Raw genomic sequence first — 69,583 nt, forward strand, 5'->3', positions numbered from 1 at the left:
CAAATCCCTCGCGGGAGTTTGGAACCGCGGTTAGAAGACCTCCACACTCGATTCGGAACTCAAATCCTGGCTCCGAAACGACTTTCGTTTCCAGAATGAGGTTCCGTCTCAATCACACTCTCACACACAAGCAACCGAATCCCACCCAACCCAACGGTGTCCCTTATACTCACAACTCCGTCGTCTTCGTTCGGGTCTTCGTGCACCAGAATTGCGGGTATTTTGTACTGCAGTCTTTCCTTTGGAGCTCCAGTTCCTTTGACCATTGCTTCTCTTTTGTCCGTTGGTCTCTGGAGACTGACCCAGACTGCTACTTTCGAGCCACAACCTGTGGGGCGCCCCTCGAGAAGCCACAGTCCAGGAAAGCACACTGAGATCACGTCGGGGTCACCAAATTGTTATAATCAGACAAAGCCAATTTTTATAACAATATATATTTTTTTACTTGGGTTCAATCTATTTAGGGTGGGAAGCAATAGGCAAAGCAGCGCTGGGTGCATGGAGAGCCGCAGCTCTGCCACACGCACCCCGAGTTCAAAAAACCAGAGGTTTTTTATAGTTCTGTGCCACCGTCTTTAACCAATCCTCTCTCGTCAGATGATTGTCCTGCTTTTTCTCCACTGGGTCCTTTGAGATGCTTGGGTCTTCGTCCCCCTCCTGTGGGGTCTTTTGGAAGTCTCGAAGCCTTGGTCTCCTGGCGCGCTTTTCTCCTGTTGGATCTTTTAAAAGCCTCATGATCCCATCTTTTGGCGGCTTTTCTTCAAGCAGCAGTTACAGGTTATCTCTAGGTGGGGGGGTTCCGAGAAGCGGGGACATATCAGCTCTAGGTGATGGGGTTTCCGAGAAGCAGTTACATTTTTCCAACCGAATGGCATGCTTTATATTTTATCCATATATATTCCAACGTTCTTGTAGTATAGGTTATAGTAACTGCAAACCATTTCAGCACCCACACAGGGTACCATATTCTATGTTTACAATACTTTAGACAGCAGGATAGTGTGGTTTAACATTTACAGATCACTCAAACCTATCACACCCGCCTTGCCTAACTTAGCAAATTACTTACAATAGTTAATTACACCCCCAAATCCTGAAGGACCCCCCCCCCCCGAGAGCCCCAAATCCACTCCTCAAGTCCAGACTCCCCCAAATCCCCAAGCACCCCCACATTTGCACCCCCCACTCCCTGGGGCCCCCCCCACCTTGAAGGATCCCAACATCCGCCCCAAGAGCCCCCCAATCGCCCTAAATCCACCCCCTCAACTCCTGCCCCCCCCAAACCCCAAGGACCCCCACATTTGCTCCCCCCCCAACCCCTAGGACAGACCCCTACCTCCCCAGAACTGCCCCCCCCGATCCCCAGCACTCACCTGACGTCCCTGGATGCCGATGGGGGGCCGCCGAGGGGGGGCCAGGGGTCGGGGGCCGCCCCAGCAGGCCCCAGGTCGGTGGGGAGCCGCATGGCGGGGGGCAACACAAAGGGGTGCTGCCCCTGCTGCCCCCCAACACACCCTCCAGAGCCAACTCTGGGGAGCGAGTTGGAGCCGACAGCCCAGCTGCGGGCGGGGGGTGTCAGGGTGGCACCAGCTGCCCCAAACCCCCAGGGTGGCACCTCCAAACGTGGGGTGGGAAATGGGGCACCCAGGGGTTAAATTAGGGCACAGGGGAGTCCTGGGGGAAACAGCGGGGCTGAGACACCCTCAGACCCCCCCAAATTGGGGAGGGGGGGCACACAGGAGCACCAAAGCACCTGGGGGGGGGGGATGGGGGCAAGAGCCCCCCAGGGGAGTTGCAACCCCCCAAAGGGGGCAAATGAGCGGTCAGGGATGGGGTCCCAAAGGGCCACCAGTGCCTGGGGTGACCAGGGGGCTGTCCCAGTCCCCTCACAACCCCACGGGGGGGTCCCACCCCCCCATACCCCACCCCCCGCGTTGAGGGGTCCCACCTACCCCTGGGGGCGCTGAGAGCCAGGGCCGTAGGGCGGCACCTTCTGGGGGAAGGTGCGGAGCAGCCTCAGGACCCGCCACTTCCAGGAGAGGAGCCTCTTCCTCTGCTTCTCTGTGACCGCTTGAGGAGCGAGGGGGCATATGGGGGGGGCACACAGCCCTACAGCCCCCCCAAGCCCTACAGCCCCCCCTGTACCTCGTGGCTCAGGCACTTCTCCAGGAGCTGGAGGTAACTGGTGATGTTCTCCTTGTCCGGCCACAAATTCAGGAGCGGGGTGCAGACTGGGGGGGGTCGGGGGGGCTTCAGGGATGGACCCAGACACCCTGACTCTTCCCCCCGCATCACCCTGGGACCCCCCAAAAAAGGAAATGGGGTGGGGGGGTGTCTCACCTCTGCCCATGACACGGGTGAACAGCCCCGGGATGTTCCCATTGAGGGCGGGGGCTTCGGCAGCTTTGGCGTGGGGGGGCCCTTGGGGGGCCCCCTTGGAGCTGCTGTTTGCTGGGCGAGCGGCCGGGGAGCGCCGAAAGGCTTTCATGGGGGTCACCGTGATGTGTTGGGGCTCCTGAAGTGCCATCCGCACGCTGCCCCCCTTTTGGATGTCCTGTGGGGAGTTGGGGGACATGTCAGGAGCAGGGGGGACATGTGGGGACCGCAGGGGGGAGCAGGGACACCACCCCCCCCAGTCCTGGGAACACAGGGGGTGACCAGGGACACCTTGTGCCACTGCTGGGGACACGGGGTGCCAGGGATGTGGGATGCTGCAGTGACACAGTCTAAACGGTGGGAGGGAGGATTTGGGGACGAGCCCGTTGGCAGGTGATTTGTTTCGTGATCTGGTCTGTGCCCCAACTCTCCATCTTTTGGAAGCGAGCAAGCAATTGGGGCATTGGGAGTGAAGCAGACGGCTTTCCTCTGACTTAGCTTATTTTGCAGCTGTTTGCCTTCTTTTGTGCCTCATTCTCTTCTCAGTTTATTCAGTGAGAGAAGTTAGAAATATTAATGCTGGAGGAGTCACGGCCCTGTAGATGTGGCTGTGTCGGTGGCTGACTAATTTCCTTTTGGCATCTTTATCTAAGCACTCAACTGCTGTGTACAACAAATTAAAACTGAAGGATCAGACTTCCTTGGCCGAGATTTTAACGCTGACATTTCAAAAGCAGGCTGCTTGTCCGAAAGCCTGTCAGAGCTCTTCCACAAGAGAAGCTCTGGGCTAACTTTCTGCCGTGTCAGGGGCAGACTAGAAGTATGTTGTTGTCTGGAGAAAATGCCTGACCCAAGGGAGTAAACCTGTTTGTCCTGAACATAGTTATAGGGAGTGTGAGTGACAGTAAATGGTTTGCATGTTAGAATTGTTTTTCTTATTCCTAGCTGACCTCTTGGGACTTCTGAACTGGCGATGGAACACAAACCTGTTGCAGCAGAATTTGAAGCCACTGATGAAAGTTGATGGTGCTGAAGGGGTTAAGTAACAAGTTCATTTCTTTAAAAATAAATTTGGTATCATAATTTTGCTGAATCCCGTATTTTGTGTTATTCATACCTTTATTGTTCCCCGCGCATCTGCCTCAGCCTCACTGCACGCACGTGCAGATTAAATTGTAGGCAGAGATCTCAGCCTTCGGGATGCTAATGCCTTTCTCCCTGCCCGCAGAGAACGTTTCGCCTGAGTAGTGGTAAAACACATGGAAACGGCCCATTTCTGGAGACTAGGGTGTTTGGGGTTTTTGCCCTTCAGTGAATTTTTATATACAGATACATAAAGGCAAAAGCTCTTTTTCTTTGAAGATGAGAACATTGTTACGTGGTGATTTTAAATGTATTTTTAATACATGGATGTGGATGCAATCCTGCTCTGTGCTGCTGATACTTTTTAAAGAAAATTACTACTGAAAATTCTTAGCTGAGGCAATTTATTTGCACTTCTCCCCCCAAAAAATGTAGAAAAAGTTCCTCTCAGAATAAAGTGACTGTTTTGCTGATGGTGTTTTCTAAATTGCTGTCTTAGGATAAATTTTTAGTCACAGAAACTCCTTGAACCTTTAGATCTGAGGAGTGTGCTGGTTTTTCTCTCGGCAGATCCCTTTTCTTACCCATCCCTCTCTGAGGAAACCTGTCTGGAAATGAACCACCAGCAACAAGGAGCCCTGGGCGCGTGGGCACTGCAGTGGAGCCCTCACTGATGTTCAGAGGAACCCCCGTTAGAAATGACACCTCTGTGGCACTTGGTCTTACTTATTCTGGCCTTCTCGCCGTGTCTGAAGGGGTTTTCCCCCCCAACTGATCTTTTGATACAGGCCCTCGCTGCATTTGTTTCTGCAGCATGAACCCCCTGTGAGCTGTGAAGTCGTTCTAAGCACACCGATGAATTTATCGTAAAGGTTGCAAGGGCTGACTGCTCTAGAGAGAGGGCTGGTTGGGATGGGTTAAGGAATAAGTTGCAATTATTCTGTGGAACCTAGGAATTCCGTCCTCTGTGTTAGGTGTGCAGAGAACTGTGACCATCAATTACTGCTTATTTTCTTTATGGCAAAGCTTTGACTTTTCTGGACCTTATTATTCTCACTGGGTGAGTTTATTTCGTGTCACACTTAACTGCCTGTTGGAGTTTAGAAGGGTATCCTTGACTCACTGCGCACTGACTTAGCAGTTCACTGGCTCGTACTGGCAGCTGGTTCAGCTAACAAGTGCCAGTAGAAGGTTCTTTTCATACGCCTGTCCTTTGCCTGTGGTATAATGCCTTTGTACATAGATAGGATGTTCACAAAGGGGGAACAAACACCCGTTTGTGTCCGTGCACAGCTGTGAGGATGGGTGTGTGTGGTGGGGACAGGGAGAAGCGGGGGGTGAGATGCTCAGCATTGAAGAGTGCTTTGAGTCAGCTCGCAGGCTGACATGTGCTTGCCGAAGTCACCCCGGCCCTTGACTGCGCGTGAATGACGTCCCAGGAAAAAACCTCCAGCAATCCCGTGACAGTCGGTGTAACGTGAGTGTACAAGAAGTTTAACTCGGCAACGGGGAAAAAGCCATCCCCTTTTTCCTGTGATGCACCGTCTTGGTTCTGCTCTCGTTCCCCGTCGTTCTTCCCCGTCGCTGGTTTCTTTGTGCGCTTTGCAGTGCTTCAGAGGAATGAGCTCTGCCTCGGTGAGGGCGGTAATCCCGTGTCATTTTCTTTCCCCAGGGAGAGCAGCCCCTCGGGCAGTGAGCTGGCTTCAGCGAGCGCTTGGCGGCCGCCAGCTGCCCCAAACGCGGCAGGACCTGGGTGACAGCGGGGACACCCATCAGAGCGGGTTCACCCGAGGCCGGGACGAAGCTCCTGAGCCCCCGTAAGCACCCACCCGGGCCGTGCTGCCGCAGCACTCGCTCTCCAGCCCCTTCCCTTTCCGAGGCCGGGCGCAGCCGCGCGCCCGGGCCAGGCCCCGCAGAGCCGCGGAGTGTTCGCCCTCCCGCGGCTGGATGCGCCCCGGGCTGAAGTACCGCGGTACCGATCCTCGTGGAGCCGACCCTGCCCGCAAACGGAGCCGCCGTCGCGGCCGGGTTTGCCCCACACCCCCCTCGCCGCCCGCCCTCACCGCGAGAGGAAAATGCTTTTTTTGAGGCAGCGCTCGCATTTAGCCGGGTCCTCCAAGCGAGCGCAGCCCCAACCCAAGGCGAGGCACAAGCGGCTCCTCAGCTCCGTTCTGTGCCGCCGTGCCACGCTTCCTGCGGCTCCGAAAACCCGCCGGGAGCTGCCGACGTTCCCCCGGGGCAGGGGGGGACCGAGGTGCCCCCGCCCCGGTGCGGCCTCACCTTCCGCTTTTTCCTCCGCGGTGGCCGAAGGGTGCGAACAGCCCCTTGGGCTTGGCGCAGCGCTCCAGCGGCCGCCCCCTCCTGCGGCGAGCGGCTGGCGGCGATGAACGTGCCCGCCCGGCCGAGGGCAGCCCCGGCTCCTCGCCCCGTGTCAGCCCGGAGGGACCGCGCCGGCTCCAGTGCCCCCAGCGCTCCCAGTACTCCCCAGTGGCCCCCGGTGCTCCCAGTGCCCCCCTTATGCTCAGGCTGGTGTCCCCCAGTGGCCCCCCCAAGTTCTTCCAGTGGCCCCCGTCCCAGCCCTGCCACCACACGGCCCAGTGCTCCCAGTACCCCCGGTCTGACGGCCCGGTTCAGCTTCACTGACGCTCCCAGTGCCCCCAGTGTGCTTCAACAGCTCCCGCCGTCCCCCACCCCGTGCCTCCCAGTACTCCCAGTAACACCCCCACAGACACACCCTGCAGCCTGCTCTGCCCGCTTTCACCAGTATTCCTCTAAATCCCCCCAGCATCCCCCATAAACCCAGCACAGTGCCCCCAGTATCCCCAGTAACCCCCAGCATCCCCCTGTACCCCCGCATGGCCTCAGCTCAATGCCCCCAGTTTCCCCAGTAACCCCAGCCCAGTGGCCCCAGCTTCCCCAGTAGCCTCAGCCCAGGGCACCCAGTTACCCCCAGTCCGTCGCTAATTACCACAGACCAAGGAAGCGCTAATTAGCGCGGGCGGGGAGCACCCCAGAAGCGAGGGAAGAGCCCCATGTCACCTAACGCCCGCACCCCCACCCCTCCCGAGAGCCGTTTTTGGAGGGTTTCTCCCCATCTCGGCTCCTGGGGGGGGCAGGATCGGGCCCGCACCCCCCAAGTCCGGGGGGGGTCCCCTAAGTCGGAGGAGGGCTCGATGCCCACCCCTCCCCGTCTAATGCGTTACAAATTATTAATAAAATTGCTAACGAGGTGGGAGGGCAGTCCTGCCAATCACGCAAAACCCTCCAGTTTTGGTTAAAAAAAGAAAAACCTCCAATTTTGGTAAAATCCCCCCAAAACCCCCTCCAGTTTTGTTAGGAAAAAACTCACAAACCTTGCCATATTTGGTAAAAGACCCCCACAACCTTCCAATTCTGGTAAAAAAATAAAACCCTCTAACAACGTCCAATTTTGGTTAAACACACACACACAGACACACAACTCTCCAATTTTGGTGAAAAAACCACCAAACCCTCCAATTTTGGTAACACACACCCCTCGCCCCAAACCCCTTCAAATTTTGGTAGAAAATCCTGTCCCAACAACCCTCCAGTTTTGCTAAAAAAACCCTCCCAAAACATCCACAACCCTCCAATTTTGGAAAAAAAAACCCAACCAAATCCCTCAAATTTTCGTAAAACATCCGCACAACCAAACCTTCCCATTTTGGTTAAAAAACCCCAACAAGATCCTTCAATTTTGGTAAAAACCCAACTAAACCCTCCAGTTTTGGTAAAAACCCCAACAACTCCTCCAGTTTTGGTAAAAACCTCCAGGGAAAGAGGCGGCTGCCGCCCGGGCCCAGTTCGGCGCCGACTTCGTTAGCAGCGCCGCGTTTTTAATTGGGGGGCGGTGCGGGGGGTGAGGGCGGTTCCCATGGGGGAGCCCCCCGCCGGGATCTCACCGTTTCCCAACCTTCATAAAAAACCCCAAATAATTGGAAAATTCCCATTTTTTATTCTACTCGTAAAGCAGCCGGAGGCCCCGCTGTACAGAACGCTCCCCGCAGCCCCCACCCCCAAACCCCCGCACCCCGTCACCGCCGCGGAACAATCAGACGCTGTCGATGTCCCACATGCAGGTTTAACTCAATTATTTTTTTTTTTTTCCTCTGTGTGTGTGTGTTCGTTTCGTTGGGGATTTTTGCCATTTTCCAAGCGCTTTTCTGGCCAAATCGTGGCAGTGGCGGCTGCGGGGAGGGGCTGGGGATGTTGTATTTCCTCCCCCCTGCCGCCCACAGCCTTTAGTTTTGGATTTGAAATATAAAACGCGGCGGGTTGATGTTTTTAATTAATATGAATATAACAGGAGGTGTGACCGTCAGAGCTTCACAGCTTTGCTGACAAAGGTATCACGAGAGTCAGTTGCTGAAGCTGCAGTTGTACAAAACCAGTCGTGACACAGGGGTTGATTTTCAGTTTGTGAAGATGATGGAATATTTGACAGTGACTGGCCACGGAGCAGCTCTCGGTGTCTTGCCCCACAGCGGGGTGAGCAGCTCCAAGTGTTCAGAGATGAAGAGAGAGAGGAGGGCACCCCGGAGTGAAACTTCCAGCAATCCTGGGACAGAAGTTCTGACCCAACAGATGAAAAGAAACACTTGCCATGAAGTTCTGACATTCAGTGACTCGAGACAATCACTGTAAGAATAAGAAAAAATGGAATTTCGCCCTTTTGTCGCTCACCCTGCAGGCAATACAATGCTCTGCTTTCCCAGGCGCATCTCCCAGATTTCTGGAGACTTTGGCCATTTAGCCCAGAGGAACTCTTTTGTGTTTTCTGTGAAACAGACCCCGTTGTATAGAACGAGCCCAGCAAGTACCAGATTACAGATCACTGGGTGATGTTGCCCACAGAAAATGTTGAGACCTCCCCGGGAAGGGTTAAGCCACCAACAGCAGGCTGCAGCGTGGTTTTCTCGTTTTACCCCTTTATTTCAAAATTTTGGCATTCTTAATAAGACCTGTGGCCAGCTCAGGTTTTTCCAGTGATTTTTGTTTGGCCTTTCGTGAGGGACAAGGAGGGATTTGCTGTCACTGGATTCCAGCTGCCCTTCTGAGCCGAAGCCTCGCAGGCAGCGCAGGACCCGTCGCTAAAACAGTTTGCTTGGAGTTCGTGGCCTAAATCTGCTAAAGCCGTGCCTTGGCCAAATTCTGCAGGGTGCCGGGATAAAGTTGCTGCTGGGGGAACCGAGCTGCTGACGCGCAGCCTCAGTTTATCGCCTTGTGACTGAGGCTGTTTCGCTGCTGGACAAAACAAACCTGCCTGCACGGCCGTGGCGTGCCGGCCCGCTGGAATCTCCGCTTTAAGCGTCAAACTGCCTCGGGCTCCTGAACACACCGGGGCTGAGCCAGCGTTGCACTCGCCAAAACTGTCACGGACAGCCACGATTATGGCAAGGAAGCTGCTGTATTTCTAAGGACGCTAAAGCGAGGTTTGTTTTTCTGCTTCCAGATCATCACGCACGTGTTCTGCACTTACCTGGACTCCAGCTGCCGCCTCACCCCGAATATCCCGAGGGCAAAGCCTTCGCTTCCCAACACTTCGTTCAGAGCCCGGATAAACCAGGGACCGGCGCTCACGTTGAGCTGCCCTTGGCCTCCGGGCTCTCGTCAGCACCCTTGAAATCCCCGACGCCTTTGAACCTTTTCATTCCCAGACGCTTCGGATGGAAACGTCTTTTGCACCGACCAGAGCAGCATCAACCCGCCCCACTACGAGCTGACCTACGAGCTGATCAGTCCCTGCTCCTCCTTACATCGGGACTCTAAACCATCACATCGTACAAAGTCCACCGCAGTTCCCTTGACGTTTCAATGCTCTGTTCTTTCAGTGATCAAAAATGCCCAGAAATCCCCACCAGGCAGCGAGTCCTTTCTTGTCTGTGGCTCTGCCCCTGATCACACGGTCTGTTGGGCCGTTTCAGGGCCATCAAGTCACCCGGCTTCAAACAACCCTCTTTTCTTGGTCTGTCTCCCGCAACCGTTCCTCGATGTTCCGTTTAACATTTCCCACTTCTGAGAAGTTAATCTTAGAACCTTTAAAAGCATTAAAGCCAGACGCTTGGATTGTCACCCATTTCTTGTGCCTGTCTCAGTTAAAATAGTATAATCAGCTTAAGCATGCCTAAAGGAAAGGTGTCCACCCGTCCGTCCTCACCCAGGATTACCTGGGCGGGGTTTTTGGCCAGCCGTGCTCGGGCTGTGCAGGGGACGAACGAGCAGCACAGCGTGGCTCTGTGACTTCAGACTAGCGGAGCACCTGCAGCCTCACGGCAGTTTACTGATTCCGAGTCTCTTCTGCGGGATCACGATGGCCATTGATTGCTTATTTCTAGGCTCTCGTTCATGTATAAGAAATCATTAAAAAAGAGAGATTTTCATCTGTTTCCTACCAGTAACAGCCCCGCGGGACGCAGCTCCGAGGAGCGATGCCGAGAGGAACCGAGCAGCGTCGCTGCGTCGTTGGCTGACCCGGGCTGGCTGCGAAAAGGGGTAATTTCAGTTTCATTGCGGGGGGGGAGCGTTTGGCATTCCCGGCGGGGTTTGGGGTGAGATTATTTCAAACGTTTTGCTGCCGAAACGCCGCCGCGTCCAAGCCCCCGGCGGGTTTTCTCTTCCCGGCTCCTCGCCCCCGCGGATCCTGTTCAAAAGCCTTTTGCTGTTTCTGTTCCGCTCTCTGTGGGCGCGGAGCTGAGCTTAACTGACCTGGGGACTAAACCCCCGGCCCCGGGGGCTGGGCCGGCCCTGCCGAGGGCGTGCGGAGCCGCGAGGAAGGGGGCAGCGATCGGGGCGAGGGCAGGAGCCGCGCGGGGCCGGGAGGCCCCAGAGACCCAGCGGGAAAACTCCGGCCTCGGTTTGGGGTCTCGGGGTGTCGCCAGCCCCGGAGCTGCTTGGAGGTGCCGCTGGGCTTCATCCCGGCGTGACGCTGGCACAGAACAAACCCATTTCTCCTGACGTTCCCGGACAGGCGAATCCCCCCCGGGGGCAGCACAGCTGGGACTTTTGGGCTACGGAGAAGGGAACAGAGCCCAAACCCGGCCGGGGCAGAGACGTTCCCGGCCGGCTGACGGGATCGGGGTGTTCCCGTGCCCCAGCCTGTTTGGGGCAGGGAGGGGAAGGGTCTGCTCCTCCCTCCTCCGCCACGGGGGCCGGTACCCCCGGCAGTAGGGCGGGACACCCCAATTCTGGGGCGCAGAGCCCGCCACCCCTCGGGGACCGCACCCTCGCGCCTCAGGGCCCCCCCAGAAAGCGGGTGCTCAGCCCCAAGGTTCCGCTCCCCCCACACCCTGCCCTCTCTGGGGGAGGGCGTTAGCGCTGGGGCCGTTGGGTCTGGAGGGGCATTAAGCTCGCTCTGGCGTCACCCCCCCGGCCCGGCCGGATCGGGGGCTCAGGGCTGATGTTTAGCGCCGGGTTTAGCGCCAGGGGCAGGGGCAGCGGGATCTTCAGGGCTTGTTCAGGGCCAGGGCCATCTTTAGGCCCGGGTTCAGCGCCAGGGACATGTCTCGGGCCAGGTCTGGGCCCCGCGCAAGGCTGCGGCTGCCGGGGGTGCCCGCTGCGCCCCGTCCCCCCCCGTCCCGAGGGCCCCGGCGTCCGCGGCGGCGGCTGCCAACAGCCCGCGGGGGCCCCCCCGGTCCTCCGGCGCTCGAGGGGGCGCCCCTGCCCGTTCCCCTGCCCGCCCTCGGCTGGCGGCGCCGGGTGAGTCCTGTCGGGGCCGTCCCTTGCGGCGCTCCCCGAGGGGGGATTCCGGTGGGGCCGGGCCCGGCGGCGGGAGCGGAGAGGTGAGGGGCAGGGAGGGGGTGTGGGCCGAGGGGCAGGAGGGAGAGGAGAGGCCGTGGGGCGGGAGGAGCGGGCAGGGCTGCGGGCAGGGGGGCGGCAGCAGCCCCGGGCCTGCCTGCCGGCCCTCAGAGGGGCCGCCCCGCCGCTCTCTCCCCGCAGGCTGCTCCCGGCCCCGCCGCCCGGCCCCGCGGCCGCTGGCTCCTGCGCCACGGGCTCCGGCACGGTGGGGAAGGGACGTTTCCCTCTCTGCCCTGCCGCCCTCCTCCCCCTCCGCCGCCCAAAATGGCCCCGAGTTGCTCTCAGCCCCCCAGCTTGGGTATTTTCCTCCGGGAGACCGTCCCCTCCCCGCCCCCGCCAGCCCGGGAGCCGTTTTCCTCCCCATCCCGCTAACGGCACGGCGACAGCTGCGGAGGCCCGGAATGAGCCTCTCGGCCGGTGCCCGCCCAAAGCCAGGCGGCCGCCCACCCCCTCTTCCGTGGCCACCTCGTTTTCCCTTTTCTGGGGCTTTTTTTCAGCGACATCCGAACGGATGCAGTTTTCCCCGGAAGCCGGGGTGCCCCCAGGCCGGCTGTCGCGTTTGTGGATAACAGGCGAGGGGGCACCTTTACACCGCGTCACGGTGGGGAAAACGGCACCGAAAGATCCCCCTCCCGAGGGGGAAGGAAGGACTTAACTCGTTATCCCGCTCCTTAATTAGTGACATGAGTTGCTCGCCTGCGCTGAGCTTCCCCATCATTATCAGAGTTGTTTCTAGGAGGGTGGTGGTGTCCCAACCTGTGCTGTGGCTATCGTGGTGCCCCTCACTCTGGGCCTAATTAACAGAGCTCGTAACGAGGGGAGACCTAGTTAAGCCAGGTCTTTCCTCGCTGCAGGATCCAAAAGAACATGTTGGTGGATCTGAACAGGGAGATGATGAATGAAGTGGGCATCAGAGAGGTGGGAGACATCGTCGCCATCCTCAGACATGCCCGAGTCGTGTGCAGGCAGGTACGGGGAAGTCTTGCCGGCTCGTTCAGCAGCAGAGTTTTGCCTCGAGCCTTCTTGTTCGCAACAACGCACACAAGCACAACAGAGACACACCGGGGCACAACACAGGGGCACCAGGCAGGGGCTCACACCTATGCAATTAATCAATTAATGTTTAATATGGCAACAGTTTCCTCAAGTCTCTCGCCTCTTCCTTCATTTTTTGCCCTGAAGTGACCTCAACCCCACAGCACCCAGGTCAGTCCCTTTCTCCCGAATGCTGCCACTCGCACACGATTCTTTCCCCACCTCAGTGCCATCCAAATCTGGATTGTCCATAGGGATCGCCGTGGCCCAGCAGGATGCCCAAGTCATCTGTTCCTTCAGGATCCTGACAAAAACCAGAACTAGGCCTCGGATCAGAACCCGGGCGTCAAGTTCGAAATCAGGGATTACCCACCAGGCACTGATTCGGTGAGTTTTTCCACCTTTATCTCAGGCCTCCCAGGCATGTAACCCCGTAGATTTTACCAGGGTCGCAGGCACAATGCCAGCTGAGGGCAACTTCACCCTGGCAGCTTGGCCTGTGTGTATTTTCAGGGGGAACTGGCCCTTGTGATGGTCAAATATAGGAGCATCCTCACCTGATAATCCCACAGGACCCAATGCTCGTCTTTTGGGGTTCACATCATGTCCCCAGCGGTTACTGACAATAAAAACCGCTTGTGCCAACCTTATATCCCAGTTAGGGTGGGAAACACTGGCACGTCCCTTGATCAAGCCATTCATTTTGCTCAAGCACGCCATTAGCGTGAGGTACTGTGGGGTATGAAGCACCCCCCGATGCCTCGTGTGCCCGCCACCCCGGCAGTCAAGTGGCTCCTGTTCCCTGATTAAACTGATCTGGGGGTTTCCTTCTCTGTCTGCTGTGGGTGCCAGGAATGATCTCGCTGCACACCGGGCTCCCTCGCAGTTTCTCCCTGCCCAGCTCCCACAGGAGGTGGGGGGGGGGGGTTTCCAGAGATCTTCACCCCTTCTCCGGGCCTGGTTATAGCCCTCCCCAGGAGTCGCCGGTGGTCTCTGACTGGCGCTGGGTGTTCCCAGAGCTCCCCGGCTGTCGCTGGCCATCCTCGGCCACCTCTAGGCCTCCGGGGCTGTTCCCGGGGCCCTCTGGCTGTCCCTGGCCACCCTCGGCCCCGCCAGCACTCCCTGCCTGTCCCCGAGTGTCTCTGGGGCTCTCGGGGTGTCCCTGACCATGCCCAGAGCTCCCTGGGGGTCCCCAAGTGTCCCCAGAAGTTCTGGACTCTCTCGAAGCGTCCCTGGGTGTCCTCAAGCCCCTCCTCCCAGTGCGTGCCCCCCCTCTCCGTGTCCCCTCGCCCCAGAGACGAGAGAGGGACCCCGGGACACACCGCGGGTCTGGAGGAGGATGAGGAGGGAGGAAGAGCACAGCCCCCTCCAAGCGGGGCAGCCGGAACGCCGGCTCCTTGGCTTGAGGGGCGGCTGGCAGTGCTGTGCCGGCGAGGCTGAGCCCCACGGTGACTTTTGGCACTGCCACCTCCACGGCTCATATCCGCGGGCCGGTACCTGCCGGCGCTTCGGCGGCCCCGCCAGCGAGCTCCGTTTTCCCCAGCGGCTCCTCCATCGCCTGCGTTTTGGTGGCGGCCGCTTCCTTCTCTGTTAAGCGGGACAGCGTCGCGCGTGGCCGTCGGGGCTCCGCCGCTGGCAGCACTGCGGTGGCTGCGGCGCTTGGTGCTGCTTTGGCGGCTCTTCGGTCGCTCGGGAAGGGCAAAGTCCACGGCCGCCGCGCTGCCGGCTGCGGCGCTCACCGGGCCGGGGCCGCTGGCAGCTCCTTGCACGGCGTCAGGATGGGGGTGCTCTGTGTGAGGGTGGGGGAGATGGGACCTGGCACCCACCACACTCATGTGTTCACCCGTAGGGACCCCCAAGCGCCCGGGTTCCCCGGTGGCGCATCCCCGGGGTCCCCCGAGCATCCCCCATCCCTGTCCCGCATCCACAGCCCCCCCCGCCCCCCATTCCTGCACCCATCGTCACCCACCAGCCTGGCCACCTTCCGCCGGTGCCCGGTGTCGGTGCCGCCGAGGCCTTCGTGGACGTCGCGGTTCTGAGCTCCCTACCCCCCACTGGATTCTGCCACCCCAAAGGTGCGTGTGGGCTTAGGCCAGCCCTGACTTGCCGGCCCCGGTGCCCCTGAACCGCTTTCCCTCCGCAGGTTTTGGCCGGCGATCGATAACCGGCTGCGGAAAGCCGTCCGTGGGCGCGGGTCAAGGCGCGGTGGCTGGTGGGTTCTTGGCGGCAGAGCCGAGTCCCCGCGTTCGCCTGCCTCACACCCCTTGGCGCCATCGCCGACGCCCAGACCCGCTGCAGCGTGGCCGCGGCGAGTGCCGGCGGGCGACGGGTCGGTGGGCGCTGGGTGACGGTCTCCTCGCTCCCCGCAGCTCCACCCGGGAGCAGGTGCCGGCGGTTTTGGAGTGGGATTGGAGCTCCTGCGGCAGCGCTGACGGCAGCGGCGCTGAGCAGGGGGAGAGCCTCTGCGGCTCCCGGCAGGCGCCGGGGAACGGGCCACCCGTGAGCCAAGGGTTCCGGCTGCGCCGAATCCAGCCTCCCCGCTCCCGTTTGGGGAGAAAAAACCGAGTTTTTGTGGAGTTTGCGGGGCTGTTCTCGAGGCAGGGGGCCCTCTGCGCCGCGGCGATGGAGAGCGCCGGGCCTTTGCTGAATGCCGTGCCGGCAGCGGGAGGGAAGCCGGGCGCCCCTCGAGTCCCGGCGGTGCCAAACCCACCCCGGCAAAGAGTCAGAGGAAACGCTTGGCTGTCGGCAAACCATTTACTGGGGGATCACTGCGAAAACCGGTGCCGAGAGCGTGTGGCACAGCACATCCTGGGGCATCCCTGGCTCCGCTCTTCTCTCCCGGCGTGGAGCCGGGTGTTGCTGGTCGGGGTGGCTGAAGGTGAGGAAGAGGAGGGTCTCTGGGCAGCTCTTCTCTGCCGGGGGGTTTGCCAGGGTTGCCGCGGTGGCTCAGCAGGGATGTGGGTGTTCCTGGCTCTGTGCCGGGAGGAGTGTGCCAGGCACAGTGGGGGAGTCCCCGTCTGTCCCCTGGGGCCCATCCTTGGGGACAGGGATGGCGCTTGGCCGCTTGGGGTCGCGCCGCGTCACCGGAGCGTCCTGCGGGGAGAAGGATGGGGGGGGTGAGCGGCACCGTTACAGAGGCTCTCAGATAAACAACAACCACCAACAATAAAAAATTATCAACACCATTAACTAGCTCTCGGTGAATCACAGGTGCGGATGTCTGTGAGAGGAGAGCAGATCGCCTTTCTGGGGTCTAAGGGCAACCCCAAACGCTCTCTCGCTCACCTGACAAGTGAGGGCTCTCACCCTCGAGGACCTGCTCAGGGCAGCGTCCCGACCCAGGGCCCCTCGAGGAGTTTCCTTGGGCAGCGTCCCGACCCCAGGGGAGAGGCCTCGACCGCAGCTGCTGCTCCAGGGGACGAGCTCCAAAGGGCTCCCAGGGGACTCCATTTATAGCCAGGTGACTCTGACCTGTAGCCAACAGCGGCTCCCGTTAGCCAAAGGCCCCAGTTACCGCCAAGCCCCGAGAACAGGCAGCCAGGAGCTGCTACGCTTCAGCAGCCAAGAAGAATCTTTGGGGATTTTCCAGGAACTTTCAGCTCTCAGTTCATCATCCATTTCAGAAGTCCACCGTATTCCACAGTTTCGCCGAGTTCCCATCGTTCCGTTCCAGTTCCTCTTCGGACACCGCTGCTCACGGATGCAGTCTCCGCTCATCGTGGTTCCTCATCTTCTGAACAGTCTTCATCATCGTTCACTTTTAGACTTCTGAGAAAAGACTCAAAATGTTCTATTTGACATATTCTTAATCTATGTCTAGATTTTCATTGCTCAGCTTTTCTAAGTTGCTTAAACTGTCGGTATTGTTCCTAGAGCACCTGTGCTCTATTAATGAAACCTCTAAACCACTGTTTCTTTATTAATTATTCCTGCTATTAATAATATCCTGAGAGAAAACAGTTTTCTAAGGCTTGTTCCTTTTACAGTCTCCCACCACCGTGATGCCCACTTCATTCATCATCTCCTTGTTCAGATCCACCAACATGTTCTTTTGGATCCTGCAGCGAGGAAAGACCTGGCTTAACGAGGTCTCCCCTCGTTATGAGCTCTGATTAATCAGGCCCAGAGTGAGGGGCACCACGATAGCCACAGCACAGGTTGGGACACCACCACCCTCCTAGAAACAACTCTGATAATGATGGGGAAGCTCAGCGCAGGCGAGCAACTCATGTCACTAATTAAGGAGTGGGATAACGAGTTAAGTCCTTCCTTCCCCCTCGGGAGGGGGATCTTTCGGTGCCGTTTTCCCCACCGTGACGCGGTGTAAAGGTGCCCCCTCACCTGTTATCCACAAACATGACAGCAGAGAAAATGGCCCCTGAATGGGACCTTGAGTGATAACACCCTGCTGCAATTGATGCTGTTTTAAGGAGGGAAGGAACTGGGATGAAGTCTCCTATGCAGACATGTTTTTTACCCTCCGAGACCATCCTGAATATCAAATAGACCGTGGCCTGGCACCCCCACGAGACCCACTGGTGCTGGCACCGGAAAGAGAAAATATGAAGGAAGGGAAAGAAAAAGGGGCCAAAATAAAGATTTCCCAGAGTACTATAAACCGCCGGTAGGAAGCCGGCAGGAGGAGGGTGAAAGTTTGGAGGAGCCAGAGCTAGGCTCCCCCCTCACAGCCCCGTGTCGCAGACAGAGACGGGAGAAGCGAGCGGCGGTGCCGGCTCCTCTGAGAGAGGCCCTAGGGCTGGATGGGCCCTGCCAGGGTAAAAGTCCCGTTCACTTCCTTCCATCTGGCACCTTGGAAAAGTGCAGCGAAGCGGTATCGAAGCGACTGTTGGGGTGACCAAGCATTTCCAGTTTCTAATAAAACACCCGTGCTGGAACCCCAACACAGGAGCCCATATGAGGTTGTGGATGCAGATGGAGATTGGAGTGTCAGGGGCATGGAGCGGGCTGTACCGAAAGCAATGAACTGCTCGGCCCTATATGCCCTTCGGCAGGGACCTAAAGATACTCCCTCAGAATTCCTGGGTAAGCTGCGGGTACCGTGAGGCGACACACCCCTTAGATCCAGGGTCAGGGGTGGGAATACAACAGTTAGTGTCGTTATTTATAGGGCAGTCAGCACGGGGCATTCGAAAGAAGTTATAAAAGCTGAAAGTGCCAGAGAGTTGGAATGTGGAGACCTTGTTAGACAGAGCACAGAGAGCATATAGCAAGAGGAGGGGAGGAGATCTGCATCCTGTTGTAGCAAACCCATATGCACTGTTAATTAGATGAGTACCGGAATTGCCTTGGTTTACCGTGCTGGCCCTAAAAGACCCCTTCTTCTGCTTGCCTTTGAGCTCCAAAGTCAGTGATTGTTTGCATTTGAATGAGGAAAGATGGAGTCCAGGAGGAAGATGCAATTAACATGGACTGTGCTGCCCCGGGGGTTTAAAATAGCCCCACTCTTCTTGGAAACCAAGTAGCTAAAGACCTGGAGCAATGGGAGCGGCCGCATGGAATCGGGGGTCCTGCAGTATGTAGATGATTCCTTAACAGCCACAGAGACTAAAGAAATGTGCATAACATGGACTATTAGTTTACTAAATTTGGGGTCTTAATGGCTATCGAGTCTCTCCACAGAAAGCTCCAGCAGCTCAGCAGCGAGTAACCTGCCCTGGAGCCGAGGTCACGGCTGGGCAAGGGACCCTGGGGACTGCAAGGCCAGAGGCCCCTGTCGGAGCCCTCGGGCACAGCCAGCTAAAGAGCTCTGCGCGATCCTAGGAACGACCCGGAGGTGTCGCCTGTGGGTATGTAACTACGGACTCCTGGTACAAAAAATCCCTCGGTGAGCTATTAAAATCAAATCGGAAACCCTCACTCGGCACGGAGAGGCGCTCAGAGCATTCCGTCAGCTGAAGAAGCAGCTGATGGATGCCCCTGCTCCGGGTTAACCAGACATCACTCAGCTGTCTGGTTATTCTCCCTCGAGAAACGGGGAATAGCCCCAGGGGTCCTGGCCCAAAAATTGGGACCAGATAGAAGGGCAGTGTCGTACTTCTCTAAACAACTTGATGAAGTAAGCAAGGGATGCCAGCTGCCTGCTGCAGGCTTTGTGGAGAAATCCCCTTGCACCCCGGCGCTGGAGTAACCACCCCTGCTGTGTAACTCTATTTGTGTTGGAGAGTCTGTTTTCCACAAGTCACCGCACCCCAGCTGGACCCACTGGAGGACCGGGGGGCACATCCCACCTGCTTCCCACCGAAGGAAACTCCCCTGCTCTGCGGGGGCTGGCTTCGGTGCCAGCTGGACCCGGTGCCATCCCTTGCTGGGTGCCACCAGTCTCGGGGGAGCCTTTAAACCCCGTCAGTGAATTTATTCCTTCACTTCGGGGCACTGACGGCCCCTCTCCATCCCAGTGCTCCCGCAGCACGTTGCTTTCCACCGTCCTCCTCCGCCTCTCGGTCCTCATCTTCCTCCTCCTCTTCAATCTCTGGCGGAGCTCGGCCCTCTGGGGCGATGCCGGATCTTGGGGTGACACGTGCCGGTAAGACGAGCTCGTGGGGGGTGACGCTCCCCCGAGACCCTCGGCATCCTGGCGCTACCATCTCCCTGTGCTGCATCCCCAGGGCCCCCCGAGCATCCCCCATCCCTGCCCTGCATCCACCTGTGAAGTGCTCAGGCTTGGCAAGCGGCCCAGGGCAGAGCTGCCCCGTAGGTGAATCCTGTAGATGTGATAACTGATACCCACCGTGCTCGTGGGTGCTGCACTGAGGTATCACCACCCGCCTGTGCTGGTGTAAACAGTGCTCAAGCACTGAAATGCTGCAGCCTGAGCAACAGGCCCCGGGCTGAAGCCTCTACCTTAGCATGTGGTCATTAATAAAGCAGGGAAACTCGCCAGGGAAAGAGGCAGCTTAGACACCAGATATAATCTGTACGGAATGTATCAGGAGACAAAGTATCCAACTTTCCTTTCGCATCCTTGTTCAAGGCTGAGGACCCACGTATTCCGGCTTGGTAGAAATTCCTTTGGTCTCAGCCGCCGAGCCCTGGGCAGGCTTTGGGTGGAATCCAACAGGAAAATGATAACATGAAATTTACTGGGCCAGACAAAGGTGCCAGTTATTCTGGCTTGTCAATCTCTGGTATACAAGGGCGGGCCCGCTCCCAGCGACTCTGGAGGCCTCAGCTCCGGGCGGAGGCACCGCGTAGGATTTCCCCCTGCCCGGGCCAGGCTCTGCAAACCCTCGCTGGAACCGGGGCTGCCCGCGGGGCTGGGGGCTGGCAGCGGGGGCAAGGGCTGAGGGATCTGCCTTAACCCCTGTGCTCTCTCTCGGGCAGGGATGCTCTGAGGCGTTGCCCTGTGCTCTCCTGGTTGCACTGCTCTCCCTTGTCTCACTCCGTGGGCTCTGTATTATTCCCCACACTCTGGAGTTATTTGCAGCAGAAGACGCCGGCTCTTTCCACTCTGCTGTCGGAGGTTAATCGATATCCCTAATCAGCCAAACAGGGGGACCCGGGGGGGCAGAATGGGTGGGGCCCCCCCAACGCCCTCCCCCATAATCTCTTCCCCTCCTCCTCTTCCTCCTCCTCCAGCCGAAGAGCGTGAGGAAGGCAGCGAGAGCGAAGGGGGAGAGGGCAGCGAGGAGGAGGAGGAGGGGGCCGAAGGCTCCGGGAGCAGCAGCAAGCGGGGCGGGGGGGCTCAGCCCTCAGCGAGGAAGAGGATGAGGCCGAAGATGAGGAGGAAGAGGAAGGTGGCTGGGGGGACCGCCGGGGGGGGCAGTGACACCGCCCGGGCCGCTCGTGACCGGGAGGAGATTTTGGGCAGCAACAGCGACGAGGAGGAGGGGGAGGAAGAGGAGGAAGAGTCCGGGGGGGGCAGCGAGGGGGGCACCCCGCACAGCCCCCGCCTGACCCCAGCGAGGCCTCGGAGGACGACGAGAGCCCCAGCGACGCCTCCGACTCCTCCAGCGACAGAGCGGCGTGTCCCCCCTCCCCGTTTTGGGGAAAAACCAGGCACTTTGGGGGGTGTTTCTGGTTTTCTCTTTAATAACGTAGTCAGGGTTAGTAGCCACAGCCGGAACTAAAGTTATTCCTAACAACTTGTGTCTAAAATAACGTTTTCTATCGCAGAGGGCCGCGGCGCTGCGGGTACAAAGGGGGGGCGGGGGGCTGTACCGACGGGGGAGGGGTCCTGGGGCATCCCCACCCTGGGGGAGGGGAGGGAAGGGGGGGCATCGCCGTGTCCCTCAGTTTGGGCTGTAAATAATAATGATATTATTAATGTGTATTAATATACGTTAATATCATTTGGGGTACTGATACAGTAATGAAGAGAAAAGGAATAAAAACTGAAAAACCCATCAAAACCGCAAAGATTTGGGATTGTTAAAAATGGTGAAAACCGACAAAAATGGGGGAGAGGGGGTAAAGGGGGGGCAGGGGGTGTCAGTGTTAATCCCCACCGCCCCTCCCCGCCGCTTATTTTGGGGGTGGGGGGGGTGGAACCGAGCGAGACTGGTCATGGAGGGGGTGACACCCCCCCGTGGAGTGGGGGAGGGGTCATGGGGGGAGGGGTCATGGGGGACCCCCCTATTTGGGGAGGGGGGGCGGCGCCATCAGATGGTGAGGTCTTGTCTGAGCCATCTGCGGGGGGATGGGGGGTGTCAGAGGGTACTTGGGGGGGGCCACATCCCCTTACACCCCTCCCCTCCCCCAAATCCCTTCCTGCCCCCCCCAGCGCCCCCCCCGTGCTCCCCATCCTCCCCTGTGTCCCCAAATTCACCCTGTCCCCGTGTGTGTCCCCCATACTCCCTCCTGCCATGGCTCTGTCTCCCCCCGTGCCCCCACCCTGTCCCTGGACCCCCCCCACATCCCCGGACCCCTCTCACGTCCCTTTGCCCCCCCGAACCCCCCTCACCGCCCAGCACTTGCTCCACCATGCTGAACAGCGACTCAGGCGTGGGGCTGATCTCCAGGTCCGTGCCGGGGAGGGGACGCTCTGAGGGGGGGCGGAACAGAAACTGGGGTAAGGGGGGGCCCCAAGATTTGTACCCGACCCCCCCAACCCTCCTAGGGAGGGGACCAGGCACTCTGAACCCCCCAAACCTCCCACACCACGACCAGAACATCTTCCCCCGCCCTAGTGGGATGGGGGGTGCAGAGGGGAGGGGGGGAGCACAGGTTCCTCCCCCCACTCAGGGGGTGCCCCAAGATTTTGTCTTCCCCCCCGCCAAGGTTTAGGGGGGCCCGTGTCCCCCCCCAAGACGTACCCTGGGGGAGGGCGAGCAGGGCCTGGGGCGAGCTGTTGATCGGCACCGAGTGAGAAGCTGCGGAGCAGCCAATGGGCCTGCCACCACCAGGAGAGGAGCCTCTTCTTCTGTGTCTCTGTGAACGCCTGGGGGGGCAAGGGGGCACATGGGGGGGTCACACAGCCCTATAGCTCCCCCCCAAGGCTACAGGCCCCCCAAAGTCCCCACAGCCCCCCCCATACCTCATGGATCATGCACTGCTCCAGGAGCTGGAGGTAACTGATGATGTTCTCCTTGTCCGGCCGCGACGTCAGGAACTGGATGCAAACTGGGGGGTGTCGGGGGTCAGGGAGGGACCCAGACACCCCGATTCCACACACCCCCCCCCCGAGAACCATGGGACCCCCACAAAAAAGAAATTGGGGTGTGGGGGGGTGTCTCACCTTTGCCCATGACACGGGTGAACAGCCTCGGGATGTCCCCGTAAGGGACGGAGGCTGCGGCGTTGCTGGCTTTAATGGGGGTCACTATGATCTTCTGGAGGTCCTGAAGCACTGGACACAGGCTTCCCCCCGATAGGACGTACTGTGGTCAGTAGGGGGAGTGTCAAGGAGAGGGGGGGAAACATGGGGACTGAGGGGGAGATCAGGGCCACACCCCCCACACCCCCCCCCCCCCAGTCCTGGGGACACAGGGAGGGGTGACCAGGGACATCTTGTGCCACTGCTGGGGACACGGGGAGGGGTGTCAGGGCTGTGGGGGATACCCCTGGGGATCTGAGGACAAGGGACACCCTGTGCCAGCCCTGGGGACATGAGGGACACTCTGGGTCACCCCTGGGGACATGAGGGACATGGGAGACACCCTATGCCACCCCTGGGGACACCCTGTGCCACCCGTGAGGCAGTGGGACACGGGGGACACCCTGTGCCATCTCTGGGTACATAAGGGGGAGTAGGAACACCCTGTGCCACCCTTGGCGACACCAGGATATGGGGGACACCGTGTGCCACCCCTGGGGACACAAGAGAACAAGGATACCCCGTGACTGACGTTGGGGTGCAGAAGGGGACATGGGCCACCCCGGGGCCACCTCTGAGGACCTGAGGGCCTCCCCGAGGCCACCCCAAGGGACATGAGGGCCACCCTGTCACCGTCCCACCTTCTCCATCGCCTTGAAAATGCTCGGCCGCTCCCGCAGCTTCTGGATGCTGAGGAGGATCCTCTGCCGCGCGCCCCTGGGGACATTCTGCAGGGACAAGGAAGGGACAAGCAGGGTCAGAGTGACCAGGGAGGGTGGGACTGTATCTCCCCCTTCATTTGGGGACATGGAGGGGGGGCGACACCCCGTGTCACCTGCGACTCGAGGTGATGCTCCGTCAGCCTCATCATCTCCTCGTACGTCATTTGGGAGAAAAGCGCCGTGTATTCCTGCAGCCCCAGGCTCTTCAGCCAGGAGGGGACATCTTGGGGGGGGACAGGAGTGTGACATGGGGTGGCAGGTCCCTATGAGCCCCCCCACCCCCAAACGACCCCCCAAACGCCACCTTTCATGCCGCTGTCCTCCTCCTCGAAGGTGTTGCGGCCGCCGGCCGGCTCCTCGGTCTGTTCGCTGCCCCAAGAGGCCACGCTGCTTTGGGGGAGCAGGGGGGCGTGGGCCCCAAAAGGGATACGGGGGGACACGGGGACAGGAGTTTCGTCACACCCCCCCACCCATTCGGGTCCCCCTCCTTGGGCATTGCCGGGCACCAGCGAGAGGGAGGGCTCCAGCGGGCTGGGGTGCAGCTGGGAGGGCAGAGCTGGGGGGAGAGGAGGGGGGGGTCAGGGCGTGGGCAGGGGTCCCCTCTGCGGGACACCCCCCCAAGTCCCCTGCAGCCACCTGGGTCCCCTTAATGTCTCCCCAAGTTCTGTCTGTCCCCTCCATTTCTCCCGCAACCCGTCCAGCCCATCCTCAATCCCTGTCCCCCCCATCCCCCCCAGGCCCCTCCCTGTCCCCCCTCCCACCCCTCCTCACCCTCAATGTCCCTTCTCAGCCCTTAATGTGCCCCCCATTCCCCTTCCCGCCCCCTCTGTCCTCTCAATTCCCCCCCAGACCCCTTCCCGCCCCCTCTGTCCTCTCAATTCCCCCCCAGACCCCTTCCCGCCCCCTTTGTCCTCTCAACTCCCCCCCAGACCCCTTCCCGCCCCCTCTGTCCTCTCAACTCCCCCCCAGACCCCTTCCCGCCCCCCCGCCGGCCCCACTCACCTGCTCCCCCCGGCCCGCTGCTGCTGGTGGGGGGGTACAAGGGCGGGTGCCTGTTCTCCTCAGGAGCCGCCGCGGACCGGGACGGCCCCGACTCGGTGGCTGCATCTTCGGGCCCCTCGAGAGGAGGTGGTGGCCCTCGAGCAGCATCGGGGCACGAAGGCTCCATCGGGGGGTCGCCGCCGGCACCGGGCAAACGCTCCTTACTGGCGCAGCCGGAGAGCCAAGGCTCTGCGGCCGTCCCGGGGGGTGGCAGGGTGTGTCTGAGAGCCTCGCAGAGGGGCTGGCTCTCCTACAGGCAGAGCTTGTTCTTGATCCCGGACGCCAAGATAAAAGTGACCGTTTCATGTCGCTGGCCTTGACGTTGGTGCTGCCAGGGCGCAGGAGGGGGCGGGGGGCCAGAGAGAGCTACTCCTGCCTCGGCCGGCTCCTGCGGCCACGGGCTGATGCCACCTGCAGCAAAAGAAAGGGGACAGGGAGGAGACTGAGGCTGCGTCCCTGTGCAATCGTGTGGGGAGGTGGGGGGAACGCGGGGCTAAACCCCGATGGATTGATCGACTGATTCTCAACCCCCCCAGTCCCTCTCTGACCGGCAGCTCTCCAGCCACTCCTCCCCCAGGCTGTAGCCCTGCTGGGGCTGTTGTGGCCCAAGGGCAGCCCCCGGCATTTGCCCTCGGTGAAACTCCCCCAGCTGGGCTCAGCCCATGGCTCCAGCCTGGCCAGGTCTCTCTGCAGAGCCTCCCCACCCTCGAGAGACCAACACCCCCACCCGGCTGGGTGTCACCTGCAAACTGACCGCGGGGGCACTCGAGCCCCTCGTCCAGCTCATCAGTGAAGGTGTTAAACAGAAGCGGCCCCAACACCCAGCCCTGGGGGACGCCACTGGTGGTAAACTGGAGTTAACTCCCTTCCCCACAGCTCTTTGGGCCCGGCCAGCCAGCCAGGCTTTTACTCGGGATTTTATCTCCTCCTCTGCTCGGCTCCCTTCAAATATGACTTTTTGTGGCGACACACAAACTCTGTGCTCACCCTCCCTTCTCTCCTGCACCCACTGTACCAAGTCCATCTTGCTTCCCGTCCTCCCTCCTTTTCCCACAGAAGCCCGCCGTGCCCCTTGGCACCACGAAACTGGGTCAGTATTGACAGAATGTTGATTGGACTCCAGCCCCACCCGCTCACCCCGACCTACCACCACAAATAGCCCCCCAAGCCTGCACCCAACTTGGAGGGATGACCACCCGACACCAAAGCGGAGGGACAGACCCACGGGTTCGTGCTCTCGCCCCCCCAGAGGGGGCTACGCCCAGTGCATCCGCGGGAACTGTGTGTGTGGGACTGCAATCGTTCCGGGTTGGGTTTTCTCGGTTGCTGTAGTGCTCTAGAGCCAACCTGCAGCTTGTGCGTTTATCGTAGGCAGCCTCAGGGAACCTGTCAACGCTGCATGAAAACAAACCGTGCTATCCGTGAATCTGACTGTTTCTCCTGAGTGCCCGCTGGGGCTGGCTCGGATCAGGGTCCCAGTCCCGACTGGTATATTAATACCAATTTCATGTCACACCTATTAAGGGACAAGTCCAGCCGCCCCTCGCCCCTCTGATCTCTGAGGACCGGCCAGAACGCAAGGGGATTTCTCTCTTACCAAGTGAGCTCTTACCCTAAAGGCAACACCGGTAAACGGGGGGACCCCCCGGACCTACCCGGAGGGGGTGCTGGGGCTGTTGGGGTCCCAGGCGCCGCTCTGGGCGGGCGTGCGGCTGCCGTCGGGCAGCGGCGTCTGCGAGCCGTAGTGCGGCGTGCGGCTGCCTGCCAGGGCCCCGGCGGCTCCGTCAACCCCCCCCGAGCCCCCTCTGGCTGGGGGGAACCCAAGAGTCCACCCCCCAAGTACCTGTTACCTGGGGCATCAGGGACCCCCCAGCACCCATGATCTGGGGCACCAGGGACCCCAAGTCCTTCTGACTCTCACCAAAAATCGGGTTCGCTTTTATCCTTCGTGCTGGTGCCATCACCACCCTGCGCTTCGACCGGCACTGCCACAACGCTGACGCCGCCGATTTTAGACGCCGCCGGTGACGGTTTTGTTGCCGTACGGCTACCGGCGGCGTTCCTGCGACCCGGTCGCTGGGTGGCTGCGGTGACGGGGACCGGTTTGGCTTCCGAACTGGTGGCTTTCGCCTTGACGGTCCCTCCCGGCTCAGAGCTTTCCTTAGGGGGAGGTTTGGCGAGTTGTTTTAGGACGGCAGCGTACTGGAGCACGGAGCAGTCGTCGTCGCTCTCGGTGGCTTTGTCCCCATCGGTCCCCAAGGCATCGCCCAGTCTGCTGAAGACCCCCACGGGCTGGGAGACAAGGTGAGAGGAGCCCGTCAGCACCCGCACCCCCATTTACCCTCCCCTGCCCCTCTGCCCCCCGAATTCTGCCCCTGGGATGGAGACCAGATGGATACCAGCCCTCTTGGGATGTAACGATGCAAAATGCTGCCTGCGGCAATTAATGACTAGGCTATAAAGCAGGTCTCTGCATCACCCATAACATCATATTCCCTCGGATTTGTCTCGAGGGGCTGAGTCTGCAACTTGTTTTACACCCCCAAGGTTTCCGTGCTGAGCTTTTTGGCTCCAGAGGAGAGAAAAAACCTCCTGAATCCCCCCCACATTAAAGGGGTCAAAATAGCAGCGCAGATGAAGATCACCCAGGGACTGGGGATCCACTTGCCTTTGGTGGCTCCCTCCTGCTTTTCCCAGGGGTTTCCCCACCACTGCCCCGTTATTTCAAGGCTCCTTCAGCCCTTCCGCGGCGAGCAGGAGGCTGCAAATCCCGATATAATCCTGGGGGAGAGGACCCTGATGCCGGGATCCCGGTGGGGTTTGGCCCAGCTGCCGAGAGCGACGGCTACACGGAGCCGCAGCTGAAAACCCACGTCCTCTCACCTTCCCTCCTGTGGCCGTGTCCGCTTTCGCCTCGACTCCCAGCCGGTCGAAGACAGATGTCCTCTGCAGACCTGCAGTTTTCAGGAGAACGTGGGGTTTTGGAGGTTTCCCTGGATGGGGGCTTTGAAAAGCCGGATGGCTGGGATCAGTCTTAGAGAGGCACTAAAACACCCAAACCTCGAAATGTGAAACAGGATGGACTTTGGCCAAAGCACCGAAAATCGGGCTGGTTATCATCTGCCCTGTCTCAACACGCAACAAAAACGCACCGGGAACAAGCAAAACCACAGCAACTCCCAACTGCTGTGGCTCACAGTAGAACTGGTTTAGTTTGTAGGCGGGGGTTTTTGCTTGGCTTCTTACTGCTTTTTGTCTTTTTCATGAATGCAGGTGCGGACACACACCCTACACAGCACAGAGCGCATCTGAGCGGCTGTCAGGACACTGGCTAAGCACCGAGACCCACAGGTACCATCTCAAGTACTTTGCAGCACCGTGCCAACTCGGGGGCAGCGTGAGTGCACCCTGATACGCCACCGAAGTGCAGAAACTGTACGTATACAGTCGGAGAAGCAGCGACTAGTTTCACAATGCTAGTGGCCTGGACATACACGTTATCCCTGACCCCACACAGGGCATTAGGAAGCACCTGCCCAGGCATCCCATGCTGTCCTGAAGCAGCAACACTCAACCAACAGATGTCCAGCCCTTTCTCCATCAAGGCTTTGAATTTAGAAGCTGTCCAAAGGCAGGAGCACCCTGCCTGCCAGGCAGAGCCCGCACGGGCTTACTGATCACGCACGGGCACGACCATCCACGTTCTGCAGTGACTCATTAAGAGCAGCAGAGCAAAGTCGAGTCAGCAGCCTGAAAATTAACAGGATCTCACACAGAGCACGAGCCCTGTGGCAGGGAAGTTCTCCTGCAGCTCACCATGCACAGACACAGATGGCACTAGTTTTCTATTTCACCATTTACCAAAAAAAACGGATTAAACCATCACACTAGTGGTCTAATGACTCCATGTCTGCATACACCGTTGAACACAAAGGCATTTTAAATATGGCATTTGCAGTAACTGCAGTAGCACCGCTCCCACCTCTCACTGGAGGTTCAAGTGCAAAGGAGAAGGGCCAAACCACAGCAAAAGCCAAGAGGATCAGAAGTTACTAGAGCAACTTCAGCTGTCCCCGAAGCGCTATTCAGGTTCACAGACTTCCTAAAGCAACTCACTACGTCTCCTCTCCACTGGCACAAGGAAGAACACCAATACTACGAGTTTCTTGTCACGCAGAAAGCAGGAAATGGGAGGCTGAGCAGCCACACTCCGCAGCCGCTTGGGACACCGCGGGTACAGAGCGGACAGAAGCAGCTCCTGGGGCTCTCCGAAAGCCCCCGAGGTCCCTGCTGAGGAAGCCATACACCCACGTGGCCATCTCCCCCCACCACAGCCCTCCCCACCGGCTCGGGGCGAGAGACGGAATAGAGCGCCAGGCGCTGAGACGAAGGAGAAGGATACGCGGCACCAGGAGCGGCAAAAGGCTACTTCAGCTCAGCTGAGGGGTTCCTGTTGCGGACGGTTCCCCAGATGTTACTCCAGTAACGGCAGCATCCCAGTACATCCACCCCCGTTGCTCATCCAACCTCCCCGCGCGCCGAGGCCTCAATTCTCTCAGGAAGCGGAGCTGAGTCACGCTCACCACTGCTTGCTCAGACAGTGCCCCTGCACTACGCAGCAGCGCTCCTCGCTTTAAGGCAGTAAGTTCAGTTTACCCACATGCTGGACACCCACCACCATCGACAAACCCCACCGTGCAGGGCGGAACGGGTCGAGCAGGAGGAGAGATTCTTAACACACCTGCATCCTACCACAGTTTCGGTAGAGCTGCGTCACAGTAATTTCGTCCCGCTGCATCACAGCCAGCAAATCCTTGGGACTGGAGATGTGAAGCAAGTCGAGCTGTGCACAGGCACACACTAGTCAGGAGCTGGGAAAAAAAAGGGTCTATTTACATATTACATATACACCCGTGCATATTTTATATACACACATTTTGTACACATACACACACAAGTACCTCTACATGCACACAGTTCTGAGCTCCCGCCACTGCGACACAAGTAACAGAAGCGACAGTAGGTACTTCCCTGTTATTTCTGCTCCCGTGAAGCACTCACACCAAGTATACTCCATCTATGTATCACTGAGACGGCAGTTCAAGCCATGATCCTCTTTGGGAACAGGCAGATGTTCCTGTTCACTGTCAGACAATACTGACCCAACACCAGACTCCAGGTCTGAGGCAAATACTCAGGAAGGAAAATCATTCATACGTTAGGATGTTCAGCTTAATTTAACAGTGCCTCCTCCATCTCTGTTTGGGACTGTGTAACTGCTGCATCAATTCTCCACAACCTCAAAGTTTCATAAGCAGCCAAAACTAAAACAGCACAAGTCTCGCAGTGTACAGAAGCGCCCGTTTTCAACAACACAAAGACATGTAAAACACGTGTAACCAAGCTGAATATTCATCTTCCTCGGGAGGAAACCAGCAACACCGAAAAGAAGCTATCCCTCCCAAAACAGCCTCTAACAGCACGGCACCGGCCGTGAATCACAACGCTCAACTAGCTCGAAACCAGATTTTATCCCCTTGCAGCACTACAACTACTTTCCCCTCTCACACCCCTGCAGCTCAGCAGAGAAATAGCCTGAGTTGGCTGAGGAGCATCTTTGTACTCGGTAACGCCAGCACATCCTAGGCGGCAACTGGGTCACCCCAGTCCTTCAGAAATACCCTTCCCAGCCCACACCACCAAGCAGGCTGTTGGGAAGACCGAAGGAGCGACTGCCAGCTGTAGCGCTTCTGCTTGCCGGCCGTGTATCCTGCATCCTCAGCGCTGACACTGCTCGCAGGTCTCACGCACCGGACCCAGCCGCCTGTCACTGACAAGCCATGCTCTCACGTTCTAGGGATGCGCGCCCAGGATTTACAGTTCCTTCCTAAAAGCCACCTGGGCTCTACTCACACCCAGAGACGCCCTGCTTCCTGCTCACGCTGCTTCCACAAGGCTTAGCTGGGGGTCAATAGGAAAAGCAAGCTGCTCCTCACAGCCAGCAGAGCCCAAGAACCGCGGCGGACACAAATCAGTAATAACAGAGTGTTCTTCTCCGTACCCCCTAAACAAAGCTTCCGATCAAGATGAAACCCTTCCAAGGCCAGACGGGCCCCTCGGCACAGCCCCGCCCGCAGCCACCCGAGGCCGGGGCCGTTTCACTCCCGCGGGGATGTTCTCACCGCCGCCGCGGAACAACCCCCCCTGTCTGCGAGGGACGGAAGAAGCAGAGCGCGAAACGGCTCCGCGGACAGCAGCGCGCGGGGGAAAGCCCTCACCTGCCCGAAAATCGCACTCCCTGCAACAGGAAGAGCCTCTTCCCTCGGCAGCCTCACAGCCTTCCTCTGCCGAGGACGAGGGAGCCGCGGGCATCGCCTCCCTCCGCCCCTGCGCAGCTCCCGCCGCGGATCCGGCGCTGGAAGCGGATCCTGTTCAGCTGCCGCCGGGGGGGAGCAGAGACCGCCGGCAAAATAACTGCGAGGCCTCTTCTCTTCGGGCAGAGCGGCCGTCGGGAAGACAACCAGAAGCAGGAGGAAGAGGAGAGGCAGCTTCTGGAGCGAGGCTGACTCGAGCGCGGGCTGCCCGGCGTCTCCAGACGACTTGTCACCTCGCCCTCGGCAAAGCCCCGCCGGGCGGGGGCTGCAGCCGGCGGGGCGAGCCCGGGGACACCGGCCCCCGGGGGAACGGGGGAGGCCCGCGGCAGCGCCACAGGCGGGAGCGGGGCCGGGAGGGTCCTCACCTCCGCCGCGTTTCTCCTCCCTTCCGGCGGGAACCCGGCGGGTCACGGCGCTGGGGAAGGGGGAGGCGGCCGGGCCGGGCGGGGGGGCGAGAGCCCCGCCGCCGCGCCGCCGTTTTCCAGCCGCGGGGCGGGAGGAGCTGCCGGCGGAGCCCTGCGGTGCGGGCGGAGCCAGCGGCCTGGAGCCCCGGCCGGCCGCCGCGGGGGAGGCGGGGGCTGAGGGGCGGCCGGCCCCGGCGGGAGCAGCGGGGGCCGCCCCCGCTGCAGCGGCCGCCCGGGCCCGGGGGGCGGAGGCGGCCGGGGGGCGCCCCGCGAGGGAAGGGGCCGGAGCCCCCAGCCACCCCCTCGTCCTGCCGCTCGTCCCCGGCGCTCCGGAGGGGAAACGCCGGCCGGCTCCCGCCTGGCTGCCGCACCGAGGAGCGCGGGCCGGGGCGGGGGCTCCCTGGCAGCCTCCCGAACGCTGCTCCCCGATCCCCGCTCCGCCTGGCCTGGCTCTGCCCCGGAGCTCCTTCGGCTGCGCAGAACCGGCTCTCTGGAAAGCCGGCGGGAGCTCCCCTCAGTGCCGCCTTGCCAGGCAGACCCAGCAGGAGGACCCCGCTCTCCCTCGGGACGCTCCTGCCCAAGGAATCGCCGCTTGCTTGGTTGGTTTTACCCCCGGCCCCGAGCCCTTCAGCCACCTGGCCCTCAAGGATGTCTGTCCGCGTCCTTCCCGGAGATGCGGCACTCAAACGAGGCCTCTGCTAAGGTTTAAGGGCAGCCGGCTCTCCGCGTGTGGGAACTGCCGTGCCGAGGAGCGCACCGTTCCGAGGAAATCCTCCCTCGGCCGTGAGGGTTAGAAAGCTTCCGATGTCTAAACCCAAACCCTAGCCCAAGCTTAACATCATCACCGGGCTGATCCGAGTGTGGGGCAGGCGGTTGTGGGGGAAAGGAGCTTCCCGACCCCAACCCTCATACTCCTCCTAATTCACAGTGCAGAGATATCCCAGTGCTGGTTGTCTAGAGCTAGGGGAAATGGGGGTGGGATAGGACTGTTACATCGAGAAAAGAAAAGACTTTTCTTTTCCCCCAGCAAACAGAATATACGTTATCCACACCTCCTGAAAAATATTCGTCATTAAACCGTAAAAGGTTCGGGCTGACACGTTTCACAGATCTCAGGCACAGTGTGTTTCTTCACACTGTGCATGTATGTTTTTCATTTACAAAGAGGAAACTGAAAAATGCTCCTTTCCGTAAATTCAGACAGTTTTGTCATCTTGTCATCTCTTTGGGTTCTCACCTTATTTTTTCAGTGCATCCCATCACTGAATCGGAGGCACTGCTCTTGGAGCAGAGAAACATTCCTTTTCATAACACGAACTCCGAGAAACCCAAAGGCAGTATTTGGCCATGAATGAATTGGAAATTCTTGTCACAGAGACTAGGAGTATCGTCTGAAGAGGATGAATGGAGACAGAACTGTTACCTCGCATGAAATACATTTGCAATAAATAAGAGATACTCCCCAAAATGTACAGATGCAATCCAGTTATATTTCATACTTGCTGCGTATGACCACAAAAGAGGAATGTGGGTTCCATCTCACTTAAATATCACCGCTTTCTGTAATTTTTTTTTTTCATTGTCAGGCCCTGTTGGTAAATTCAACATTTTCAGTCAAAACATATCCGGTTATTCTACAGACACAAAGCAAATCCCTCTTGGAAATATTCCTCCCAGGAGGTGATGTGGAGGGCTTATAAATTATATAATAAATAACTGGTTTGCTTTTCTATTAAAGATATTCTGTTAGAAATGTTATTGCTTCCGTTTCCGATACTCATCATCTCTTTTTTCTGTACAATTTTCATTTGGGGTGAGTGACCTCTATGCTCTAGCTCATTTCTTTGAGGAATGGCTACCTATGTTCCGTCTTTGGGTATTCACGAAGGAAAAGATTTTTCTATCTGAAGGAAAGACACTTTAAAAAATTACTAATTTTTTTACAGTGTGTTGCTCTTAATCAGAATGGAAATAAAATTAAGTTTATGAATTTGTGTTGCAAAAATTACTTCAGCCTTGGGCTTACATGTACCCGATACACGCATCATCATCTTGGGGGTCTGTCACAGACCAGCGTGGACAATTTTCAGAGAGAATTAAGAAGCCAAAACTGAATTTCCTTGGACGTTCCTCTTGGCTTCAGCCAGCCAAGGCGTGGCTTTTGGAAACCTGGACTGAAGTCTGGCAAGAGCTAGAGGGAAGTTTTGTTCCCTTCCAGGCTTTGCCCAGGTGTTTCTGAAGTATGCTCAGCAATCTTTAATCTTCCTCTAACTTTTATTTTGATCACCTACAGGTGTGTCTTAAGCCTTTCCTCCAGTAGGATGACATTTGGGATAACAGCATGCTGGATGCAGGACTCCAGTTGCCAGCAGAGGTATTCAAAGGCAACATCTGAATTTATAGAGCTACTGTGACGTTTACTGCATTCATTGCACTGGTGTAGTATCTTTCCGAGGGGTTAAAGAGAGCGCCTCTCCTTCCCTTCTGCTGACTCTTCATCGGCATTTACTTCCTCTTGCATCTGAATTTTTATATTTACAGATTATGGGACTATTAGGAATATAAAGGCTGATTAATTACTTTTGAGTTCAGAAAGGAGATAAAGATTCTCAGTTCAGAGAGGAGATAAAACTATTAATTTATTACATAATATTTTTTAATTAAACTGTTTATGTTTTAGTCTAAAAAATGTGGCTTTGTCGCATGTAATGAAAGTGGTTGTTTCCTAAGTTATGTTCCTTTGGAAATACTTCAGAGTGTTCTTGCTGTGTTATACTGAAAGTGATACAAGGAACAAGACAGCTTCCCTGAGCTTGATGTTTAAATGCAAATGTGTGAACATCTCCTAGTAACTCTGTGTAAATACCCAAGGGTTGCCCAAGTGATGTGTTTTAGGAGGGGTATGATTATCATGGACACAGCCTAGCTTTTACCTTGGTATATCATCTGGTGCTCTAGAATTAAAAAAAAAATAAATAATTCCGAGTTTTACAGTACTACAATAAATGTAAGTGGCTTCATTTCTGCAAAAGGGGGAAATCTGTTTTCTGCTCGTGCCAGAGCATGAGATTTTACGTTCTTCAGAGAAAAAGAGCAACGAGATTTTACGAGGAGTCAGTCTCTATCCCTGTGTGCTCTGCACAAATAGAATTTACATCAGTGGTACGTCTTGTGCTGTCAGAAGCATCGCAGGCATCACCATCAGTAGTGTGTTTGTTTGATTGACAGTGTGTATCTTGGACAGGGGCGGATAACTAGTTAACTTTGGACCAAGGGTTGCCTTGCTAACGAGAACTTTCTCCGGAGGGTGGTGAAGCAGTGAAGCGCTGCATTTACCCTACTGTCACCCTCCTGAGGGAGGAGGGTTATTCCTGCAGGACTGAGGCAGCTGAAGTACCCAGGAAATCATTTTAGCGACTTCAGTTTTATCCACCTTCACTGCCGCCCAGAATTTCACCCAGTCTAGGCATACTTTTTTATTTCCATCTGAAGTACTTGGCAGCATGAGCAAAGCACGCTCAGTCCCGTGAGTGATATGTTGTAAACTCCGGAGCACAAAAAACTCCATTTGTGGTCAGTTCCTCACGGGAGCTGGACTTTAACCCTTACTGAATGGCAACGGACTCACACCCATGCACACGTGCTCAGGAGTGTCACTACAAATTTTATAGTCAAGCCCAAAGCAGTTGAGGGAAAGGGTAGTACAAATGGCTCCAAAATATAAACTAACTTATAGTTTACTATTGTTTAGTGACAACCTGGTCCTCTGCAACAGCTTTAAATAACCAACACTGTAAGGTTCTATGTGGGTTTTTTTCTGTTTAGTGTTTACTGGTACATTTTTCATACATTTATACTCACAATGAGATTATGAACTGCATTTACGTACTCTTTGGCAAACTCAACGGTAACTGAGAAAAGAAAATGCTGTAGGTAACAAGATAGGGAAGAACCCTTCCCGGAGACCAGTTGTTTTACTCTGTAAACAACAGAACTCTGATTTTATGTTCAAGTCTCAGAATAAAAAGTAGGACCGTTTTCCAAAGAAGAGTGTGAAAGATATTTTCTGGGACTATATTCTGGTAAAATCCTGATTTATGGTAAGCTAGATATGTAAGCTGTAACAATCGGACAGAAGAGAACAAGCTCGAGATGAAAACATACATTATTCCCGTGAATAATGCGTAGCACTTACACAGCACTTAACGTTTTGAAAGCACTGGACAAATATTAACTCTCTCTAGGGGCACAGAAAGGTGTCCTTACCTCCATTTACAACTGAGAGGCAGCTGAGCTAAGGCCAGCTTTTTAAATTGTGCCGGGCATTCAAGAACTGAGAAACTCGGAGTATCACTTGTGTCACCTCTTGATGATGTGATTTTCCGAAGGCCGAGAGCGACACACGAGCCGGGGCAGGGTTAGATGTTAGGATCCCTCAGCCTGCAGACAGCGTTACCTCTCATCTTTTGACGAGCGGTATGAGGTGGCAACAAGAATGACAATGAAAGGACATGATGTGCGGGCACCTGCTGTACGGTGTGAGAAACGAGTTACTGACACGTGAAGTCGCTGAAGCAAGAATGAAGATGGTTTTGTGGGAACAAAGAACCGGGCCGGATTCACAGAAATGGCCTGCACGTATAAAAAACGTGTTAATTTTTAAAGAAGAAGTAACAACGTCCTATCCCCTTTTTATCTAAATTGTATAGCCATTTGAGCCCGGCCAGGAACGAGTTAGAAAGGGACAGGAGGATGCCAGGACACTTTGGCTTTGGATAGAGTCCTGCTGGTCGCCCACTGGCAGGGCAGACGATGGGATGGTGGCTGCACACTTTCCAGCCCTGTTGGCGTGACAGCTCCGGTTCCATCTGGGAAAAAACCAAACGTTTCCATTGACCCTTGTACCTCACAATTCCTGAAAGTAGCTCAAAACAGCTTCTCCAGAATGAGGTATTGTTCATTCACCTGGGAACACAGAGCAAGCCAAGAACTCAGCCACTTGGTTTTGATCTTCTATAAAGGTTAGCCTTTCTTTCCAAGAGTTTTTTCTATATGGGCACAGTCAAAAAGTTTAAAAACGAAGCGTGTCTATCCAAATAAACCCCCCATGGTTACTAGCTCACACTGTTTTAACTTTGACTTACCACATAATTTTTTAGCAATTCTGATACAGTCTCCTTTTGGCTATTAACAGTGAACATTAACTGGTAAATATGAAATAGTTTGTGACCAGGTCCACCAGGACAATTTTGAAATTTACTTAGACATAAATAGGCCTCTCTAAAACGAGCTGCATTTTCTTCCAGCCATGTAAGATCCAGGCTCCTGGAGAAGCAGAGACAGGTGCTGCCTGCGTTTGGCGTGGGTCTCAGGTGGGAGGCAGGTTCCGTTTTCCACTTTGAGCACGGAGCTATTTCGCAATTACCCTGCAGCTGGCTAGCAAACCTCCAACAGGGCTTTGCTGCGCCTAGAAAAAAGAGAAGGGCTGATGGAATTCTCAGTGCCTTCCTTCTGTCTGACTTTGAGAAGCAGCTCAAAATTCTCTCCTGTCATGCTGGAAAAATGTCACTTTGTTATTTTCATGAGGATTCTGCACTGAGATGAGTCAAATACAGTAAAGCTGGTTTCTGTGTTCCTGAGCTTGCTCTGGATGTGCCCAAACGTCCAACTTGCAAACTGTTGGTGTGAAGCTGTTCGGAAATAGAAAGTTGTGAGCACTGTTCCTCCCTCTCTAATCAGAAGTTGTTTGTGTCACCCACAGTAACTACTCACACACATGCACTGATGGTGGTTGAAAGGGAAATACAGAAGTCCTTGTCCGGAAATGAGGAATTCCTCCTCCTCACCAGAAGCCTCTGCCTGACAAAGCGGTAATAGAGAGAGAAATACTGATGAAATGAACCATTTTCCAGACCATTGGGAATGTTCGTCCTCTATTTGTATATGGCTATGTACATGTATCTATAAAATACGTGTATTTCCATAAACTGCAATAAAATATTAATATTCTGGGCAGGAATCCAATTTCATCTTTAAGCAGCATTTGCAGGGGATTGTTAAATCCTATAATGGAAGCTTTGTCTAGGCACTTTTCTCACCGGCCAACTTAATTTTTTTTCTTTGATTGTTTTTAATGTTTTTCCTGGAACAGAAAGTCCCAATAGTTGTTTACAACCTTTTCTGGAAACTATGTCCGTTTTATAACATTCAGAACTGATAATAATTTTTCTAAACCAAGCCGTATATTCCTGGAATCTGAATGTTCTCAGAGAGAACTATTAGCAGTAAATTCTCTCAGAGTGTTATACAAAAAGTTATTAGGCTGCTTGGTTTTTTCCAAGGGAAACATTATCAAGTGTATTACTGGGAAAGGAGCAAAGCTTTCTTTCAGTGACTGTGAGATGTTTCCACCTGATGATTTTTATGATGCGTTACGATCAATAAAACAACTCAGTGTATTTCACAGTGGAAAATCCAGATTATGACCATTATCAAATCCACCACTGCTAGGACAGTCTCAGCATCCAGGCAGAGACCATGACACGGCTTAAAGTGCCAGCAGTGGTCATCAAAAGAAAGGGTCGGAAGTTCTGGGCAGCACTTTTAGAGCTGCCGCCTTTGTTCTCTCAACCCCGGCTCTCTGAAATCCGTGGAAAGACTCACGTTGGCTTTGGTGGGCTTTGAGTCTAGATCAGCTCTTGAGCGAACAGGTTTCAGACTTTAGATCTCTCGATCTCAAGCACTAAACCAACCCTGACAAAATGTTTCTGGTTTGAACAAGGTGGCAGGGGCTGTTCCTGTGGCCTATGGTGTTGTTTTCATCTGGCTTTGAATGCTGCACTTCAATAAGGAAGTACTTTGTCCTTCCACTTTCAGGTGCCTACCTTTGAATCACCTCAAAGGCACGGAAAGAATGCTAAGACACTTTTAAAAGGTTGAAATAGATGTATGAAGCGGAGTTATCACCCAAAGGCCATGGGATTTTTTGTGCCAGCTTTTTTTGGTTTGGATCGTGGGGTTTTTTAAAGGGAATTTTCCTTACACTCTTCCCCTCACCAAAAACCCCAAGTGTTTAAAATGTCATTCTCTTCAGCTTCAATCTCCCTGCTCTCTAAGAACCTCTACATCAGTCAGAGGAGGAAGAGAAACCCATTAACGAGGTGAATGAAGCAGGACGAGGCCTTCCAGGAAAGGAGCTTCCCGCCTCCGCAGAGGCGCGGGTGCCGGGGCTCAGCCCCTCCTCGAGCGGTGCGGAGCCCCTGCCCTGCCTGCTGCAAAGCTGCGGAGCTCTGCGGGAGGCCACGGGGCTGGGCTGGGCCACCAGGGGCCTGTGGGAGGTTGCCAAACCTGGTAAAGCATTTAGAGGGAAAATGTTTGGCGAGACTCCGGTCATGCCAGTAAGTGCCTGCGGGCGATCCCGCCTGGAAGGCAGCAGCCGGCTCCGGAAGGCTTCTTGGGTCCCAGTCGTACACCACGGGCACCTGCTGGGAGGTTTTCAAGGGCGTACCCCAGATGCCATCACCAGCGGCCTCTGCTTACACAAGGGAGAATGGTTTCCACAGCCACACTGCCAGCCCCTTCATCCCACCGCCTGCAAATACCACCGCTGCCTTCAAATGCAAAGGATGAACGTTCCAGTCTAGAAAGGGCCGTGCTTATGCGCCCACCAAAACATTCTGATTGTTCTTTTAATGCTTTAGAAACGGAACTTCTAGTTCAACTTCAGAGTAAGAAATAGCTTTCCCTGAACTCTTTATACTTCTATAGCTATCTGTCTTTAGATTGGACTGTCAGATACAAGAATTGTCTTGTAAAACTGTAGTTCCCCTTTAATAAGCCGCTCTGACGGGCAGTTATTCATGCAGTCTGCTCCGTGCCGAGTGTGTTTTCATGCTGGGCAGCCCTGTCCCTTGATTGCAGGAACGCACTCCTGGGAATCCTAAGTAAATATGAACTGGTATGTATGAAAGGATTTACTAGACCTTCCGCTGCTTCATGGATTGATTCTGTTCTTCTGCACTATAAAGACACAGGAGTTCTAACAAATAATATTTCATAATATTTCACTCCTTGGATTTTTAAGATTGCTGTTAGTATTTACTGTAAGTTATTCTGACAGAAATTGGAGACACCATGCATAAAGAATTTCTTCAGCAACAAATTGTTTGCTAATGTTTGTTTCAAAATTCTAAAGAGTTGTTAAAGTTCAGTCCTGGAAAAATGAGTATATGATACGGATGTTAACGAGGTGAATCCAATTCACCGTTCTAATTATTGCATTTTCAGCAGATACTTTCAGACAAACAAAAGGCATCGTGGTACTGAATGTTGTCTTCAGGTCTGGCAGCTTTCAAGGAGCAATTCAGATTATTTTTATTTTTATTAGATAAGAAATTTCTCTCAAACTGCTCTACTTGTAAAGAGTTGGAGCCTGGTTGAAGCTAGTCATCTGGGACGCTTGTGGCCAGGGGAGAAAGAAGACAGCTGCAGAAAGCACTCATCCCACTTATCTCAGATGTATCAGGACGGGATAAATCATCTCCTAATGGTGCCCTTAACTGGACAGCCTATATAGACTGTACAGACTCTAGAGCAGACAACTCTTCAGGTAGGGACACTTAGCAGTAACTGGAAATCCTACGGCATGAATGTCTACGTCTAATGGTAAAAGATTTTCTGCTGGGGGGAGATTTATGCAACCAGCATGTCATCTTTAGCCTAATAAAACAGACGTTGACTCATGATTAAAAGAAGTCTGATCTCGCTCTATATAGACCCGTGTATACTTAGGCCATACCGAGTTAAAATCTAAAACTATGTAAAAACTATGTAATAATGAAATGCCATTTTGCTCTTAGGCTTCAGAAATGAGCTGTGTGATAGAAATGCACCAGGAAAGCACAAACATAGAAAGAACGTTGGGGGTGGTTTAGGATATAAAGTATATTTACTCTCGAGACAAATACTGTTGACTGAAATGTCATGCTTCCTCAGAGACAACATGGGAGGTTACGTAAGGTTCACAATTAGAAATCATGCAAAGCAGAAATGATTTTTTTTTAAATTAGGTTCTAAATTAATGGAAGAATGGAAGGAAGTACATGAAAACATCTAGAATTTACTAAAGCATTTGACACTGAAGCGTGTCTCAAAATCGTGTTTGACAAATGAATCAAAACAGATTATGTAGAAATGCAATTATGAGTACAAGTAATTGGCCGAAGAATGTACTAAGGACTAATGTAAACATGAGAGTGAGACCCTGGTCCCACGCAGGACTTTATTAGGGTTTCACTACACTGTGCGGAAGGAGGCTTCTGGTCATGTGTTGCAGAAACAATTAACTTTACTGCTTTGTGTCCCTGGCAGAAATGAAGAGTCAAGAACAGACATATTAGACAAATACCCTTTCCTTAATTCCTGCAGCCATTGCTACCTGCTCTAGCTGAAGGCATTGGGGGGCAGCAGAGATCTAGAACTTGGCTGCGATCGCAGATAAACTATTTTACATCTGTTTAACCTTACTGATTCTGCAGAATTATTTCTCTGATTTACAGTGTGCAGGCAGACTTCAGTGCCCAACACCACCTCCTCTGCAAGGTCGTCATATCATATCACTCATGAATATACTAATTAAACCATCATATTTGCTCAGGACAGGGCAGCAGTAACTTACAGACCACGTAGTTTTCTGGCCAAGCATATCCCTGCTGAGTGGACGCTAGGAATCACGATGGAGAAGAACATTTCCTTGCTGTAAGGCTAGATGAGAAATAAATATAAGGCACTTTGTGTCAGTTTAGTGATTGCCTTCACAGTGAAGGGCAAACCTGAGTAAAACACGAGCTGGGATTTCGTGTCAAGGAACGAACAGGCTGGGCTGAAGGTAATAATTGGCCTGTTTTGCCATTTCACCCTCTGTGTTTAGTTATAGCCCTACAAAGGGAGTGAGAAGAATTGCAATGTGGGGTTGTGGTCTCAGTTTTCCCTTGATACTGTTTTGCTCTAGTGTAAATGATTACACAGGTGCAGAGGTGGTGAACTTGGGTCGGCAAACACAGTGCAGTTTTGATGAGCAAAATGGGATATAAAAAACCCAGGTCCACTCTCTGAAAAATATAGAGATAAAAATGTAACAAGAGCTATATCTTAGTGCTCAGGCTACAGCATCGCAGTACAGAACGCTGTGAATATTTATTTTAGTGCTCCATCAGTCACAGGGGATTAAAAACTGAAATACTGCATCCAGTATGGGATAGGGTGTGGATTCTAGACCCTATGTTCTGCTGCAAGGGCTAAATATTCTCCTTAATGGGAGTTTACCGGCATTTATGGCAGCAACTCTGACGTGAGAGGAAGGGCTAGGACCGATCTGACTATTTCTGTCAGAACGGTTTGGCTCGTGTAGATCTCATCTTCCTAAAATAGTTCAAATGGTGAGTATTTACTCTGTGTTTTCATCTAGTGTCCCTCCACGATCAGTGAGGGGAGGATAATTCATCTCATTTTAACAGATGTGCAACATAGATCCCATGGGTAGTATAAGCCAACCCATCTTTTCCTATTACATAAAGTTAGCCTGAACAGCTGCACCCAACAGGGAGCTACTCTACCCGCCAACGGAGGTGCCTGTGGTTCTCAAAACTGCTCAGTTTTGTTACCCACCTCAGCTCTGGTTTACTTACTAAGAAGGTTAGAGACAGTGGTACATGCTATTCTGGTTCCCCCCCACCACCTGTTTTTTGTCCTACCTGCAAACTCCAGCTCTGTCATTCACCCCTTCTGTAGTTCAGGGATCTACATTTGAGGTCTTGAAGTAGACTTGGCTCCACCTCTACTGTGCAAACGACATTCATCAACACATACAGTTAAACTGGTCGAACTCTAGAAACCAGGGATAACTTTTCCAGGAAATAAAAGAATATTTTTCTCCTGTAGGAAGATCTTTCCTGTGCTTTTGTCAAGAGAGCTTGGACCAGATGATCCTCGCGGTCCCTTCCAACCTGGGATTCTGTGATACCTTCCACCAGCATTAACCTGGTAGAAAGAGGCCCTTCTTTCAGCTGAGAACGTGTCATATATAAAAGGAAAGCATTTGTCCAGGAGGTTTCAATCAATTAAATTAATATATTTCACTCTAGTAATCCCAGGTTGATGGAACAGGGTTAGGTTTGGGGAGCTGCTGTAAGTTTTTAATGATTCCCACAAGTGAAACCATCTCCACCTGCCCCCAGCTGAGGCCGGCTGGGCTGGTAAACTGCAGAGATGAGGCCGGAGCTGGCTGAGGTAGATGGATATTGCCATTGATAGTACTTTTGAAAAATTAACTGCCTTAGTATTTGGTAATCAAATAGTATAAGGACCTCTAATGATCCAGTATTCTTCATTTTTATTTCTAGATCAAGTAGGCACCAGCGCTGAGTAATATATTGTTACAGTCGTGAGTAATGCCCCTGAAAACAGTGGACACTTTCCAAATTTGCTAAAAATAAGATTTCAGATCTCTGTGGAAGCGGCCTCTCTTTCCTTTGGAGGATGAAATACTGCACTGAGATGTTATGTTCCATTAACGCGCAGCCTGGAGAAGGCTCTATTTAAACAGAGCAGAGAGAAAGGTGGCTGAAGAAACCAAACTCAGCGTGAGCCCGTCAGGAGGGGAATGCAGTAACCACCTCAGACAATTCTCCGGGTGCATTGGTGCCACAGAGGGACTGTACCCTCGTGCCCACAGAGCTGCAGGCAGCAACGTGTGTGGCCAGTGGTCCAGCTCTGGGCTCCTACATCACCTCTGCTGTGGCTGAAGAAGGTAAAACATGAAGCAGGTAGAAAGGTCAACGTGGGGAGATTGGACTAAAATTTCTAAGATCATGTCATAGTTGCCCTCGAGGCTTTCAAAAAGTGGTATTTGGAAAGTTCACTTTGACAGAAGGTGATTCACTGATAAAGGCAGAAGTTCAAGAGTGTGTCTCACCGGTCTTGTGGCCAAGGAGTACAGTGCTTGCAAAGAGCATCAATTATTTCCTCAGAGAGATCACGTGGGATTGTTTCATCTCCATTCGTGACATCAGAAATCCTGCATGACTTCATCCTGACTGCAGCCTGGAATACCTGCTTCTAAGGGAGATACTGGGTGAGAGATTCAGCCCATCAGTCAGGATAGCCACTCTCATACTAGAGGCGTGAAGGAAAGTAATAAAAAGCAAGAAATCTAGCTGCTGGTTGTATGGAAGCTCTTGCAAGTGTTATGCTGCCCTGTTGGTAAACTATCTAGCACAGATTAATTATAATGGGGTTACGGTTTAAGTCAAAATTTGTCCCACCCTCTTGTTTTTCATGTCTCATGGCTTTTGTGCAGGATATGTACCATGTAAAAAGATAAAATCACACTTAGCTCAACTTTGACCAAAACCCTACTTTTGTTTCTTTTATTTTCCCAGCTTTAAAAAAACCCTCACTATTGTATTTGTTTTTTTCTGGAATGACTTCCTCTGAAAGTTTTCTGGGGGAAAATGGATCATAAAGTCTTCTGAAGAGAAGGGAGATTTCTTTTATGTCTTTTATGTCTTTTATCTGAACAAAGCTACAGCTAACTTCTTGGAAGGCTTATTTTAATGTAAATCTTTCCATGGTATTGTGAGTTTAGGTATTTTATGATTTCTTCTCCCCACTCCTTTGAATCAATTTGAAAGTTAAAAAGTGCTTTCTTCAGTTAATGGAAGGTATTAAGCATGACAGACCCTGGGAGAAACCTTTATGGGCTGCTGCACCGTTGTCTGAGGATTTTGTTAGGCACGGTCAGAAAAAGAATGATGGCTTTGCTTTCCTCTTCAGGCAGTGAGATGTCGTGATTCACAATTAGAGGGTAAGAAACCTCAGCTTTCTCTCCTGACTGTCCTAAAAGAAAATCAACAAACAGGAATGTCACATACTGTCTTCACAGTTAAACTTCAGTTCTCTCCTTTGCTTGAGAGTTCAGCAAGGGACCACTGTAACATTCTTTCCCTTCCTCCTGTTTCAGGATCTATTTTGACTAACCACTTATAGCAATTTGCAGTTGTCTTTGGACTCATGTTAAATGATTTAGTGCTGGGTTTCTTGGTAGCCTGTGCCTGTATCAATGTGCTATAGAATGATACAGCTCCTGGAGCACATTTGTAATTGAACCGTAGAGCGTTTTGTGAACACTGAGGTAACGTTTGGAAGCCTGTGAAACTCAACAGGGTTCTGATCAGAGAAAGTTTACAAGGAGAGTGTGTGCTTCAGATAAAACAGGAAAATTAAGGCAGCCAGTAGGAATCAGCTGGGCCGTCTAAACAGGGCACTGTTCTGTGGAGGCAAAAGCTGGCTTTTGGAGTGCACTGAACGTGCTGGAGGGGAACAGTTAGGATGGTGAAAGCAAGAGTCTGTTATGGTCGAGAGCGTTGGGGTTGTTAATTATAAGGACTGACAGAATCCCTCTCACGATGGCAAGAAAGGGACAGAAATCCCAGGGCGAGGGGAGAGAACCAGTGGGACAACCAGCAATGCTATCAGTGGGAGGCCTGGGGTAGGAAAGAGAGCTGCGAGCAGCTAAGAATGGAGCCCTGATGACCTCAGCATCCTGGCAAAGAGGGTGGCAGGTCATACACTGACAAGCTAATGACGGCTACTGATGGAATCTTAAGCAAAGGCTGGAGAGAGAGGGCTCGGGGAAAAAGCTCCAGGGGAACAATTCCCTTGCTTCCAGGTTTACGGTCAGTGATGTAACCCTCTGCTCTGGCAGTCCTGGCACTGTGAGCAGGATTGGCGCAGCCCTTCAGCTCCGTGCAGCATCTGCCTTAGCGTTCCTGCCGGACCGTCACGGACCCTTGGTGTGACCTACCCTCCTTCCCCATTTTCACATTAGTGGCATTACTTGTTTTCCTTCACTACTGAAGACATTTTTCTTTCCCAGTTTGGTTTGTGCTCTTTACTGCTGAATCTTTCCGTGCTGCTGCCACTCATGGCAAGTGCTGAGATGACTTTTAATTCGTGCTGTTAAGTACATACTTGAATTTAAGTGTATGACTGAGGGTTGTGTGGAATGGAGATGCTGTAACTCTCCCGTTCCAGGGCGCTGTTGCTCCAGTGGGCATTACCACATGCAAAGAGACTCTGCAAGCAGGGCAAATATGACTCTAGAGTCCAGAGCAACCCTTTGCTTCTTACTGTGAACAGCAGACAGCGAGGATTAGGAAGTTACCAGGCTAATCATCTGGATGTGCATCGCCCTGGTAAGACCGTGTGTTTCTGTTCTCTCTGCATGTTCCACTGGGCTGGGAAAGCAGGGAAGGGGTGCCTCTGCCCCTCCTTGAAATGGGCTGGTCCTGGCTGATACTCAATTGCCATCTTCAGATTCTCTTTCCTCTCCCCTCTCCCTTTTATATAGCTTTTTATATCATACTATCCCTGTAGGTCCCTCCTCTCCACACAGAACGCATGCTTTTGCTCCTGCCCCATTCTCTCTCATTTACCCGTCAAGGTCAGACAGTGTCCATTAAGACCCTACTGACCGCTACTGCTTTCCTGTTTCTTTGTCTTCCCTATCTGACCATATTAACCCGGGGTCTCCTGCCTTACGTGCCGCTTTGGGAGCTGCTCTAGCTCAGGATTTTCTAAGTGCACAGCACAATGGGATCTCACTCTGCTCCTCAGGCACCGATAGAAAACAAAATTATAAACAAGCAACCGTACAAAAATGATCATAATTTTTGCGGGGATACCTCTATCTAGGAAGTCTACCTACAGTAAGAACAACTTGAGGGCAAGCTCTGCCCCCTGCTCTGTGGAAACACAGCACTGAAGAGATATTGCAGGTCTCTGGGTACTTGATAGCTACCTTCAGGATTCACAGGGAAATCTTGTACCCTAAACCCAAACCAACACCCCGGAGACAAACTGCCATCGAGTGTATCGAACCATATGAAGTTAGGACTCTCAGTGCACCGTGCTTCTCCCCTCTGTCCTCTCAGCCTCCCAGGAAAGCACAAGAGAGCATGACTACCTCTAACTGAAGATGCTTCCCCCCAGTACTTCTCTTTGGACTGCATCCTGCTGCTCTGCTTTTCCCAAGGAACTCTGCAGTAAAAGCGTAGCAGAGCCCTTTCTGTCCTCCTCTGTCCCCCCCTGTGCTGAGCCCCTGTCTGTTTTACAGGGGAAAGGCGCGGTTGTTGACATTTCAAACCATTCTGAAGCAGGACACACGTCCTCCACTCGAGTTGGTTCTGGCAAACCACATGCACCACCGGAACTTTTATATTTGTCCCTTGTCATCACATTGCTTTCTGAAAATTAAACACAGCAAATACTTGTCTCCTTGCACTGACCTGAAGCACTTTGTCATGAAGAAACCCAATTGATATTTTTTGATTGTGAATCTGGTCTTGTATAAAAGGGATTCCACCTCCAAAGGCCATAATTAAAACCCTGGAGAAGTACGTCAAATCGAGAAGGAGCCATTTATCCAGTCAGTTTTTCATCTGCGAGCTGAAGGAATAAAGCGTAATCAGAAACAGCAGCTAACGTAGCAGATGTAATCTGCTTATAGAGATGAGCATAAACTACTCAGACCTAAAAGGACCCCTTGATTTCAGCAATTCTGCTGAAGCTCAGCAAGTCATCCAGCTCTGTACCAGAAACTTCTGAGTGTCTGCCCCTACAGTCTCCTGGCAACTGTAAACGAATCTACATTGAAAATTCTAGAGGAGAAATTTTAAGTCCTGAACCTGACTTGAGTTTCAGCCTCTTTGTCACTGAGTTTTAATGGGAAAAAATAATGTTAAGTTTTTAAATGAGCCTTGCAGACTTCTTTCTCCAATAAGCCAGTCACAGCCGATAGTTTCTAATTCAGAGCCGAGAGGCCACACTGAAATGGTGACCTGCTACTTCAGTACCTTTCTAATAGTTTGTTCCTTCTGAGACAAACACTGCACTTACCATTATAAAACACACTCTTCCAGAGATTTTCACGTGGGGAATCACAGGACCTTCGTTAAGGGAGACAGCAATGATTCACCTGTTGTATCTGGTTTCAGACGCCTGGGCACATCTTCCTCTTAGTCTACATGACACTGTGGTCTCCAAGGGAACCATTTAGTACCTGTGTGGCTTCTAAAATGCATTCTGCTTTCTTCCTTAGGAACTTCAGCATTCTTACCTTGCTGTGGGAACTAAGTGCACTGCGTACCCTCGCCTTTATGGGCACAATCAGTAAACAAAACAAAGCAAAGCAAACCAGCACAAGCCTAGGAGAAATAAGTGCTGAAACAGAGAGCAAGTTTACAAACTAAGTTCTCTGTTGCAGGCTGCAGAAAAGAAATGAACTGCTCATACAAGCGCCATGTTTATTCTTGCTTCTAAGTGCTGTACAGATACTAGGGTTGTACTCCAGGTTCTACATTCAAAGCAATGTTTAAGCACTGGTTTTTCCAATTCTTTCAAACTTGCAAGGATTTTTCTAGAAGCAGTTCTTCTCTTCTATCTAACTAAAGGTGGCTAGGACCTCTGTCAGCTGGCAGCTTGACAGCTCAGACCGGGACAACTCACCCAGGCCTTAAGGATCTCTCCTGTCCCCTCGCAGTGCCGTGGGAAACCATCAGAAGCAGCACATGCAGTTAAGAGAAGCTCTGCCTCGACAGTCTCTCCTGTCTCCCTGAAGACAATATGAGGAACCGTCAGCTAGTCGCACAGGAGGGTAAGTAACCTGGATTTGCGGTGTTACAGTATTACCTTGTTGGCTGTTTAGACAAAACAGGCTCCAGCATGGGGCAGCACTCAAATGTTTTTTCACTCCATCTGATCAAAGGTTCTGAACTCATATTCCAAAGTATATCAACAATCCTTTCCTTCACAAACTGCAGGAGCAAGAGAAATACAGCTCTCCTTACATTTTCCTCTGTGCCTGATGAACAGAATCTTGATTTTACTGGAATTCTTCTGTTGCCACCAGTCAACTATTGATTTTAAGGATACAGGATTATCCCTGATATTCACCCTTAGAAGACAGCTAGATTATATGCCCTGAATTTATGGATATTACCAGATTCATATACTTACTTATTGTGGGCTGGGAGGGAAGAAAGAGAGACAGAGACAGAGAACGTAACAGTCCAAGGAACTAGACCCACTCTCCTACATAAAATAAACTTCCCAGTATTTAAAGGCCTACAAAAATTAAATTATGTCAATAAAGATTTGGTCGTATTTTAAACTAACTCCAGGAGAAATAGAGTCCACTTAACGTGGGTCAGGAGGAAGGACGATAGAAAAAAATGGGGCTTGTGGTTCATTTAAAGCACAGCCTCAAAAGTAAAACCTGCTGGTTGCAAGTGCTATGAGTCTGAGCTTACATGGACGTAATCTTAACTTTACAAATCAGGAACTTTATGATGAAATGGATCTCTCTGTTAGAAAATCCTCAACTGCTCTGTGGTCTGTGCAGACGTTATCTGATCGTTCAGTGAGGTCCTTGTGGTCTGTAAAAGTGGGGACCCTGAAGATCATCAGAGACAAGTCTCTTCCCTGGGGCCTTTTTGCTCTGCTGACACCTACTGCAAATCTACCAGCACTACGCTCTCCAGAGCAGCAGTCATTGACTCCGTCAAAGTCACAGGCCAAGGGTCTGGGGCGAGCATCTAGTAATTAGTGTCATTATTCCCAGGATGACAGTTACCAGCTGCAGGATCCACTCAGCATCTTCTCTCAAAACTTGTCTTTCTGCAGTGCTGAGGGTTCAGTAGGCTCAGTTACCACCGTTTCCCGGTTACGTTCGCTAGGGTATATTGTTTCAGATGCACAGGACGGAAAGCCAATACCTAATTCTGACCTTTACAGTAGCCTGTGATTAGAGAGGCTGCTCCTACAGCCATTAGCCACAGCATTCTGCTGAAAAACATCTGTCCTGTTTGGGATAGATTTGGGATATTTCTCCTCTTTCAAAGATGCTTACAAAACTAATTTCCTGGAGAAATAACATGGTTTCTTTCAAGCTATATTCTTCAACAACGCCCTGCTTCAAACTAATACACTGCATATATTAGTTGTACAATGTGATGTGTAAGCCTCTTTCAGCTAATGGTGATATGCACATGGTATAATTTCAAACCCGATTCTCCAGTTTTCATTAGAAAAAAGTAACACTGAGAAGAGTTACAAGGCTACGGTCTGTGTTTGCTCGGCAGTGTCCAAATCCTGCATGGTGCTGAGCCGAGCTGAAGCCCTGTGCAGTTCAAAGAAACTAGAATGCTTGGCATGTATTTGAATCAGACCTACGTCTTTCCTAAAGGAACGGAGAAAAAGAAATAGCATAAACGTACTTCCACCTGCTCGGGAAATCTAACACACCTCTCCTGTGAGCAGGGGGATAAGGTGTCCACAACAAACAAGGCTTTGATAGGACCTACTGCGAATTCATTTAATAACAGAGGGAAGCAAGCCTTTGATGGGAAGATTCTTCTCTAGATTTTGAAAACTGGAGGTGTTTTAAATCCATGATGGGACGAGTTTCCCCAAAGGCTCTAATAGAGCCTACTGATTCCAAAGAATATTAATCTTCTGCCAAATCAGAGCCCTACATTTCAAAGTGCGTAAACGATGATAAATCAGAAGGTGTCATACGGGGAGACTACAGAAGGAGGGTTATGTCAGAAGGTAGGACAAGAGCTCCTCTTTCCAAGAGCAGTAAAGTCTGGATTATTGAAACAGGTGAAAGATTGTCTAGTACAAAAGCAGGAGAAGAGTGCGGGGAGCGTGGCATCATGTCACTCTGACGTATTTCTCTCCCTTCATTCTCCACGAAGCTGACAGCAAGAGCAATCGGGGATGTCCTGCACTGAACAGCAGAGTTCAAAGGGTCAGAGGAACAGATAGATGTGTTCTGGAGAAGCTTTGATTCTTTACTCTTACTGTGCTGATGAGTCACAAATCAGAAGAGAACGTATTTTTCAAACTCTGTCAATAAACTGTGTTTCCGAGTGGTAACCTGCCCTTTCAGCAGATATTGCAAAGGGTCCCCTGGACAGTGCCTCAGCTGTGCCGGGGTCAGTGGAAGCAGCAGTGTTGCTTTGAAATGTGCTGCTAGACTGTATCTGTGAGCACTGGATGTTCTTCTTGAATAACCTCAAGTAAAAGGCTGAATCAATTCAACGACAGCGGCTGAAAAAAAGTGCAATGAGCCACATTATAGGAAAATGGGGAAAAGGATGCAGGATCTCCACTGAACACAAGCCGATATTGTCGGCAGTCTGTGGCAACACCCTTTTCATTTCAGTTCAGTCCCATAAAATTACCACTAACATTACAACTCACGCAGAACACAGATCAATGTAAAAATGTCAATCAGTTCCTCCAGATGGGACTTTTTAGTTCCACTAGATCCCCATCTACTTTTTTACTTGTCGTATATTTCATCGCAACCTTCCATAGGTTAATTTTCTTTCCACTGACCATGTAAATCACAGATCAGTTTTCATTTCAAACCCCTGACCACAGATTGCTCCTGAAAGCTCAAAGCACATGCTTCAGTAAGCTCTCCAACATTCTTAATGCACATTAGAAAAAGGTTGTGTTCTCTTTAAAAATCTTTTTTAAGGAGTTAATTTTACCTTAAAGTCTGGCACGAGACCCAAGTAGTTGGTACTCCTCCCTTCTCTCCTTCCCCCGCCTCTAAAAGCAGGTACACTTTTGAAATGTAACCGCATGTAGAACTAAAAATCTTTCATGGCATTTGTTCCGAAACCAAAAATTCCGGCAAAAATACAAACTGCTTTAGATTTGCAGAAAGTGGACAGGATTGCTTAATCCCCACCCCCTACTGCAACCATGTACTGCTCTAGGGAAAGAAGACAGAAAAGGAGGAAAAGCATTTACACTTCAGCCGTCAGCTGTGCTTTCTCTGAACCATTCTTTTTCTCCTATTCTAACAGAACCTTTGCTTGGGCTAAAATACAGTATTGCTGATTTTACTTACAGAAGCAGCCACCCTAAAGCCAGTGAGATATGCCTGCGAGACCAGCAGGATTCAGCCTTGAAATCAATCTGTAAGAAAAGTTTTGTGGGAATGCCCGGAAAATACCCTGCAATGTATTCTCTGACGCGTTCTCTTCTGACGTTAATTTAAACGCAGCGCTCTCGTGCTCTCCCCTACAAATCTGTAAACGGACCCTTGGCAGACGGGACCTGGGAAACATGATTTCTAAGGCTGGTGTTGCTATCGTCCTGCTGAGAAACACAGGGCAGTCACTTCGCCACTCTGTGCCTCAGCTTCCCCATTAGCTGACGGGATCATTACAATGGCCATTTTTTATATTTAACAGGACACTCCAGTGCTTGAGCCGACATATGCATAAGCATCTGCTGAATCAGTAAGAGGCAGGAGGGACCCCGTGGCCATTTACCTCCTTTTACAGGCAGGCTGCGCTTCCTCACACCAGGAATTTCTGCTGTTTAATCTCAGATTGTTTTCACGGGTTCTGGGCACTTGAGAACCGCAGCACCAAACCTTGAAGGACAAATACTCCAACAGAGCCAGCTGGTGTGGTCGGAAAAGGAAGGGTTGTGGTTTTCTCTTGGAACACAAAGGAATGGGAACCCTTCCTAAGGACATGACCCAGATCACTCAAGTCTTACTAATTGATTAAGTGCAAGGGAAGAGAGAAGGGTGCGTCCTCCAAGTGTCTATTCTTTGCACATTCCTTGTGCATATGAAATTTGCTTAATAGGAGCCAGGGAAAACACATTTTTGTGCAAATGTCACAGCAGGAATTTACACATTCACGTTGACTTAGTGGGGATCACAACCATACAGCAACTGAACACTTTAACACAAATATATTTTGGGGGAAAAAAAATCTTATTTCTAGGTAACTGACAACTGAAGAATCGGTAATTTCACTGAATAAGTTGTACTGGGTAACTTCCGTATCATTAGTTGCTCCGTTTTACCTGTGCCTTGAATTCCTAAAGAGACTCATTTTCTCATTTTAAATACTTAACATATCTCTTCTATGATTCCTGTGATTCCTGTCACTGAAGGAATCTTTTCTCTTTCCACAAGCAAGAGGTGTAATTGTTTTATCCAATCACCCTGAGGTCTGAAAGCCCCTGAGAAGAAAATCAGTTAAACGCATATATGGATCACAGAAGATTTAGTGGGATTATTCCCTTGATCAGCGTTTAGTATGAATTCAAGTACTCTGTTAGATCAGAACTTTTCTGAATTTGTACGCTAATCAAAAAGTCTTCAGGGTGTTGTCTTCTGAGTGACCTAACTGAGGTAGTTTGTGATGAAAAGGTTTAGCAGTTTACTGATGAGAGAAGAAGTAAAAGACAGCAGGAGAAGCTCCAGCTCACAGACGCTGTGGACACCTGGCTTGGCTGCGCTGGCAACCCAGGGACAGCAGGCGTGACAACAGGAGGAGTGAGATAGGTCAGAGAACAGCATGGAAACACGTCCCCCACTCCTCTCGGCCGACCAGGCCCGGTGAGGTTTAAGAGAGATGAAAGTTGAGGAGTATCGCCTGGTTTCGCTACGTTATGGAAGGTGTGGTGGCATCCACAGGTAGGGAACTGCCCCGGATGCTCCAGCAAGGCCCTGTTTGATCCCATGCTTCTATCTGCCAGCAACGGTTATAGCGGGAAACTTCTCACCTGGTAAGGTCACTGCTTGCAAAAGTTGTTTGGCAGCAGAGCTGCACCTTTTAGCTCGCAATTAGACGCCCCTGGCTAAATGAAGAGCAAAGGTTTCCCAGCTTAATCCCTACCCTCCAGCTCCGCACCGTGGGGTGAAGAAATGATGTAAGAACGGCACGAGTTGATGTTCCTGCAGAATACTACGTGCCCAGCCACTATAACCTGGAGCACTCCGCAGTGGAAGGATGCATTTTTGCAATGCCTGTTTCTTCATTAAGATTTCATCCCCCACCCACCCTAAAAAGCCACTTGCCCTTCACTCTGTTATATCTGCTTTTCCCCGCTCCTGTTCCCGCATTATTTTTTTAATCTCCAGTTCCCTGATTTACATCCACTCTCAAATTTTAACGCAGCAAAATTTGTGCATCGGTGTGTCCTTTTCATCTGTGATTTAGGAAGGACAGGATCTTCGGTGCAGCCTAATGCTCTGAGAGAGACGGTATTTTAAACACTAAAGCGAAACCCGTTTACAACTGTGAGAAGAGAGGTGTGTTGACACTAAACTTTAAAGCAGGCACAAGGTAAAGGCAAGTCGCTGCTCCAGCAGGTGAGAGTACTATGCACGCGGTTTGTAAGGGAGTTTGCTCGACACACGAGCTGTCTCCTCTTTTTTCTGCTTGACAACCTGTAGGATTTGGTGCTTCACACAATTCACCTGGTAACCAGTAGTCACCAGAGCTTAATAACTAAACAGTACTTCAGGCACAGTGCAGAGAATTTATTTTTTAAAATTAATATTCCACCTGAGGAAAACTTTTCCTGCCATTTCCATCTGCAAGAAATAAAAAGAAACAAAGAAAGAAATGGAAAAAGCTGAAGCTTTGATACTTCTGCTCACCCCTTTATCACTTTCATACCGGGCAGTCCCACCGCATCCTTTTCCATTAAAGCTGTACAATTCAATTGTAACCTGCTGGCTAATACTTATCTTGCCATACTTGGTTGAGTTCTGTTCAGCAGCAGCGGCTTTCTGAGAAGCAATCAATGTAATTCTGAGGAGTAAAAAATACATCTGTATTTTATATCCTCTGTGTTTCGATTGAGTACTGTTTCTAACAGGGTGAGACCCAGAACGGCAGAGAATACTGGGGAAGAACAGGGGTAAGGTGTCTCGCAGAACTGCTTTGCAGTCTGATTTGAGACCCCAGGGAGGACGCAGCAGAGATCTCAGGGTAGAACTCTTGCAAGCATGGTACAGCTGAGACAACGGGGAGGATCCATACAGAGATGAACTTTTTGCCTGTGACTCTGGAGTCATGTAACTCCCTCAACAGCTCGGATGAGGATGGCACAACCTGACTGATAAAGCAGACCTTCCACAGCAAGAACAAGCATGCACGTCTGGGGCACTGATGGCAGCTGAGAAAACTCTGATTTTATAGTAAAAGGGATTTTTGAAAGTGATTTTGATGCAATACCGTGGGTTTAGTTGCCCCTGTTCATTCAGCTACCCTAATCAGCGGCGGTGAAACCTAATACCTGTCTTCATGTTGCCATTTGAAATTCTGAAGTGAACCGAGTACGGAAGATTAATCACTGATGACAGAAAAGCCTACTGAGTCATTCAAGTACTTTACATTACTGACCCACAGAATCTAAGATGCAAGCTCCAACCTGTTTCTATAAAAATGCGAATATCCCTTCAGTACCAAGTATTTAGAAACGATCCAAGTATTAACTTCCAGTATGCAGCAAGAGCAACATTTCATTGGAAAAGAGATCACTCGGTTTAAAAGAGAGATGAGGTGGAACAAACAGGCAAAAGAACCTATGAGAAAAATTCTAAACGTGACTTACCTTGCAGCTTTGGCAGCGGCAAAGTCATGATGCCTCCTGCTGCAGCTGGTGGTACCAGCCCTGGGATGCTGGTGAGATTCGCTGTAGGGAGAGTTCGGCCGAGTCCTTGTTGCCCCCCAGCTGCCCAGCCATGTTGAAGGGACTAAGGAGCGGCTGATTCAGGGCTGGAGTGCCTCCTGGCATCACGCCCGCTGCTCTGAGGCTAACTGTTGGGCTGTCAGGGACGGCTGTAACAAAACTCAGACAGCGAGCCTGTTTTACTGTGCATGGCTCAGTACCACACCCTTGGTAAGTCTCCTGGCTCGGGATCCCCTTGTGTTCCAGCCTAGACACGCACTGCTTCCCAGATCTGAAAGCGTAGGTTCTCACCGACACAGACAGTTCTGGCAGGCTTGGCCGGCCGAAGCTGTAAGCGTCGCAGTCATGTAGCGCGGCAGCAATCCCACTGGAACCTAGACTGGAAAATCCATCATGCGCTGAAGGTAAATCATTCTGAACACAGGAAGGCCCGACTCAAATCAGCCTGCAAGTACCTAAATGCCCGCATATCCCCGATTTTTCCCGTTGTATAGGGACTGGTAAAAGCTGAAAATGCTGCAGTGACAATTACCAGAAACTGTATGGACCTGCAAAGCGGAAAAACATTGAGTATCTTCTTAGAGTGTGGCTGAACCTGGATAAAACTGTTCAGCGATGTGGGAAATCTTTTAAAATGTTATACAGTGACATACTGTTATGCCCCCATTTTGTTCAAAAGAAAATAAATACCTGGCACAAAAGATAATGAAGTGCCTTTACTAACGCAGTAGCTGTGTGCGACAGGCAGAGCTGTCAGAGCCAAGAAGGCTGCATTAAAAATGCACAAGCTTTTTAATATTAAATTATGACATGTATTGAAAAAATAACTTCTGTAAGAAATTCAAATAGTTTTGCAAATAAATATGCAAAACTGCGTAGGTTTTGTTTTAGGAAAACAGACCAAAAGCTCATCTCTCCAAACAAATACCTTCAAAACCATACACATGATACATACATGCTCCCTTTCTGCAGCCAAACAGAATCACATTTTCGGCATTACGCAGGTCAAAGACGATCAGTCGCAGTTTTTTCTTTTCATCGAATCGCACATCTTGATTCGTCGATAAGGAAGACACTGACCTGAGGCCCAGCAGGGAACGCAGGATGGGACCGGCTGGGTTGGGGCTGGTCTGTGGGCTTGTGTCAGGCAGCACCGTGTTTCCTCTGGCCTCTGAAATCCAAAGAGCAGATTGACTTTAATATCAAGCCTGAGGACTGGCACGTGGCCTTCTGCTGATGTCACGTAACATCGAGCTGAAAATGGTACGTTAAAGCGCTTCGCCAGTCACTCAAGCACTCACATCGCTTATCGGCTGCATACATTACGCTAACATTCATTCAGAGCAGCCAACTCACTCAGGGAGCTGCAAAGCTCTGACAGCAGTGAAACTGAAGCTGCCATCAGCCCAGCTCATGTGGGCTGCATTATACACCCATGTACATACAGCACAGGAGCACTCCGCCTGCGTGGGACCTGCCTTTGCTACGCTGAGGTCAGCATCAGCCCTTCTCTTTTCTGAAAGCAAAAATTATCTGAAAAACAACCAAGTCGCATCTACTTTGTATCTTAATCAGGTATTTTCCTGTGGCGGTTCCCGAAGCAGCAAAGGCTGTGCTATGCACAGTCAGAAGGCACTATGAACATGGAAACAGGTACGCTTCCAAACGGCAGCTTGTTTTCTAGATCGCATGGGGGGTGAGCAAAATTCTGTGAAACCAAGGCTTTCCAGCATTTATTTAGCTGGTCAGTATCCAGCAGTGGCACTGTATGCAGTGCACTAATGGCTCGCGAAGCACAGAACAGAGCCCAGCCCTGCTGGACTCTGCTGAGGCCTGCAACACAGATTGGCAAAGGGAAAAGAGAAAGGAAAAGGGCCTGTCAGTCACCAGAAAGTACCGAGATGCTTTCAGAACGACATCCCAGTCCTCCATTTCCTTCGGGTGAAGGGCTCGCATGGATTCACAAAGTTTGTCAGCGCTGACGGCACGATCGGGCCCACATTTCTCTTTGAAGCTGGAAGAATGACAGCAAGTGTCCAAAGCAGCTGCAGGGATACTGTGGTCCGGTCCCGGGGCGGGCAGCGCAGCACGGGGGTCCGGTCCCGAGGATGGCAGCGCCGTCGGGGCCCGGTCCCGGGGATGGCAGCGCCGTCGGGGCCCGGTCCTGGGAAGGGCAGCGCGGCACCGGTGTTCGGTCCCGGGGCGGGCAGTGCGGCTCCGGGGCCGGTCCCGGGGACGGCAGCGCCGGTCCCGGGGATGGCAGCGGTCAAGCTCCTCCAACACACACTCTCTAGGAGAGGATTATCTTACGATGCGGGGAACCTGAGGCAGTTGCTGCCATGGGCTGGGCAGCGTGGGCTAATCCCCACAGCGAGCGCAGCCTCTGAAGTAGTTCCTGGGGAAAGGATCGGCGCGGCACGGTGGGATGACCTGAGTTCAGGTGCCAGTGGCAGCGGGAAACTCCCCGGCGTGGCGACGGACCGAGAGGCTCCGGGGGAGACGGCGGCAGAACGGCAGAGCATCGCCTCTGCTGTCGCTGCCTTGGCAGCAGCGGCACAAGGCGCCGGCCTAAGGATTCCGCTGCCGCTGTGGCGTTGGGGGGGTCCCTGTTCCCCGGGGCAGCTCCTAAAGGGAGGGGTGGGGGCGCCTCACGCGCAGCGCCCGCGCGGCAGGAGGCTCAAGAGCAAAAATCCGCAGATTTACCGCCGCTCGAGTCTCCCCTTCGACGCCCAAGGGAACAACCCCGGAGCGCCCCCCCCGCCCTCGGCCCCGTCCCCCCGAGCGGTGCGTGAACAATGTCGGTGCAGCTCACAAGAGCCACAGCTGCGAGAGCGACCGAGAAAACTGATCGAGCGACCTGGAGTGCGAAGGAAGGAATCGGCTCGGCCTATTCCTACGGCACCGCCGCCCCCCCCTCCTGCTGCTCACCCCTTTTTCACGGCAGTGCGGGGGGTGTCAGGGGGAAACGGTGGCCCTCGGGCCGCTGCCATCGCCGGCTCAGATGGGAGGGGGGCACCGGGAGGCGCGGGGGGAACGGTGACCCAGCACACCGATGGCGGGGAGTTATGCGGGATGCAGTGGTTGAGGGGCAGTTTAACCAGCTTGGACCAACGGTGTTTCCAGTGACAGTGACCCCACACGGCGGGGATGGGAGGCCTTGGGTTGGAAACGAGTAAGGAGGCGTGAGAGCCGTCGATGGACGGAAAATCACCCGGGAGAGTCCTCTGAGAGAGGGATCACTCAGAACGAAACCTCCGTGCGAAGGGTCCTCAACCGGTGCGGAACCCACGGCATCCCGCCGATGCCGTCACAGCCCCTGAACCGGCAACATGGCTGAAACAGGGGAAGGGCTGCGGGATGCTGTTGCCCGCGGGGATCAGCCTGCCAGCGAGCCAGCGACCACTGGGAACTTGGTTTCGGACACTCTCAAAGTGCGGAGCTGGCGGTGGCGGCCCGGGGCCTCCCCGAGCCCCCCCCGCCGCGGAGTGACCGCCTGCGGCCGAGCCCGGCACCGCGCTCTCGGCCCGCGCCCGCCTTCCCCCCCCTCCAGCCTCCCCCCAAAAGCAGCAGTTTTTGCACAGAGAAGGTGCTGACGCTGTCATGCAGCGTCCCTTGTCTGTCAGCACCACATCATCAACAAGCAATGGCTTTATATGTTCTGAGAGGGGTTTTGCTGTTTGTAGTATTCGCCGTTTCACGGTGTGTCAGTATTTTAGAGCACTGGAAGGAGATAGGGGGACCTCCAGGCCCAAGTGTGAACAAAAGACACTAATAAAATATTGCAATCAGTGGCGGTTTGTCATAATTTAGTCACTATCGATCAGGCGTGGAGCTGGCAGCCTCCGAGTCAGTAACATTATTAGAGACCACGGTATCCTTATGCCAACAGGAGTATATGGACCGCTGGGAAATGGGAAAAGTGCATTATTACTGGGAAGAGCATCTAAACCTGACAGGGGTTGTTCGTTTTACCAGGGGTTGTAGATGCCGATTCTGACGGGGAAATCAGAATTATGGCCTGGACCCCGGTACCCCCGTGTTCAGTAACAAAAGGGTCAAAAATTGCTCAGCTTGTTTATCTTACTGCAGCTCCCCCCAGCAGGATGCCGAGAAGCCGGGGTGACTCAGGATTTGGATCCGCAGGTACTCCTCAAATATTTTGGGCTCAGGCAGTGGCACAAGGTCGGCCTCTGGTAAAATGTGCCCTCACCAGAGCAGAAGAACCTGTTGAGCTGACAGGCATTTTAGATACTGGTGCGGATGTGACCCTAATATCTGCGAGCAGATGGCCGCAGCATTGGCCGTTAGCTCGGGTAGCTCAAGCACTTTTCGGGGCTGGGGTCACGCTGTAGCGTTTCAAAGCAAAGATCTCATGAGGGGCCCAGAAAACCGGGTAGCGAATATTTGTCCATTTATATTGGAAACCCCTCTGACATTTTGGGTTTGTGACTGTATGGCTCGATGGGGAACTCAAACTGCATCGAATTTGTCTTAATCACCACTGCAGCACAACCCCCCCTGAAACCCCCCTGAAACTCACCTGGGAAACAGAATCCCCTGTGTGGGTGGGTCAGTGGCCCCTGCCAAGGGAAAAGTTGTGCCACCTGAACGATTTAATTCAGAGACAATTAAGTTGTTATTTTAAAGAAAAGTGGTAAACGGTGACTTTTACATGATCTCTGACACATTAATGATGCCGTGGAGGATACGGGTGCGTTACAGCCAGGAACGCCCTCCCCAGCAATGATTCCCCGAAACTGGCACCTTGTAATAACTGACCTAAAGGACTGGGGTTTTTACCATTCCCTTGCATCCGGATGATGCACCTAGATTTGCCTTCTCTGTTCCCAGTGTTAATGTCAGTGAACCTGCAAGACGGTGCCACTGGGCTGTTTTACCACAAGGCATGAAAACAGTCCCACGATGTGTCAGGGTTTGTTGCAAAGGCTTTGAGCCCTGTTAGAGTGCAGGTCCCCCAGGCTGCTCTGTATCATTGTATGGCTGACATCCTTATGGCCCAGAAACACGGGAGATCATGGAAAAGGCTCTCGCTTTAACCAAAGGCTCACTGTCTCCAATGGGGTGGCAAACAGCACCTGAAAAGGTACAGAGATCATCACCGGGCAGTACCTGGGCTGGAGACTTTGTGAACAGACCATTGTCCTGCAACAGGTTAAACTCAAAACTGATGTTAAGACTTTAAAAGATTTACAGAAACTGTTGGGAGCCATCAGCTGGATACGGCCGTTGTGGGCCTCACTAATGATGATCCCCATAGCTTGTTTGATGTTTTGTGAGGAGATCCCTCACTGACATCACCCAGAGCACTCCCAGAGAAAGCGAAACAAGATCCCCACCGTGTGGCCAACGCCGTCTCAGACAGACAAGCACTGGGATGTGTGCCCGGCCACCCGCATCAACTGGTGTTATTGAACCCTCCAGGGCAGCCCTGTGCTCTGCTCTTTCAGTGGGGTGAAACACTTCGGGACCCTCTTGTTATTGCTGAATGGATTTTTTTGTCACACCGAATGCATGAGACGGTCACTACTCGTCCAGAAATGTTTGCCAAATGATCACGCAGAGCCAGCAGCGCCTACTGTTACTTGCTGGTCAGGAACCCGTGTGTATCATTGTTCCGGTTACTATGCACGTGCTACAGTGGCTCATACAAATGCCTTTTTGTAATGAATTCCAGACAGCGATCTGTGACTCCCTCGGACAGCTTTTAGTACACAGCCCATCACGCAAATTATTACAGCACAATTTTTTATTATATGCCATGCCAAAGTGCAGCGACGTACCGTTGCAAGCCTTGACTGTGACTCCTGATGGATCTGGAAAAACAGGAAAGTCAGTCATAGTACGGCAAGACCCGCATACTCATATCTGGCAATCAGACATTGCCCGATCCCTGGGATCGCCACAGATCGCTGAGCCAGCTGTAGCAGTCCCTGTATTTCAGCGCTGGGACACCCCAATGAACACTGTGACTGATTCTGCTTATGTTGCCAATCTTGTACAGTGCATGGAGAACTCGTGTTTGAAGGATGATAATAATCCACTGTTATATTCACTAATGCACACCCTTTTACAATTATTAAATAATCACAAGACTTCTCATTTTATTGTACATATTGGAGCGCACACTGTACTGCCTGGATGTTTGGTTGAAGGCAACTGACGTGCAGATGCATTGACTCCGGCAGCTCAGGTGGTACCTGATGTCTTTGAGCAAGCTCGGCTTTCACATGCATTTTTTCCGCCAAAACTCCAGAGCAATACAAAACCAATTATCTTTATCAAGGCGTCAGGCTAAAGACATCATTGCCCCTTGCCCTGAGTGCCAGCAGGACTCCCTCTCTTCAACAGCCAGTGGTGTCAGCCCTCGGGGACTCGCCTCCTCGGAATTACGGCAATGTGACGTCTCTCACTTGGCTGCATTTGGAACGGTAAAATATGGACCCGTGTCTGTCGATGCCCCTGCTGGAGCAGTGTTTGCATCCGGCCATACAGTGGGGGTCAAGCCTCTGCCCGGCATTCCCCACTCACCGGCCGGACAGGCCACTGTGGAGCGTACGCCTGGCACCTAAAGCCTCTGTTACAGCCACAGAAAGGGGAGAGGGAGGGTATCCGTCTGCGCCTCACGAGAGGCTAAATCAGGCATTGTGTGTCATGGACTTTTTAAACATCCCCTGTCTCACGGGTGCCACCAATATTGCGTCACTTCTCGTCGCAGATACCAGATCAACAAGAAGTCCAGGGCAAGGCTCAAGTGTTAACAAAACCCTAGAAAGGGGTAACTGGGAAGGACCATTTCCTTTAATAACCTGGGGAAGAGGTGATGCTGGTGTCTGCACAGGTCACGGTCCCCGGTGGTTACCGGCAGGGTGTGTGCGACCGCACCTGAGGGTGAGAGGCGGCTTTTGGTGGGCGCCCAGGAGCCGGCTGTGGGTGCTGTGGGTGCCCCTGTGCCGACAGTTTGGGGTCTCTTCGACGGGTCATTTCAGCAGAACGTCTGGGTAATGCTTGCTACTGCAACGGGACAAAATACACTATCTCTGTCCTTAAGCACGCTATGGTTGCCAGCTCTTAAAGGAGAAAATGCTAACAGCAATTGCAACTCCCTAATGAAATATCTAGGCTTACTAGTCAGTACTGAAAGATGTAGTTTAGATGAAATATAGTTATTAATAAGGATGAAATGCTGTAAGAATGTGTGTATTCAACTTCTTCTGTTTAGCAATATTAAGAATTAAGGGCTCAAGTGTTTAACTTTGTTAGAAACTCCCTTGGTTTTCCCCCCGGAGTGGTGGCCAGGCTCTGGGTGGAACCCAACAGGAGGATGGAATCAGATGTTCCCGCTCAAAGAAAAGTGCCAGTGATTTTGGCCTGTTGATTCAGAGGCCGGACCTGCTTGCAGCGATGTTGGATGCCTCACCTACGGATGGACGCATCGCGTAGGATCTCCTGTTTGTGAGGAAGGGCACTCTGAATCCTCGCTGCACCCAGGGTTCCCCAATAACTGCAGATCTGAATGTTAGTACCCCATTTAGTAAGTGTGCTATTCTGTATCTTCATACTGTTTATTTTGTAGAATTTGGTCATATCCTTTGATTATTGGTAGTGAAGTTAGCCTACTCTCTTCAGTGAGTAATTGTAACTGCTGTATGGTTTTTACCCTTCTGTGGAACTATTTTAAGTACGCTGTGTTTTTGAAGTTTGCCTAAACCTCCATCGGTAAAGCGCTTAAACAAGACTTGCAGATGCCACTGCAAAACAAAGAAAGGGGAGATGTGGGAGGCATCGGCCTGTCACCCTTACACTGCCTCTGAGAAACAGCTCGGCTTTGCTGAAGAACAGGCCTTGGGAGAAAGATCAGAAACTGCTGAGTTGTGCCGGGGTGGCAGGGAAAAACAACGGACAGCTGCAGCACTGAGCGGTGGAAAGTCCTGAACTGTGAGAAGTTACCCAGCGCGTGAATGAGCAGGTGAGCGTGTTAGAGTGGTCTCATGCTGGCAGGAGAAAAGGTTGATGGCTGTCTAATTGCTGATTTTCTAATTATGAAATAAGAGCTTTGGCGAGAGCATAAGTATGTGCTATTGTAATAATAAAGGGTCTTTCCTTCTGCACTTCAAAGGAGAGTCCGTGCCTCAGTTGCCACAACCAGCACCAAAGGGGGTAGCAGTAATCAAACAATAAAAGTTTATTGTGTTGCCCGTGAAGCGGCACGCGATAGTTAGAGATGGGTGAAAGAAAGGGGAAAAGTAAAGTTCAGAGAGAGGAGGGAGTGAGGTTATAGCTACCACTGCTGATCTCACGACGCCCTAACGGTCCCGGGTCCAGCTGATGCTGCGTCGTCGATCATCATGGTCCTTGGTGGGGAAGTTTCCCATTTTCGTTGTCCAGAAGTCATCCTTTTATGCTCAGGAACACACCTTGCTCCTCCTCTGCCTCGGGGGTCTCCACCCTGCTCAGAATTCAGTTGTCATATCTCCCCCTTCTCCAGCGAGGCCAGCGCACATGGCAGGGGGGAGCGTCCAGGGCGTGGTCAGTCTCGGAGGCGGGCAGCCTTCCACCAGGAGGGGCGTTTTGGGATTATAATGAAGCAAAGTTCGTCTAAGGTTCATGATTTCTTCATCGATGTTATGGCAACAGTTGCGATCCATCTTTTCTGACAGTGGCTCTGCGGTTATCTCTAACAGCTCCGGCTGGGCCCAGGCACTGAACAACAGCCCAGCGCCGCCTGCACCGCCCGGTCAGCGCTCAGGGGAACAGCCCAGCACCGCCTGCACCGCCCGGTCAGCGCTCAGGGGAACAGCCCAGCACCGCCTGCACCGCCCGGTCAGCGCTCAGGGGAACAGCCCAGCACTCGCTGTGCCACACCGTTCTGCTTCTGGAGCCGTTGCACCACATCCCACCCCAGGGATCGCAAGGCCAAGCAGGCCGTGGTCGGGTACTACACTGTCCATGTCCCTGGTGACAGTGTTGACACAACGCTGATCTTCTGACCGACTCTTACAGTGGGGGATGCTCGGGGGGCCCTGGGGATGCAGCACAGGGAGATGGTAGCGCCAGGATGCCGAAGGTCTCGGGGAGCGTCACCCCCCACGAGCTCGTCTTACCGGCACGTGTCACCCCAAGATCCAGCATCGCCCCGGAGGGCAGAGACCCAAAAGAGATTGAAGAAGAGGAGGAAGATGAGGACCAAGAGGCAGAGGAGGACGGTGGAAAGCAACGTGCTGCAGGAGCACTGGGATGGAGAGGGGCCGTCAGTGTCCCGAAGCGAAGGAATAAATTCACTGAGGGGGTTTAAAGGCTCCCCCGAGACTGGTGGCACCCAGCAAGGGATGGCACCGGGTCCAGCTGGCACCGAAGCCAGCCCCCGCAGAGCAGGGGAGTTTCCTTCGGTGGGAAGCAGGTGGGATGTGCCCCCCGGTCCTCCAGTGGGTCCAGCTGCGGTGAGGGCAGGGAAATGGGAAGCGGGGGGGAAGACCCCAAACCAGGGTGGGGGCTGCTCTGTGGGTAAAATCCCCCTCCAAAATGCCCAGGGTCCCCTGGGAAAAGTACCCCACCCCCCCACCGCACCCCGGAATTGCCAAAGGTCCCCTCAGGGTGCAGGTTCTGTGTGGAAACAGGGGGCATGGGGTGCCCCAGTTTGGGGTTGTGGGGGGCCAGGCAGGGGGCTATGGGGCACCCCTGTTTGGGGTTGTAGGGGCCTGGGCAGGGGGCTATGGGGTGCCCCACTCTGGGGTTGTAGGTTCCTGGGGCAGAACAGAGGCCTATGGTGCACCCCAGTTTGGGATTTTAGGGTGCCAGGACAGGGCAGGGAGCTATGGGGCGCCCCTGTTTGGGGTTGTGGGGGGCCAGGATGGGGCAGGGAGCTCCACGGCCCTGCTTTGGGGTCTCGGGGTGTCCCCAGCCCCGGAGCTGCTTGTAGGTGCCGCTGGGCTTCATCCCGGCGTGACGCTGGCACAGAACAAACCCATTTCTCCTGACGTTCCCGGACAGGCGAATCCCCCCCGGGGGCAGCACAGCTGGGACTTTTGGGCTACGGAGAAGGGAACAGAGCCCAAACCCGGCCGGGGCAGAGACGTTCCCGGCCGGCTGACGGGATCGGGGTGTTCCCGTGCCCCAGCCTGTTTGGGGCAGGGAGGGGAAGGGTCTGCTCCTCCCTCCTCCGCCACGGGGGCCGGTACCCCCGGCAGTAGGGCGGGACACCCCAATTCTGGGGCGCAGAGCCCGCCACCCCTCGGGGACCCCACCCTCGCGCCTCAGGGCCCCCCCAGAAAGCGGGTGCTCAGCCCCAAGGTTCCGCTCCCCCCACACCCTGCCCTCTCTGGGGGAGGGCGTTAGCGCTGGGGCCGTTGGGTCTGGAGGGGCATTAAGCTCGCTCTGGCGTCACCCCCCCGGCCCGGCTGGATCGGGGGCTCAGGGCTGATGTATCCAAACTTCTGGATATAGATAAGCTCTATGAAGACCTCCCTGATGAAGAAAAGGAGCGATGGATCCGGCTTGGAGCCCAGCCCCAAGGAGAACAATGGATGCTCAGTAACAAGCTGCTTCTCCCCAAAAGGAATTTATTACCGATTACGCGATGGCATCACGAAAAAACTCATGGGGGGCCGAAGAGCTTAGCGCTCCGGAATCAACGACTCTGGGCTGCCCTGGGAATTTATGCAGCAGCCAAAATAATCTGTGAAGGATGTAAACTTTGTAAACAATATGCTTCTGTACGAATTAAGGCTCCCAGTGGAAAAAGACCTCCAGACACCTTTCCTGAAAGGAAATTCCACGGAAATGCCAAAACCAAAATTGGGGTACTTTGACATGTTAGTGAGAACCGATCGGCTAACAGGACGGGTAAAAGCCTGTCCTACCAGGAAAAGGTACGTCTGCTCCTCGCTGGATCAGCTGGTGCCGGGGCTCGTCCGCCTGGCGTCTGACTCCAGCCAGGAAGCCCTGGGCGAGCACTGTGACTGCGTGGGACGGTGCCGCTGCTCAAGACGACGCTCACGCGGGACTCGCGGGAGAGGATCACGCCCAGCGCCGCCCTCCAGCCTCCCTTCATCTCCCTGCAGCAGGTGAAGTCCCGCTTTGAGGCCACCCAGTATCGCCAGCTCTGCCACAAGGACTGGAGGGCATCCCGTAAGGATGCAGCGCGGCTCAGCTCTTCCCTGGCACGGAGGAAGGCGCCTTCATCCCCGCCAGCCAGCGCAGCACCCAGAAGGCCACCACCCCGCTGGACAGGCTCAGCCTGGCTGAGCCGAGCGGGTACGGCAGCGGCACGAGCCCGCGGGACGTCTGCCCAGCCCCCGTCCCCACCCGCCACGGCACCGGGCGCTCCCAGCATCAGCGCCAGCCCAGGGCAACGCGCGCGGCCGGTAACTCCATGGTGCCGGGGGCCCCCGGCAGCCGGGAACAGCGTGGCCGCCCCGATGGCAGCGTGGTCGCCAGGAGCGGCGTGGAGCAGAACCTGCCTGGCAGAGCAAACACCTCGTCCCACGCCGAGGTACAGCCGTGGGGGGGCTCCTGGGCGTGGGTGCTCGGGGCCTTTGCGTCCCCCCGGTGCTTTGGGGCCCTGGATGCTCGGGGTCCCTGGTGCCACCATTACATGGGTGCTGGGGGTCCCTGGTGCCCCCGTACCATGAGTGCCCAGAATCCCGGGGTGCTCAGGGTCCAAGGGGTGGGGATGCCACCCATGGGTACCTGTGGCTGGTGCCCCCCCCAGTGAAAGCAGCTTCTTGGCTGCTGAAGCGTAGCAGCTCCTGGCTGCCTGTTCTCGGGGCTTGGCGGTAACTGGGGCCTTTGGCTAACGGGAGCCGCTGTTGGCTACAGGTCAGAGTCACCTGGCTATAAATGGAGTCCCCTGGGAGCCCTTTGGAGCTCGTCCCCTGGAGCAGCAGCTGCGGTCGAGGCCTCTCCCCTGGGGTCGGGACGCTGCCCAAGGAAACTCCTCGAGGGGCCCTGGGTCGGGACGCTGCCCTGAGCAGGTCCTCGAGGGTGAGAGCCCTCACTTGTCAGGTGAGCGAGAGCGCGTTTGGGGTTCCCTTAGACCCCAGAAAGGCGATCTGCTCTCCTCTCACAGACATCCACACCTGTGATTCACCGAGAGCTAGTTAATGGTGTTGATAATTTTTTATTGTTGGTGGTTGGTTGTTTATCTGAGAGCCTCTGTAACGGTGCTGCTCACCACACCCCCCCCCCCCCCATCCTTCTCCCCGCAGGACGCTCCGGTGACGCGGCGCGACCCCAAGCGGCCAAGCGCCATCCCTGTCCCCAAGGATGGGCCCCAGGGGACAGACGGGGACTCCCCCACTGTGCCTGGCACACTCCTCCCGGCACAGAGCCAGGAACACCCACGTCCCTGCTGAGCCACCGCGGCAACCCTGGCAAACCCCCCGGCAGAGAAGAGCTGCCCAGAGACCCTCCTCTTCCTCACCTTCAGCCACCCCGACCAGCAACACCCGGCTCCACGCCGGGAGAGAAGAGCGGAGCCAGGGATGCCCCAGGATGTGCTGTGCCACACGCTCTCGGCACCGGTTTTCGCAGTGATCCCCCAGTAAATGGTTTGCCGACAGCCAAGCGTTTCCTCTGACTCTTTGCCGGGGTGGGTTTGGCACCGCCGGGACTCGAGGGGCGCCCGGCTTCCCTCCCGCTGCCGGCACGGCATTCAGCAAAGGCCCGGCGCTCTCCATCGCCGCGGCGCAGAGGGCCCCCTGCCTCGAGAACAGCCCCGCAAACTCCACAAAAACTCGGGCTGCCGCGGTTGGAGGGGGCTGTGCTCTTCCTCCTCCAGGCCCGCGGGGTGTCCCAGGGGTCCCTCTGTCACCTGTGTAGCGAGGGGACACAGAGGGGGGGGGGAGGCACACACCGGGAGGAAGGGCTTGGGGACACCCAGGGGGGCTTGGGGACAGTTGGGGAGGGTCGAGGATAGCAAGGGGCATCCGCAGAGCCCCGGGGACAGTCCAAAACTTCGGGGGACACCTGGGGACTCCCAGGGAGCTCTGGGCACGGTCAGGGACACCCCGAGAGCCCCAGGGACCTTTAGGGACCCCCAGGGATGTCTGAGGATGCTCAGGGACGCCCAGAGAGCCCCAGAGACACTCGGGGGCAGGCAGGGAGTGCTGGCCGGGCCGAGGGTGGCCAGGGACAGCCAGAGGGCCCCGGGAACAGCCCCGGAGGCCTAGAGGTGGCCGAGGATGGCCAGCGACAGCCGGGGAGCTCTGGGAACACCCAGCGCCAGTCAGAGCCCGCCGGCGCCTCCCGGGGAGGGCGGGGGACCCCCGAGGACAGACAGGCCCAGGCGCGGGGCGCCCAGAGAAGCCCGGGGACAGGTGGGCACCGCTGGGGACACCCGCGGAGCCCCGTGCCCCCCCTTCCCGCCCGCCCGTCCCCTCAGGACCAGGTTCAGCCCCCTCGCGGCCCCACCTGCTGCCGCCGCAGCCGCTCCCGCAGCACCGCCTCGGTACCGCCGGTGCCGCTGGCGGCCCGGCCCGGCCCGGCCCGGCCCGGCGGGCTCCCAGGGCGCCGCGGAACTCACAGGCCGCCGCCATCTTCCCGCACCGCGCGCCACAGGGCGCACGCGCGGCCGCCGCAGCCAATCCCCTCCCTCCGCTTCCAGCCAATGAGCGGCGGCGGGGCGGGAGGAACGGGGCGGGACTAAGACTGGAGGGGCGGTCACTGACGGCCGGACACCAATGGCGGCGCGGCTGCTGGCCAATGGCGGCGGAGCGGAGGCGGTGCCGACGGCGGCAGAGCCAATGGGAGGAGGAGGCGGAAGCGGAGGCGGGGTGTAAGGGCAGAGCATGAGCGCGGCCGGCGCTGAAGCCGCTTCACTCTCCCCCCGCCCCGCAGTGGGGTCCCGGCTCAGCACCCCCCACCCCCGGGGGTCCCGCTGCAACCCTCTCTCGGCCCCGGGGGGGCATTTAACCGCCCTTTCCCCAGCCCTGGGGGGCGGGGCCCTGGTTCATCCCCCCGGCTGCACCCACAGGCGTTTATTGACAACTAAACCTCGTTCCAACCGCCGACACTGAGCAGGGGAAAGGGGTGTGGAGAAAGAGAGCGGGGGGACACAAAGAGAACGGGGGCAGCAGGGGGTGGGGGGCACAGGTGGGCCCCCTCAATCTTCCATCAGTTTGCCGAGAAGGCGGAGGCTGAAGATCGTGATATTGTCGTCTAAATCCATGAGGACGATCCCGTCCTCCCCGTCAATGCGGAGCAGGATCCCGGTGGCTTCACGGTCCTCCCCCAGGGTCACCTTGACCTGAGAGGGGGGGCAGATGGGGGGAGAGTGAGCCTTGAGTGGGCTGGTGGGGGGTCCCAGGGGTGCTGGGAGGTTCCCAGAGCGGTTGTGGGGAGGTGCCAGAGGGTCGGGGGTAGCACCTGAGGGGACCTAGAAGGTGCCCAAAGGAGCAGGGGTCGGGGGGGGAGTGGTGGGGGCCCAGGGTAAAGGGGGGGGCTGGGAGGGGGCCCTACCTTGTCGTATGTGGTGGGGGTGACGGGCTCCAGGTGCTCGCTGGAGATGCTCACCACCTTCTCGCTGTCCTTCAGGCAGACGGAGCACATCCCGCCCTACAAAAACAGAAAAAGGGGGGTGGGATATCAGCCTCACCATGTGTGTTACCCCCTCCCTGCCCCAAAAGCACCCCCCGAACCGGGGCGGGGGGGTCTCACCGTGACGCTGCGGATGACGCCGATCTGTCCCACCGCTTGACTGTCCGGGTAGGTGTCACGGACCTTCACCTCGATGTCGGTGGTCACCCAGTCGCTGGAGCTCTGCTCGATCCCCGAGCCGGAGGTGTGGGGGCTGTTATCCCCCGGGGAGGAGGCCCCAGGTATCATGGAGCTGGGGCTGTGGCTGGCCTGGGGAGAGAGACAAGGTGGTGTTGGGGGGTGTAGGGGGGATACAAGGTGGGTTTGGGGGTTGTAGGGGGGCTACGAGGGGAGTTTGAGGGGGATGCTGACGTGGCCCCTGGGGATGCAGGACAGGGATGGGCGATGCTTGAGGAGATCCCCCCTATTTTGCTGATTAAGGATACCAGTTAAACTCAGACACCAGAGTGAAAAGAGCAGGCGTATTTTACTGGTGATAATCAAGTAATGTAAGAGTGTAATACAGAAAACGTGCAGTAAGAAAAGGCAGAAGAGTGCACTTGAAGCAGCAAACAGGAAAATACAGGGTAATGCATCGAATCATTACTACATGAGAGAGAGAATAGAGATTAGGAAAAATACATCCCCACTTGCATATACTATCATCCCCCATCCCCCTGCGGGCAGCCCCAGTTCCAGCGAGGGTTTGCAGAGCCTGGCCCGGGCAGGGGGAAATCCTACGCGGTGCCTCCGCCCGGAGCTGAGGCCTCCAGTGTCACTGCAACGGGC

At 54.1% G+C, this 69,583-nt stretch overlaps 3 protein-coding genes and 1 long non-coding RNA gene across 4 annotated transcripts; 1 reads left to right on the forward strand and 3 right to left on the reverse strand.

Moving 5' to 3' along the window:
* Positions 1-2,127: 2,127 nt before the first annotated feature.
* LOC141974079 (protein Smaug homolog 1-like) lies at positions 2,128-5,871 on the reverse strand. The gene is made up of 3 exons (XM_074933331.1): positions 5,740-5,871; positions 2,341-2,554; positions 2,128-2,231 (listed from the first exon to the last, which is right to left on the reverse strand). Exons 2-3 carry the CDS (start codon positions 2,525-2,527, stop codon positions 2,128-2,130), a joined length of 291 nt encoding a protein of 96 aa, XP_074789432.1. The 5' UTR covers positions 2,528-2,554; positions 5,740-5,871.
* A 14,329-nt stretch (positions 5,872-20,200) lies between these two features.
* LOC141974148 (protein Smaug homolog 2-like) lies at positions 20,201-24,630 on the reverse strand. The gene is made up of 9 exons (XM_074933484.1): positions 23,806-24,630; positions 23,108-23,359; positions 22,917-23,026; positions 22,723-22,809; positions 22,004-22,145; positions 21,803-21,888; positions 21,582-21,706; positions 21,230-21,310; positions 20,201-20,955 (listed from the first exon to the last, which is right to left on the reverse strand). The coding sequence occupies exons 1-8, from the start codon at positions 23,969-23,971 to the stop codon at positions 21,265-21,267; spliced, it is 1,014 nt and encodes a 337-aa protein (XP_074789585.1). The 5' UTR covers positions 23,972-24,630; the 3' UTR covers positions 20,201-20,955; positions 21,230-21,264.
* A 2,143-nt stretch (positions 24,631-26,773) lies between these two features.
* LOC141974149 (uncharacterized) lies at positions 26,774-54,485 on the reverse strand. The gene is made up of 3 exons (XR_012635696.1): positions 54,125-54,485; positions 28,586-28,715; positions 26,774-26,848 (listed from the first exon to the last, which is right to left on the reverse strand). It is a non-coding gene; the product is annotated as an uncharacterized LOC141974149 (long non-coding RNA).
* Positions 30,017-33,552, forward strand: LOC141974063 (uncharacterized). The gene is made up of 2 exons (XM_074933316.1): positions 30,017-31,411; positions 32,916-33,552. Exon 1 carries the CDS (start codon positions 30,017-30,019, stop codon positions 31,322-31,324), a length of 1,308 nt encoding a protein of 435 aa, XP_074789417.1. The 3' UTR covers positions 31,325-31,411; positions 32,916-33,552.
* Positions 54,486-69,583: the final 15,098 nt, after the last annotated feature.

This window comes from Athene noctua, unplaced genomic scaffold (assembly GCF_965140245.1).
Source record: "Athene noctua unplaced genomic scaffold, bAthNoc1.hap1.1 HAP1_HAP1_scaffold_31, whole genome shotgun sequence".
NCBI lineage: Eukaryota > Metazoa > Chordata > Aves > Strigiformes > Strigidae > Athene > Athene noctua.

Coding starts and splice junctions, on each gene's coding strand:
- LOC141974148 (XM_074933484.1), bottom strand. CDS start 23,971: ATGGAGCCTTCGTGCCCCGATGCTGCTCGAGGGCCACCACCTCCTCTC. Junction 22,146..22,722: donor TTTTCAAGGCGATGGAGAAG/GTGGGACGGTGA, acceptor TACTGACCACAG/TACGTCCTATCGGGGGGAAG. Junction 21,707..21,802: donor AGCAGTGCATGATCCATGAG/GTATGGGGGGGG, acceptor TTGCCCCCCCAG/GCGTTCACAGAGACACAGAA.
- LOC141974079 (XM_074933331.1), bottom strand. CDS start 2,527: ATGGCACTTCAGGAGCCCCAACACATCACGGTGACCCCCATGAAAGCC. Junction 2,232..2,340: donor CACCCGTGTCATGGGCAGAG/GTGAGACACCCC, acceptor GACCCCCCCCAG/TCTGCACCCCGCTCCTGAAT.
- LOC141974063 (XM_074933316.1), top strand. CDS start 30,017: ATGTTCTCACCGCCGCCGCGGAACAACCCCCCCTGTCTGCGAGGGACG.